Source organism: Tasmannia lanceolata, unplaced genomic scaffold (genome assembly GCF_043159265.1).
Source record: "Tasmannia lanceolata isolate RefF3 unplaced genomic scaffold, GAP_Taslan_0.1 ptg000006l, whole genome shotgun sequence".
NCBI classification, from domain to species: domain Eukaryota; kingdom Viridiplantae; phylum Streptophyta; class Magnoliopsida; order Canellales; family Winteraceae; genus Tasmannia; species Tasmannia lanceolata.
In genome coordinates this window covers 27,711,951-27,777,328 of record NW_027518683.1, presented here as the reverse complement: position 1 = coordinate 27,777,328, position 65,378 = coordinate 27,711,951, and the positions used below count along the sequence as shown (strand labels likewise).

The window sequence follows — 65,378 nt, the reverse complement described above, 5'->3', positions numbered from 1 at the left end:
ATCGTCGGTAGAAGGAAGCTAGGCCATGGAAACTTCGAACTTCATGCACGTTTATTGGGGTTGGCCATTCTTGGATCGCCTTGATCTTGGCATCATCAACTGAAATCCCTTCTCTTGAAATGTTAAATCCAAGGAATAGGATTTGTGGCACCACGAAGTAACACTTTTCAGGGGCTGCAAATAAGCGTGCTTGCCTTAGCAAGCGTAACACATCTTGAAGGTGCTGCAAGTGCTCATTAGTAGTCTTACTAAAAATCAAAATATCATCAAAATAAACAACCACAAAACGTCCAAGATATGGCTTTAAAACCTGTGTCATGAACCTCATGAAGGTGGAAGGTGCATTAGACAATCCAAATGGCATGACTAGCCACTCAAATAGTCCATCTTTGGTCTTGAACGCCGTCTTCCATTCATCTCCGGGCTTGATTCGGATTTGATGATATCCACTCTTTAAGTCTAACTTTGAGAAGATGGTGGCACCGGAAAGTTGGTCCAAGAGATCATCAAGACGAGGGATCGGAAAGCGGTATTTGATGGTGATTTTGTTGATGGCTCTACTATCAACACACATTCTTCAAGTGCCATTTCTCTTCGGCACCAAAAGGGCTGGAATGACACATGGGCTGAGGCTCTCTCTTATGAAACCTTTGTTCAATAGTTCCATGATTTGCCGTTGTAGTTCTTCATGCTCCACTGGACTCATCCGATAGTGAGCTAGGTTGGGTAAAGATGCACCGGGCAGCAAGTCAATTTGGCACTGAATGTCTCTCATGGGGGGAAGGCCAGAGGGAAGGTCTAATGAAAATATATCTTTAAATTCTTCCAAAAGAGGCTTGACTTGGTTCGGAATGATTGGTGCAACCACATCTCCAATATCGGACTTGTTAAGTAAGATGTATATAACACTAACCCCTTCCAAAGCACTCTTTACATCTTTCATCACAAGAAAATTAGAGGATGGGGAGTTTTCAACCAAAGGAGTTTGAATTGGCTCTTTACTAGGTGCTAAAGTAATCTTCTTTCCTCCATAGTCAAAAGAGTAAGTGTTGCGATACCCGTCATGGATTGTTTTCTTATCAAATTGCCATGGACGGCCAAGGATGATATGACTACAATCCATAGGTATAACATCACACCATATCTTGTCAAAGTAGATGAAAGCAATAGAAAGATTGACAAGACAACGTTTGGAAACGGTTACCTCCATACCTCGCTTTAACCAAGACATCTTGTAAGGGGTTGGATGTTCTTTCAACTCCAATTTCAGCTTGCTTGCCGCCGCCTCAGAAATTACATTTTCACAACATCCGGAATCAATGATTAATCGACATACCTTTCCAGAAACGGTGCATGCCGAGTAAAAAATGTTGTTGCGCAACCAACGATTTCTAGCTTCTTGTTTTGGAGTTAGAAAAATTTTCCGCATCATAAGGAAGTCACCGGTATCGGCATTAAGCACTTGCTCATCCTCCAAGTTACTCTCATCATCCTTTGGGTTAATATCAGTGTCTTCCTCACCCGGATCATCAGATTCATTTTTCACAAGTAATGCTTTACCCGCTTGTCGCTTCCGACAATTGCTAGCACGATGTCCTATCTCACCACATGAATAACAACGCATACCGGTTGTAGAGCTTTAACCGGTAGGAGGGGGTTGATTAGAACCCTTGGGTAGGACAGAGGCTTTGTTGATGCTATTGGTGTGTGCACTTGTGTTTCCGGCTTTGGTGGTGGCAACCGAACCTTGTACTGCTTGATTTGTGAAGGATGTGGATTGTTGCTTTCGAGAGCGCGAATGCTCCACCTTGAGAGCTCTTTGGTGTGCATCTCCCAAATCCCAGATGTCAAGAACATCAAGGGTGTCTTGGATATGAAGTTGAAGGCCTCCCAAATACTTGTTCACGAGCATCTCCTCCGGATCTTGAATATTGTTGCGAATTACCAACTCATTGAATTCATTGGTGTATTGTTCCACCGATCGCGTACCTTGCCTCAAATTTTGGTACCGTTGGTAAAAATCCCTCTTATAACCTTTGGGAAGGAAGTACTTGCGGATCTTGTCCTCCATCTTTCTCCATCGAGTGATAGGATCCTTACCGGCGGAGTGGCAGGTTTTCTTCTCACGTCTCTACCAAGCTATGGCCTTGCCTCGGAATCGCATGGCAATGATGCTGACACGACGCTCTTCCGGGACATTTCTTTGATCAAAAACTTCATTCACAAGTGTTAACCAATCAATGATTTCATCAGGGGAATCAGTTCCTAGAAATTCTGGAATGTCTCTCTTGATTTCCTTTTCCCAATCCGGTTCTCGAACACCTTGTGTGTGGGGTTGAGGGCGCCTACCTTGTCGCAAAGATTGAACACTTTCTGAAGAAGAAGAATCACCATTGGTTCTTCCGGATCTGGAATGGGGTAGAGGATTGTTTGCTTCAGCACGAAGACGTTCAACTTCTCGAGTCAAATCATTGATCTGTTGTTGCATATGCTGCTGCAAGTTTTCAGCAAGTGTGTGTACTTCATCCAAGGGGATTGTTCGACCACCTCGACGTCGGGCTTGTCTTGGAGGCATTGTCCTCTCCTCCAAAGCACTGATACCAAAATGATGCAAGCCTCTCCTAGGCTTCTTGGACTAAGGATCGGGAGAGTGACAGACACGCACTCAAATGCTCAAGAATTCGGATTCAAGAAAAACAGATTTGCGCAAGTTCGGTAAAATGAGCGTATCTCCCTCGATATAGGTCGGAATGACTTGATTCAAAAGCCAACATTTAAGGACTCAAAGATCTACAACTTTACTGACAAAAGTTTGCTCAGAAAAATACTGGAAAGGGCTTGAAATGGTGATGGAAGTGGATGAATGCGAATAGACAGATTTCTGGAAATAGAGCGGGGCAAGATAGAGAAAAATAACTTCAATGGCTACTCTTCTAGGTTGCCAAGGAAGATAGGTAATATCAATTCTTCTAGATTGATGGTTGCAACTCTTCAAGGAAGCAAACAATAGGGGAAAGCTCCTACTCTTCAAGGAAGGAGTGAAACTCTTCTAGGTTTCAAGGGAGAACTCTTCAAGGTTCAAGGGAAAATGCACTAAGCAAATTTTCATTCAAATATTCAACTAACTTCATTACATATGTTTGATACTCTTTAAATAGAGAAATACATGAGAAAATTCGTTCAAACTAGTCCACTAACTAGTTTAGGGACTCACATACATCATTAATAGTTTTAGGAACTCTAAACACATTAACTAGTCAAAGCTAACAAACACAGTCTACCAAAATAGCCATAACTCTTCAACCAATGACCCAAATTAGGACCATGAATATCTGTTGGAAAGATAATTTAAAGACCTACAACTTCCTAGTTAAGCATATGCTCTGATTCGTCCATCTAGAGGTCCAAAAACGAACTCCAAAAAGTGGTCAGACTCCTTAATGCGGGCCTCCAGCTCGATCATCGTGTCCATGGTGGTCTTTATGCTTAATGGATTCAAGTTGGACATGGGCCTTGTGTTGGGCTTGGATGCGGGCTGACCTTCTCACTTGCTTAGGATGGTTCATCTGGGCTTCAAACTTGTCAACCTCATGGGTGTGGGCTGCATCAGAGAGAGAGAGAGAGAGAGAGAGAGAGAGAGAAAGAGAAGGCTTTTCGTTTGATGTTGGGCCCTTAAAACCCCTAATTTCTCTCACTCAACTTGTTTTAACACCCTTAAAACCCCTAAATTCTCTTCTTATTTAAATCCCTGATTTAAAAAATAAGTGCCTTTGTCAAGGCTTCTGTTAGTGAGTATTTTGTTGTACTAAATGAGTATTTTCTCTAGAATATAGATTTTTCTTTCATTTATATTTGCCTTTCTTCCTATCTTTCACACTATTTGAAGTTATTTATTTTAATTGCAACCATTCTTTAACTCTGGACCACTTTGCTTTGACATAATTTGAAAGTGTGATTTGATTTAATGTGGAAGGGTTCCAAATCATTTTTTGGAATTTTTTTACAAGGAATTTTTTTGTGTCTCCAAGAACAACTTAATGCAGAAGTTCTTAGAATAGAAATAGGACAGAATGTGAACATAAATCAAGATTATAAAGTAGTAGGAAAGAGGGTTTCTACTTTAAAAGGATGATTTAAAGAGTGTTCGAGATAATTTGGAAATCTCAGACGGAGTACCTAGCTGCAACTTTGTTTGGGATTTTGAAAGGTTTATTCATTTCTATAAGTAATAATCGTGATTTGTTTTGAGATTTCTGTTTGCTTTACAGGAACAGTTTTAAGAAAAACATGTCATTAAGATAGTCCTATTCCTTGCTGTCTTTCAATGGAAATTTCATCTGGTAGCCTGTTCTGATTTTTTTGTTTTATCATGTTCTGAAATCGTTTTTGTTTTGGATTTTAAGAACTAATGCCTTCCTCAACCAATGCAACTGGGACATCAAGCCATGGATTGGACTCGAACTTATGTCATTGTAAACAGCCACAATCACTAGTTCGAAGAATCACTCGGACCAACGTAAACAATAACCAAGGCCGGCCGTTTTGGGCATGTGCTGTGAGTAAAGTTGCAATTCTGTACTTGTTATCTATTTTCTTTTTTGAAAAAGTTGTTGGAAAACTTGTGGGAATGTAATATTTAAATAACATGCAGAGCCGCGGTTGCAAATATTTTCGTTTGGATGACGAGGCCTGGACATGCAGGGAGGTAAGGTCCCATAACGGATGCGCAGATCGTGGCGAGAAGGGGATAAACGAAGAGCGCATCAAAGCACTTGAGAATGAGATCGGCTTCCTCAAGAATGAGATCGGCTTCCTCAAGAATGAGATCGCCTTCGTCAAGAATGAGATATCCTTCCTCAAGAACGAAAACAGCTTCCTTAAAGTCTTAGGAGTTATAGGGATTTTGTTTTTCTTCTACCTTGTTCATGTTAAAGCTTGAAATTTCGATGTTTGAAGTATTGTTCTTTGTAGGATTTCTTAGGAATGTGAATTGTAAGCTTGGTACTTTAAACTCTCTCTTTTTCCTTTAAACTTGCATCTTTTCTTAATGCATCTCTTCTTAGGCTTTGGCTTTTCATTCTATCTTCCTGTCTTTTTGGTATGTTGTTTTCCTATTTGTTCCCTTTTATTTAGTAATTCTGTTTGTTTCTGTGAGTACAAACAGAATGCTTTTTGACATTAGGAGAGTGGAGGAGGGGGGCATATCATCGCCCTCGTAAAATCCTGCTGTATTTTACAATCTATAGCCTGGATTTTACAAGACTTCATACAGACATATGGGGAACCTGGATTTTATAAGCTAAAACCTGGATTTTACATGGATTTTATATTTTACAATCGAGAACCTGGATTTTATAAGCTAAAACCTCGATTTTATAATCCAGGATTGCAAAATACAAGTTTTAGCTTATAAAATCCAGGTTTTAACTTATAACATCAAGGTTTTTGCTTGAAAAATCCTAGACTTTACCATCCTAGATTATAAAATCCATTTATCCAAATAGCCCCATATGTACACCTTTAAGTGCATAGATCCATATATTAAATCAATCATCAGACCAAGAGTGCGACAGCTAACTTCTGAGGGGTAAGGTTGAGACGCCAAATATTCGAGTGCAACAGCTACATCACCAATATGGGGGCGAAAATTAGGCTGTTCTTGAAGGCACATTGCTGTCATGGCAACTGCATGATGGAAACATCGGACAGGGTACCGGCCTTGCAACATTGGATCGGCTATGTGAACAAACTTTCTCCGATCCCTTAAAAAGCCTACTATTTAGGCCATTAGCTCGTCTAATCTGCATTGTGGGCGATACATGCTATTTTATCTGGACCATTGATTTGGTGGGCCCTTTATGGATAAGCCACAACTAGTATTATGGTTACCATATTAATGGCTATGATTTATGGGTCATAGCCCATCTATAGAAAACCCATCAGAATGGTCCACTTAATATACACTAGATTAGGCTATTCGGTACGAACTCTAGAAACACACACTTAGTTTTTAGGGTTATGCTCCATCGACAATTCTTACACCAGATGAACTGTTAAGATTGTGCACACGTAACTCACGAGTGTTAGAATACCGACTCTGATTCCAAATAAGAAAGGAGAGAGTGTAAATCATTTTTTTTTATGGGTAGGAGAGACTGAATATTGGATAAGAAAGAGAAGAGATTTTATATGTTGTAAGGGCTTACAACAATACGGTAGCGGCACTGCCTTCATATTTGATCTAACTGCAGCTCACTTTTTTAGCTTTTCGAAGAGCTGCTGTTGGATCAAATGTCAAGGCCCAACAGAATTCCTGAGGGGTCGGGTCCCAAAGGAACAATGCCAAAGTGTTCATCCTGCACTAATAAAAAGTAAATAGCCTAGTTCATTTTTTTCTACAATCCTTTCAATATGTTCAGTAAAATGCAGAAACGACTGCATTCTATTCATCATTCATTACAAATGAAACAGGCATCCAATTACAAGCTCCAAAAAAACAAAAATCAACTTCCATCAAGTTTCCAATTTGAAGCTCCAAATTGCAAACTTCAGCTTCCAATTGCAAGCTTCATACAAACCCAGTAAAAACTTCTCAACTGTAACCCTGAAAAAAAAATATCAACAACGTTTAGATAATACTGATAATACGTTTAGATAATACATTAAGATAAAAGAATGTCAACAACATTTCCCTATATTTAACACTGATAATATGGAAGACAGTAAATTCAGAATCTATGTCAAGAATCTCCTTACCAGTACATGTAATTGTGAAGTAGTGCTCCTCCTTCATTGACCACAAATGAGCATGAGTAAGTAGCTCATCCTTGCAACTAGAAAAACTGCATACGAACACTGCTATAGCAAAACCGATAGCTCTAAATGCAGCACCAAATACAAGTACCTGTATCATCACCACAAAAAAAAAACAGATAAGAACTGTTGCGAATCATGATATAAAAAAAATTATAATTATACGTACTCCTCCTATGCCTCTTCCTCTTCCTCTGCCTCTACGTCTTCTCCCTCTTGGCGCTTTCTTTTAGGCTTCTATTACCATTCGCCATAACAGAATCAGTATATAAACATTTACAATTACCACTTTAAGAAAGTTCATGTACACATACAAATGAGTAAGTAGGCAACAAAACAAACCTGGCCTTTATTTTTACATGTCGACTTATAATGTCCTTTTCCGCCACAGGATTTGCACGTCCGTTTCTTTGGTTCGGATACAGATGTCTTTAAGCCGGATTTCAAGCGTGTTGGATTCTTTGGACGGCCCTTGGTCTTCGCAACTGGTGGGTCTCGAATTGTGATTTCAACTATTTAACTCACACCAAAGTTTGAATATACTTCGCTACCAACGATTGGTATCTCACTTGCCTCCAATGTAACTTCCTTTTCTTTCTGCTTTTGTTCTTCTTCAGCGAAAAGAAGATCACAAAATTCAGTCATCCTGTTGAAAACTTTCTTATCTCTTCCAGGTCCATCAACCAGTCGTTGCCATCTTGAGATTAGGCACCACCTTTGAAACGGATTCACGCTACTACCCACTTGTGGCCTTGTAGATATTGTACCCCTACTTGATACATTGCCTGAATAGACCATCTCTTCAACATGTAATGGTCGGGGACCTTCTTCAATTGTTTTATATCCGTAATACGAAGGATATGTTTGCATTAGATCTCCTCCCTTTCAAACTTAGCACAATCTCATTTGAAGGTCATTCCATCGGAATCATAATAAAATACCCTACACCATCTACTCTTCACATCATTTCTGGGACCTACCAAATATTCTTCCACGGCCCCATCCTTGCTCAAGTGGCCGTACCAACAACCAGTACTATCCCTCAACTCATCCTGAAAAATGTTAAACATACTCCTCGTATAGAATATCCCCGCCTCTTCTTCCAATGGGCTATTCATTTTCATACTTGCTTTCGAATATTTCGACTTGAAATCTTCTTCGGATTCTGTTTTACGACGTTAAACCAGTGCCCTATCACATGCATCTAAGAACTCATGCAAGCCAGTTTTGCTATTCACATATCCATCAAAGAATGCATTCAGGCTTTCTCTACGTTGACTCGACTCATTCCTGCAGTGAATATGTTTTGCCAATATGCCGGAACCCAATGCTCTTGCTGCTCTCACATCCTAGATAACCAAGCACTTTCCCCGAATTCATATTTACAAACCAAATCTTCCCATAACTGCTCAGAATCCTCCATGGTTTTTGAAAAAAACCAACGATTATAATCAAGGCAGAAATCACTAGTTGAATCCCTCATCTTTGTAACATCCTCAAGTAGATGCCTGTGTATGTGCCACGAACAAAACCTATGACGGGTGTGTGGAAAAACTCTTCCAATTGCCTTTTTCATGGCCGGATCCATATCAGTTATTATTACATCAGGTGCTTTACCATGCATGCACGTCAACCACTGTTCAAATAACCAACTGAAGGTTTCCTCTATCTCATCCTCTAACAGGGCACATCCGAATAGGGTCGACTGTCTATGATGGTTCACTCCCGTAAACGGTGCAAATGGCAGAGATAACCTATTGGTTTTGTAAGTGACATAAAAAACAATGACATCGAGCATCTCTAGCCCTAGCGTCAGCCCAGAACATAGATCGGAAGGTCCCATCCGTATCCAACTCTATTGAGAAAAAGAAATTCGGGTCTTCTGATCTCTTCTTTTGAAGATGGTTGGCCACTAAGACAGCTTCTTGGCCTATATTGTTCACCCTCTTTTTTCTCAAATGTGAAGCAACTTGATCAGGTGTTACTACACCTGATATTCCATCGTTTGTTGAATTAATGGCCTTTGCAATCCTCGCAGCTGGCATCTGGGTCTCATCGAGACAGTCAATCAACGTCTTAACACTTTCACTCTTACTGAATCTATTATGGGAACGGTGCATTTGCCTCTTAAATGAGGATGTCAGAATGTGAGAATGAACATCAAATGTGGTCACTACCCACTTCCCATCTCTTAGTTTTATGATCATCTTAGCTTTGCAATTCAATCTGACAACTCGTCGTTCCCTTCTTTCCTTACCATCATCCACTTTCTTTGCCTTATACTTTTTCACCCCTCTCTATCACACACAAATTTCCTTGAGTTCACATTATTTGTTTTTTTAGAACTATTTGTACTGGATTTCCGTAATCCAAAACCAGTAGCCAGTGCATAAGAATTGTAGAGTTCAAAGGCATACATCCAATCATCAAACACTTGGTTCAAAAACGGCTTATTCACACTACTATTCTCACTACCACCCTTATTGGGCGTACTACCACCCTCATCTTCGTCATTCATATCAGTATTTGGCCATTCTATATTATCTTCAATCAGATTAACCTCATCATCACCCCCATCATCAACCACAATAAGACCATGGGCGTCAACTTCTTGAATACCTAACCCGGAGGCTTGCGAGAAAGCATCATCAACAAAACCAGACTGTGCACGGTCATTATCCTCGATACGTAACCCACACGGTTGCGAAGAGGTTGGTTCCATTTTTCTAGTAATTGAAAGAAGAGAAAAATAAGAATGTACCCACATTATAAATAACCATAAGAAAATCATTTCTATGGAGCTGGTCTAAAATAGCGGAGTTAAGCATATCTCGACTCGTAAATGACTGGTGAGTGTACTATGACCGACACATGTCCGTCCGTATATGCAAACAAAAGGACAACACGTGTCCGTCCCTATATGCAAACAAGAGGACAAATGCAATATATAGAGGGGGTAAGGTTGAGGTCCACCTGGCCAGGTACATAGTTACTTGTACACTGTGACTATCGTCCAGTGTACGAACTATATCCGTTTTACACATGAAGTGTCCAGGTGTTGAGTATACTACTGGTGCGGTGGCTCTAGAAGGCGGGTATAGCCCTTACGGCTCCTACTCATAGTATCTCGAATAGGTCATCTTATATCAGATAAATGCATTCTATATTATCAGATAAATGCAAGCACAACATGTTAAATGAAACATTTCCTTTGGTTTCCTGCCCCATCTCTTTTAATTGTTTGCAAAAAAAAAAATCTTGCAGTCCAAGGAGGCCATTTAGAAAATGCAATTCATTTTTTTGAATTCCTTATCCAACTTCTAGTTAAAAACTGCAGCACATTTCTGCCTAAAGAAAAATGTTATGGGAAGGGTGAGGTGGTTCTCCTAGACTAAAAACACCAGGTTTGATAATGACCCGTTCCATGCCTTAATGATGCTTTAGAATCACTGCAAAAAATAAAAAAATATTGCAGTCCAAGGAGGCCATTTAGAAAATGCAATTCATTTTTTTGAATTCCTTATCCAACTTCTAGTTAAAAAATGCAGCACATTTTTTAAAGGAGAAACTGTTTTTGTCTTTCTACTTCATCTGCTCTACTATTAAGCTTGCTGAAATTTAGGACTAAAGAAATACTCACCAAACTGAAACAATGTTGTGCAGATTTAGCTATGGAATTTATCACAAAGACGATAGGCATTCTGAATTTTAGACTCAAAAACAAATCAAGAGGCATTCTGAACTACGAAAAAAACAAGGGGAAAATTACACGAAAAAAAAAATCACAAACCGTAACAACAAACCCTACGTAGAAAAAATAAAGGAAAAAAACAAGTATGCGAAGAACAAACCCTACATAGAAAAAAAAAACCCTTAAAGTACCTTCAGATTTGCAAACCCTAGAAACAAAACAAAGGAAAAAAACAAGTTTGCCAAAACTAAACCCTAAACAGACAAAAAATAAACCTAAGCAAGGAAAGAAAACGAATAGAAGTGATTGTGGGAGAAGCAGAAAAATCGCCAAAACAAAGGCGATAGGCAGTTTTGGCGAAGAAGAGAGGAGCAACCCTAGAAATTTTAGGCATTTTTGGTTTTCTGTGAGAGGTAGAAAAATCGCCATGCCGTGAGCTTGAGAGGGGAGAAGAGGGTAGGAGTGGTTGTGGGAGAAGCAGAGATGAGAGGGGGAGAAGCCCAATTTTTTTCGCACAACCCCTACATTCTAGACGGAATTTTTTTGCTTCTGTGAGAGGTGAAAACGAGAATAAGCAATCGGGTTTTTACTTACACCCTTCAGCGCACAGAAAGGAAGAACGGTACATAGACCCTAAAAAAATGGAAGAAATCTCTTCGATTGGAGCAGATTGACCAAGAAAAAAGAAAATAAACTAACCTGGAAGTGGATATGAAGGTTGAATGCTGCGGGCTACACGTCGAGGATAGATCGGAGGGAGAAAATCGATGGGAATCGCCTCTGGTTCTGTCGCTCATTTACAACCTTCGGAGAAGTTCGACGATAGAGAAAACCCGATGCCCTCTTTTGTTTCAGTTTTTCTCTTTAGTTGGGCCCACCATAAACCAGCCAATGGGACGCTACACCTACACTAAAGACTTCAGCGCATGAGAATTTGGTGCGTTTAAGCGTACCAACAGTTCTCTCATATATATATATATATATATATATATATATATATATATATATATAGAGGAAAGTGAAGCTACACCGCCGGTGTAGCTAACTTAGCTACACCACCGGCTTAAAATACAATGGGCCCACATTGTTTTGGTGATCCAAAGAATTCATTTGATTGGCCCTCACATAGATAGGGTGTCCACCAAAAATCAGCTCCATAGGATCATCCCAACCCTACGATTTGTGGAGGCAAAAATGGACGTGTAAAAACCTTCACAAATTTTTCCATTTTTGCCTCCACAGTTTGAAGGGTTGGGATCATCCTATGGAGCTGATTTTTGGTGGACACCCTATCTATGTGAGGGCCAATCAAATGAATTCTTTGGATCACCAAAACAATGTGGGCCCATTGTATTTTAAGCCGGTGGTGTAGCTAAGTTAGCTACACCAGCGGTGTAGCTTCACTTTCCTCATATATATATATATATATATATATATATATATATATATGAGAAAACGGTTCCTACACATATGTGTAGAGAGTTCTCTACACACTAGCTTAAAATACAGTGGGGGCCCACATTGTTTGGGTGATCGAAGCCATCCATTTTAAAGGCCCTCACATAGATAGGGTGTCTACAAAAAATCAGATCCATAGGATCATCCGAACCCTACGATTTGTGGAGTAAAATGGATGTCTTTAAACCCTCACAAATTAGTCCATTTTTTGCCTCCACAGTTCGAATGGTTAGGATGATCCTACGGATCTGATTTTTTATGGACACCCTATCTATGTGAGGGCCTTAAAAATGAATGGTTTGGATCACCCAAATAATGTGGCCCCCACTGTATTTTAAGCTAGTGTGTAGATAACTTATCTACACATATGTGTAGGAACCGTTTTCTCTCTCTCTCTCTCTCTCTCTATATATATATATATATATATATATATATATGAGGAAAGTGAAGCTACACTGCCGGTGTAGCTAACTTAGCTACACCGCCGGCTTAAAATGCAATGGGCCCACATTGTTTTGGTGATCCAAAGAATTCATTTGATTGGCCCTCACATAGATAGGGTGTCCACCAAAAATCAGCTCCATAGGATCATCCCAAGCCTACGATTTGTGGAGGCAAAAATGAACGTGTAAAAACCTTCACAAATTTGTTCATTTTTTCCTCCACAAATCGTAGGGTTGGGATGATCCTATGGAGCTGATTTTTGGTGGACACCCTATCTATGTGAGGGCCAATCAAATGAATGGTTTGGATCACCAAAACAATGTGGGCCCATTGTATTTTAAGCCGGCGGGGTAGCTAAGTTAGCTACACCGGCGGTGTAGCTTCACTTTCCTCATATATATATAGTTCTTCTTTCTAGGAACGTTGTTGATGGATTTGATTTCTGGTTATGCATTTTGATTTTTTTTTCTTGTATGGACTGTGATTTAGCGTACTATGATTTCTAAGTATGCAGATCTCAGATGGTTTCTTTTTTCTTGATTTTTCTAAGTGTGCAGATTGTTTCTTGTTTCTTGGTTGTTTTTGTGATTTGTGTATTTTTAATAAGATCAACTCAAGTTGGTTGAAGAAGAAGAAGTTTATGTTGATGCTGACAATATTCCCTTTCCAATGGTTAACCAAACACTTGAATTGGAATTTTCATACCGTTTACCAGGGGAATTGGAATAGGATTGGAATGTGATGTCAATACCGATTCCTAATTCCAGTAATCCAAACGCACACAAAGTGGGGGATTTATTGCCAATTCCTGTTCTCTGCAAAGACAAATTAAAATAGTGTTTCCTATTTTAAGGTACCAGTGAGCCTTATTTTGGTACCAGTGCTTTCTTTTCTATCTGTTGAAGATGAAGTAGAATTTTTTTTCCTATTTCTGTTGCTATTGTGAGCAATGCCCTAAGTTCATTTTTCTTTTGGGTTTATTTTTCTTTTACCTTCTTTTACTCAAACAATACTAAACTAGTAATTTCGTTCCATTATATTGCAGATTGTGGGCTGCTCACGAACTGATTCACCAGATCATCTCGCACTAACATCTAAAATTCGTCTCGGTGGATTTTGGGACGAATCAGGTGGGTTTTCGATTGAAAAAACTATAAATGAATTAATTTTGAATTTTCATCAGTAATTATTTTCACCTTTTCAAATTATGTTATTATTGTTGGTTTTCCTTTTTTTTTTCTCCCTATCAGAATCTTGATCAAGATAACTATATAATGGGGGAAGCTTACAAGACCCATGAAATGTAAGTACAGGATTTGCGCATATTATGTATTTCATTATTTTTTCACTTCGATTTTGTAAATAATGCCATCTGCATGAGATGCATGTTCTTTAGATTTCCGCACTTCAAATGCAGCAGACTGCCATTCGGAAGAACAATAGAGGAAGAAGGCCTTTAACTTTTGCATTCACAACGTTTGGCAGCATTCACAACATCTAGCAGCAGGAGGAGGGACTACATTAGTGAGATGCCTCAAGATTATTCTCCAAACCTTATCACCAATACACAGTTCATTTGTCTCTGAATTTTTCTCTACCTTCTTAACGCTTTAACAATATATTTTCTTCCCCTTCTTTGTTAATCTCCTTTCTTTCTTTTCCCCTATTTATCTGCTATTTGAAAGGAAGTGTTGATATTAAACAATTGTTTTGCAGAAACTTAACAAACAAATGGAGAGGAACTCGAAATGATGCCGGTTAATTAGACAAAAAAATACAAAAATGTAAATAAAAGGAACTATTCACTTTATTTTACATTTCTTCAATTATATTTACAGGGTTGTTACGGCGCTGATATTCCCCCCCCCCCCCCCCCGCCTTGTAGGCTATTCCCCACCACGCCCCCCTGACGGCTGGCTAACGTTAAACATTAGGATTTAACATATATGTCACTTTGCCACCATTTGACCGGTCTCTCTCTCTCTCTCTCTCTCTCTCTCTCTCTCCACACACAATAGGAAAAGTTGGTGGGCCCAACAGAAACCGTTGGTGGAATGGTGAGCCCATCTTTGAACAACGTAGGCCCTGCCCATACCACACCATAGGATAATCCAAACCGTCCATTTGATGGGCCATAAACGTAAATAGGTTGCGTCCCAAAATATCATTTCCATAGGCTAATCCTAACCCTCCGATCTAAATAGAAACTACATCTTTTGCAACCTCTATAGATTGTAGGGTTGTGATCATCCTATAGAAATGATTTTTGGGACACAACCTATTTACATTGTGGCCCATCAAATGAATGGTTTGGATCATTCTATGGAGTTGGTCGTAAAGTAACATTAAGGCCCGTCCACAACATTGGACGATCCAAGCCGTCCATGGATTGGATAAGCCTATGGAGTTGGTCGTACAGTAACATTAAAGCCCAATCATAGGCCCCACCAATGTTTTTTTCAAATTGAAGCGTACTGTCCACAACATAGGATGATCCAAGCCGTCCATGGTTTGGATCCTTTAGGCCCCACCCATATTTTTGAAAATGAAGTGTACCGTCCAGACCATAGGATGATCCGAGCAGTCCATTTGATGGGCCATAACGTAAATGGGTTGTGCCCCCAAAAGGGTTGGCCCATCAAATGAATGGTTTGGATCATCCTGTGGTCGTACAGTAATATTAAGGCCCGTCCACAACATAGGATGATCCAAGCCGCCCATGGTTTGGATAATCCTATGGAGTTGGTCGTACACTAACATTAAGGCCCAATCGTAGGCCCCACCGATATTTTTCAAATTGAAGCGTATCGTCCACAACATAGGATGATCCAAGCCGTCCATGGTTTGGATCATCCTATGGTGTGGTTCGTACCAATTTAGGCCCCACCCATATTTTTGAAAATGAAGTGTACCGTCCCGACCATAGGATGATCCGAGCCGTCCATTTGATGGGCAACAATGTAAATAGGTTCTGCCTCAAAAATTATTTCCGTAGGATGATCACAACCCTACAATCTATAGAGGTTGCATAGAATGTAGTTTCTATTTAGATCGGAGGGCCAGGATCCGCCTATGGAAATAATATTTTGGGACGCAACCTATTTATGTTTATGGCCCATCAAATGGACGGTTTGGATTATCCTATGGTGTGGTATGGGTGGGGCCTACGTTGTTCAAAGATGGGCCCACCATTCCACCAACAGTTTCTGTTGGGCCCACCAACTGTTCCTGTTGTGTGTGGAGAGAGAGAGAGAGAGAGAGAGAGAGAGAGAGAGACTGGTCAAATGGTGGGAAAACGTTAGCCAGCCGTGGGGGGGGGGGGGAGAAGGATATCAGCGCCCGGTTGTTAATAGTACTGAAGATGGCACTTCAATTAGCTTTACACGGCTGTTAATTGTACTCAAGATGGCACTTCAATTAGCTTTACACGGTTGTTAATAGTACTCAAGAGTCAAGAGCACTATACATTTGTTTTACAATTCTTCAATTACCTTTTCATGGCGGTTATGGTACTCAACATGCTATCAACATCCAATCACAAAAATTAAAATATAGTGAGTACCGCCATTCATAGGGTAGGGCTACCATTTTACCCTTTATGTTAGGGAGAAGATTTTTTTCTCCTCCCTTAGGATTATGCGCCCCCTTTTAACATGATTTGACATTAAAAAAAGCTTTAAACCCTGCAACAATTCGCTTTAAAGGAGGGGGAGGGGAGGCATAATCCTAAAAGGGGCTGAAAAAATCATCTCCCTTATGTTATTGGTGAGTGGGGGTCACCGTCTATACCAAAGCCTATTCATTAGGGTGGGGCCAACATGACGTCCAACATTTTACACCCATGCATAGCATGGGCAAGAATACTAGTAATATATCCTAAGCACGTAAGTTTCCATTTTGTCATTCACCTTTACCCGGACTTTTCTTTATGCGTCATGTTTCATTTTGATAGTGAGGGGCCGATATTATAGCTAAGCATAACATGAGTTAGGGCCACTATTTTAAAATGTCTGGTGGGTTCACAAATCTACCGGCTCTCTATTTTACACCACATGCTCTGATGGGGTGGGGCCAGCATTTTATCCTATCATGGGTGGGGCCCACTAGGGGTGGCCAGAACCGAACCAGACCCGAAGAACCGAACTGGAATCGAACTGTTTAAAAATACTTTGGATCCGGTTCGGTTCCACTGATGGAGAACCGAACTTATTCGGTTTGGTTCCGGGTCTAATGTTTTTGGTTCGGTTCTGGAACCGAAGAACCGAACTTTTGAATATATATATATATATATATATATATATATATATATATATATATATATATATATATATATATATATATATATATATGAGGAAACTGTTGGTGAGCTTAAGCTCACCAAACTTATGGTGAGCTAGCTTGCCCAATCTCATGGGGGCCCACTTTGTTAGGATGATCCAAACCATTCATTTGAAAGTCCCTTACATAGATGGGGGGTGTACCAAAAATCAGCTCCATAGGATCATCCTAACCCCTCCATTTGTGGAGGACAAAAATGGACAGACACAAATCTGCCCCATTTTTGTCCTCCACGAATGGAGGGGTTAGGATGATCCTATGGAGCTGATTTTTGGTACACCGCCTATCTATGATAAGGCCTTGCAAATGAATGGTTTGGATCACTCTCCAAAATGTGAGACCCATGTGATTGGGCAAGCTAGCTCACCATAAGTTTGGTGAGCTTAAGCTCATCAACAGTTTCCTCTATATATATATATATATATATATATATATATATAATATTTTTTATATTTCTATTATACATATACTTATTAATATAAATTACTTATAATATTAATAAGTAATAGTTAATACTATTCTTATAATAAGAAAGTAACTTATATTATAACTTTAATTAAAAGTTTTTTATAAATTATAATTAGTAATTAGTAATTAGCCATTAGAACCGGAGAACCGGACCGGACCGAACCGATTATGTTCGGTCCGGTCCGGTTCGGTCCTACTATGTACTACGGTTCGGTTCGGTTCTTACGGTTCATGGAACCGGGAATCGAGAACCGAAAAAAAAGTAACCAAGAACCGAGAACCGAACTAGTTGGCCACCCCTAGGGCCCACCATCTATCCCCAACCCTATGCTTAGGATGGGACCTATTATTTAACTTCCAACATTTTATGAGGCCGCGTTCACTGTTTCTACCTGACCCTATAAATTAGAGTGGGCCCCATCATTTGACACCTCATGTTTGATTGTGTGGGTCCCGCCATTAAACTCCCATGCATAGCATGGGCCTGGAATATTAGTTCTTTCTATGTATATAATTGATATGACTTTCGCAGTCCCACGAGTGGGAGAAATGTAGACTTAGGGGTGCAAGTTTGGCCTTGTCAGCCCTGACCCGCCCTGAGCCCGAACAGGGTCAGGGTTGGATTTTCCAACCCTGAGGGAGGGTCAGGATTCATTTTTTTAGACCCTGACTCAGGTCGGGTCAGGTTCTGGGTTAATGCCTGGGGTACCCTGACCCGGCTTGACCCTAAGTTTTCTATTATAGAATTGAACCATTTGTGCATGTTTCTTTATTATCTTGGATTGATGTTTCTTTAGATTATTATTATTAATTGTCCCTGTTGCCTGTAATGTTGTTGACTTCATATTGTCTTATTTTGTTCCCTTTCTCTGTTTATTGATCATTTTGTTCTATATGTGGTTGCTTTATTTTTGGCACTCTTAACAGGTATTTGCGCTAGGGTCAATTAGGGCCAGCCCGGCCTGGCCCTGCCCAATCAGGGCGGGCCAGGGCCAGCACTGAGCCCTGTAGGGCGAGCAATGGGTTAAGGTTTTTCGGCCCTGACTCAGGATCAGGGCAGGTCAGGGCCGAGATAATGGGATCTAGGGTTGGGCTAGGATTTTGAAAAACCCGACCCAACCCGACCTGTTGCAGCCCTATGTAGACTCATGTTTTTCCCATTTCTTTCTTTACGACTTTTGAGTTAATCGTACTCTTTTGCAATCCCACTAGGGGAAGAAATTTAGACAGGTGTTTTTCTCATTTCTTTCTTTGTGACTTTTTGAGTTACTCGCACTCTTTTGTGGTCCCACAATGGGAAGAAATGTAGACTCTCGTTTTTCACATCTCTTTCTTTACTACCTGACTTGAGTTATTCGGTCCCACAAATCTAGATTCATGTTTTTCTCATTTCTTTCTTTATGTTTTCTTTATGAAATGGAGACTCATGTTTTTCTTATCTCTTTCTTTATGACTTGACTTGACTTGACCAAGGGTAACAAATCTAGACTCATGTTTTTTCTCATTTCTTTCTTTATTATGACTTAGGATTTGAGTCGTCATCTCAAGTCAAGAAATATAGGACTGATGGTTCTTGGATAGTGAGAAGGATGGCATACATTTCTCATATATATCATTAATGGAAGGTTGAGGGAGATGAAATGAAATTGCGACAGAGAAATTCTGTGTTTGTTATGTACAAGAAGACCTCCAACCCAAATGGAACTACCAGGTACGAGTCTCTCTGTGTTTTGCTTGTTTACCCTCTCTGCGTATATACTTTTTCATGAACGTATTACCATTGGAATCTGCCTCCTTACTTGGAAAGGAGACAGATCGAATAGCTTTACTCACCTTCAAGGATGGGATAAACAGCGATCCTCTTGGAGCCGTGACCTCATGGAGCTATACTCTTCATTTCTGCCAGTGGGAAGGAGTCACATGTGGACACCGGCATCAAAGGGTCACTGTATTGGACCTTAGTGGAAAGAAACTGGGTGGTTCCATATCTCCTGCCATATCCAACCTCACCTTCCTTAACGAAATCAACCTCCAAGAAAACAGCTTCAATGGCCAAATACCCCAAGAAATTGGCCGTCTATTCAGACTGCGGTATCTTAATATGAGCTACAATTTCTTTGAAGGGGAAATTCTATCCAATCTCACCGGTTGTACCCACCTCCTATTCATCGATTTAGACTACAACAAACTGACGGGGAAAATTCCTGTTGGGCTTAGCACTCTGTCAAAGCTCCTCTAGCTGGATCTCCGTGAAAATGACCTAACAGGAAGCATTCCACCTTCACTCGGAAACCTTTCATCCCTAATCAGTATTTATCTAGTTCAAAATCAATTGAAAGGAAGCATCCCGGATGAAATTTCCCGAATTGAGAGCCTAAAAGACTTGGGAGTTTCTTCAAATCAACTATCTGGCACTGTTCCTTCCTCTATTTATAATCTCTCGTCTATAGAGATAATTGCCGTGACGTCAAACCAACTCAACGGGAGCATTCCACCCGACCTAGGGCTTTCTCTTCCTAATCTCAAAACTCTACTTTTAGGAGGTAACCAATTTACCGGACGTTTTCCAATGTCAATATCTAATGCTTCAAGGCTTGAAGAGCTTGAATTAGCACAGAACTACTTCTACGGACTGGTGTCTGAAAATCTTGGAAGCCTAAAGTAGATAGGCAACATCAATTGAGAAGTCTAAACTTCTCAAAAAGGCTAAACATTGCAATTGACATAGCTTCAGCACTGGAATATCTTCACCATCATTGCCATATACCAATCACTCATTGTGATCTAAAGCCAAGTAACATTCTTCTTGATGAAGACATGACTGCTCACTTAGGTGATTTTGGGTTAGCCAGGTTCCTTTCAAGAATTACTGGCAACTCCTTTGACGATCGAAGCAGCACGATTGGGTTAAAGGGAACTATTGGGTATATTGCTCCAAGTAAAAATTTTATTACTTTTCTTCATTTTTTTTTCTTATTTGGTGAGCTTTACGGAATATTTGCAATTTTAAATCGCTTATGTAGCACGAGAATGCATAAGGGCCTCTTTCGTTACCACTAAAAACCATTTGCATATAATCATGTATGCAAATGATTATAAAGAGTATTATATCTCCCTTAGTTATGGCTTCCAAAGTGAACTTAATGTCGTATTTACAAATAAGATAACTTTAAGCAATCTTATTTGCATATAAAGCGCAATTTTGGTGGTTTCCAAAGAGGCCCTTAATCAGAAACTCTCAACCAAAATAGTAAGTTTACACGTAAACATAAAAAAACAAAATGTTCAAATAACCAAAACATTCATTAACTAAAGTTTCTCAAAAATAAAAAATAAAAATAAAAATTGCCAGATCAATATATTGATTTAATGGACCCATTTTCGACAAAGGTTCACATGTAAAAGGGATTTCACATTGCTACAAAAACAATAGTAACATTGCCGTATGGTTTCTATTGTTCAATCTTTATTTATTCCTATATTTGTCTTTGACGCTGCTTCATTAAGTAGAAGGTATAATGGGTAAAATATCTTTAAATTATTTTTAGATAATCGATTGCTATTTTTATAACTGTTCATAAATTAGTGCCTTTTAAGATTTATGATAATTTTCCCTAAGAATATAAGGCTTTTGGATTGTGAGCCATCAATATAAGAAATATGAGAGGTGTTATCCACTTTCTCATTGTTTACTTCCATGACGATTGACTACACATCTCTCTCTCTCTCTCTCTCTCTCTCTCTCTCTCTCTCTCTCTCTCTCTCTCTCTCTCTCTCTCTCTCTCTCCATTAGAATCACTTTTCAATGCAGACCAAGATTAGATGTGTTAAAAAAAGTGCACTAGAAGAAATTCTTTACAATAATAAGTTAAATGTTTGAAATTTCTATAGGAAGACACTTATAAAATGGAATTCCATTATGAAAATAAAACGGGAGTGAAAATGACCGACGATTTGTTCATTTTGACCGCATTTTTTAGCATTCGTGGGGATTCGAGCACTCCACTACAAGAAACTTATTTGTTTTCTTGCATGTACATGTTTCATGGTATAGAATCTCTTGCTTTTTTTTTTCAAAACGGATTTCCGTTTTGGTAGTAGTCCTCTTTCTATTATAATGCTATGATTAAAATGTTATTTCTTGTATTGATTTTTAACATGTACAAAATTGTACTCTTCATGCTGGCCATCTACTCATTAATTGGAATAAATCTTACCTTTTCTTTCATTGAGGTAAGTCCTTATTCCCGTTTAGCCCATAGTTTGTGATGCCTTATGGAATGTATTTCTTTTAACACTAAAGTCCTTTGATACTAAGGGTTCTAATGTCAAGAGGTCATTCTATTGTCTCTCACTGCTTTGAGAAAAATTTTTCCATTTTGTTTCACATAATCAGATCTCTTATTTTTTAATTTTCTAATTAGCGTATTGCTTCCTTTGTCATAAAAAAGCACAACATATGTTTAAAATTGCAGAATATGGAACCGGTGGCCATGTCTCCATAGCCGGAGATGTGTGTAGTTATGGGATTCTTCTATTAGAGATATTCACCGGAAAGAGCCCCACGAGTGACATGTTTAAGGATGGCCTAACCCTTCGAAAATTTGTCGAGTTAACTTTTCCTGAACAAGTGATGGATATTATAGATCCATTACTTCTTTTAGAAGATGAAGAAGTCAAAGCTACTAATAATATTGGGAATGACAGAGATAGGAAACGTCGATTGCAGGAGTGCTTGGTGTCACTAGTGAGGATTGGAATTGTATGTTCTGCAGAATCACCAAGAGAACGAATGGAGGTCGGAGATGTTGCAAAGGAAATGAATGTGATCAGACAACGATATCTTGGTGTTGGGATCCACAGAGAGAGACAAAATAGGGCCTTACGATTGGGTGAAGGTTCATCTCACCTCAGTAACTACTAAGAAACTTGATGAAAATGTTTTTTTCTAATATCTATATCTTTGTTTCCTAATAACATGCCAAGCTCATTCTTGGCAAATTATGTTTGTGACACCAGCATAAATTTGGTCTTTTGGGCTTGAGACAACCTACCAAACAATTCCAGAGGAGCTGATAGATGCGACCATCTATGTACCCCTTATATACGTAGTTTTACCATTACTTTTCTTGTACTATGATCGGTTAGAGGCAAGGATTTATGCCCTCCTCTTGTATCTTTTATTCTTATTAATAAAATTTAAGGTGTTGCCCTTGTTCCTAGATAAATTTCAGGCTAAAAAAAAGGCTCATTCTTGGTGTCGACTCCTCTAGATGCGAGGCTCCTCTGTTCATGAACCCATTGTTATATCTCTAGCTTCCTCTGTGTGTTAGGCCTCCTGCATGTCATCCGTCCTTGGACCTCCAAGTTAGCCAACCCTCATCCACCTCAACAAATGACATAGAAGGTGCTTTCCATCTTAACTTAGCTAATACAGGGTGGTAAGTAAAATTAAGCATAAAAGTGTCCCAATTTCCAAGATTACTCCTCTGTGAACAAAGAATTTTATCTTTCACTAAGCTCATCGAAAGGAATTGATTGTAATTATAGTTCAGGGATCCCCCACATGCACACAGAGCATATTGTTCCCAATGATTGAAGTTACAATTGCAATTTTTTTGTTGGAGAAATTGCATTTCAAAAGAACCCCTCTTTTTGTAATTCACCCCCTAGGAATTGAAAGACAAATTCAAATATGACAAAAAACAAAAATTCTCACGGTATGATAAGATTAAACTAAAAATTATTTAACAAAAGCTCTATTTCTTTAATACCTTTTAAATTTCTTCTCACCTAAGAAGAAAAAAATGTAATATTCGAAGGATGACGAATGAAGTTCCCCTCCATATAAATGTATTCCTCTTCATGGTATGTTTATCTAGGAAGGCTAAGAGATTGGTCCAAAATGCTCCAGTCTCAAACATAATTGGAAAATCCAATGGAACAGTGACATATTGTTCCAATTTCAACGTTGAAAATAGTAAGTATATCTTCAACCAATTAAACTTAATCAGATCTTCTCATTTTTTTTGGTAGTTAAATGATCTTCTCTATCACATTATAGGGACCATTGATTTGTGGAGATAGCTTCAATGCCCCGTCAACATAGGTCTGTAAGTATGGTGGAAATTAGAAATACACCATGTGTTCAATCTCAAAATGGTGCTTTGATCAGTGTTTTTCAACTACATTCTTAATTTGAGTTTCATCTACATCAGATTATAGGCAATAAAAAATCAGCCTCTTTATGTATTGTCGGTAAATCCTTTATCGGTGGATATGTTGTATGGCGGTAATGACCACCGCTAAAATTATTATTAGCGATAAAAATTTGTCTTTTACTGGTGATTATGACCGCCGCTAAAATTATTATTAGTGGAGGTCATAACTACTTATTTAATTATTTATCTCTACCGAGGGTTATGACCATCAGTAAAAGCAAAAATATTTTTTAAAATAAACATATAACGACAATTTTGACTTCTATAAACCACTTTTTACAAAAATTGTTAAAGTATAAATGATTAAATAATACCATCTCTAACAGCGTAAGCTTTTGGAGTAATTGGTTTTTCACATGGTATTAGAGCTATTGCCTCACAGCAGGTCCCAGGCTCAAAATCCAACAACTCCTTGATATTAAAAATCCATGTGTAGGCCAAACCCAAAAAAGAGGGGCCAGAATTTTGAAGTATAAATGATTAAATAACACCATCTCTAAACTGCTTATGATTTTGGAGTAATCGGTTGTTTCACATGGTATCAATTTTAAAAAAAAAAAAAATTCAGACAGTGGGAACAACCTGTAACCTATGTCATTCGCCATAATTATAATACAAGCTACGCCCTTCAGTGGTGTAACTTTATTGTAAGACTACAATAAAAAAATTTTTAACTACATGACTAAGTCTAAACCGACCATATCACACTCACAAGCCTAACGCATTCTATGATGTGCAGCCATTGATTTGCAAAAAAGATTTGATTATCAATAGGAATTTGGAAACTAGAAGAATCTTGTAGCAAGTTTCATGTTCCTCCTATGTTATTTTCATGCGTGAAAAAGAACAAATATAGCCTTTTGAAAGGAGAAGAAGCCGGCAACAATCATACAGTCACAACTTAAGACAGCTCGAAACTTTGAGTCAAAAGTTTCGATTGACAAGAAGAATTCAAGTCCATTAGCAAGCTTCCTTAACGTGTACTTGTTGTGTATGGGCACTCAATTGATGTTCAATCACTCCATGAAAATTACAACCAAAATATAATTCATGTTAGAAAATTCATGAGTATATTTCTATTTCAGTTAGTCCCGTCACTTCACCCCCATGGTGGATTTGATAACAATAGGAATGTGATGCACGGATACATACATAAGAATCTAAAAACGTGAATCATGATTCATAAAAACAAACGATGTAGCTTAAGGAAAGCAAGTCCACATAATATACACACTGAAAGCCTGCCTTCCTGAGCTCCATAAAGAATGGGGACCCGGTAAGATTGGAATTTCATTGGATTCGGGGCTTTTATTGAAGGTAGGACATTGCTAAAGTATAAAAAAGATTAAATAACACCGTCTCCAACAGCTTAAGCTTTTGGAGTTACTAATAGTTTCACATGGTAACAGAACCAGCGGTCTTGAGTTCAAACCTCCCTGTACGTGTGGCCCCTCTTTCTTTGGGTTGGCCTACACATGGCACATGTGGCCCCCCTTTTCCTTGACTGATTGTTCAAACCCGTGCATAGATAATTGATTAATCAATACCATTCTTCTTTGTCCTGTTCATGTGGTTAAGGCCCAACCCATTTGATATTAAGTTCTGGTTACATCACAGATCAAGTATCTCTCTCACAATAAGTTTTTCTGGGTAAACTCCACTGCGTACCAAATTGATTCTCTGGATAATTTATTAGGTAAAAAAACTAAACCAGATTCAATACCTGGATAAAGGTAGATAGAAATCAGAAGAAAGTGATTAACTGGGTAAATTTCAGTTACACCGCCGAACTAAATGGTAAGCCAGCGTTAAGATTGGGTACGCCACCGTAATATATATGGTATGCCAGTGTTTCTTGTATTGCGCCGGCATTAATTTAGATACGCCGGCGTAAATAATGGGTACGCGAACGTTAATATTAGGTATGCCGGCATGAATAGTAGGTAAGCCGGCGTAAAGGCTCTGGAGACCTCACCAAAATGATTTGTTCATCACTATGTAAGAGTTGAGACATTGTCTCTGTATTTAGGGACATAACGACACCGAAAATTGAAGGCAGGGTTGAACAGACAGTAGAAATGAAGTAAAGATATGGCGGTATTAGAAAAGGACACCACCGTTCCATGTAGATGTCCATGTGTCATGGATCCGATCGTCTGTGCATATTGGCAACGGCCAAGATTTGAACGAACCCAAGGGACTCTGGGTTCAAAGGAAAATTTCGAATCCAAACCAAACCAGCTGTCAACAAAGGCGCCACCGTTCGGAAAAGTTTATTTATGACGTATCAAGCATCCTTCCGTCTGTAGTTATTTCCGACGGCCAGGATCCAAACGAACCCAAACTTCTATCGGTTCAAATACACATTCAGATGAGCCCAACAAAACCTCGTGCAGTGCGCCAAACGCAAATGGCTGTGAGATGCATTAAATACCGGGGGGGTTCCCTCTGAAGAAAATAGTAAAATAATGAAAAAGTGAATGATGAGGACCGACAAATTACCAAATATTTATTGCCATTCTAAGAAAAACGTAAATCTCTCATTTATTACTAAATATTCATTATCTACTCTCTCTCTCTCTCTCTCTCTCTGATTGGCATCGAATATAAGTTTTTCCTTGATTTTCGCCGATTGATTTCCTTCTTATATTGGACGTTCCCTATTCCAACGTCCTTTTTGGTATTCCAAACGTTTCATCTTTTATCTTTTTGGGCTTTTTCTCTGCTCACCTTTTTTGAGAGAAAGATAGGATTTTTAGGTATTTAAAAATTTTAATATAGGGTCTTGGTCTGATTTAGGCCCTCTTTGTTATAAAGAAATTAGGATTTTAGGACTTTTTGACTTCCTAAATTGCTATCCTTTTATGCATATAGTTCATCAAGACACCGCATGTGTGGTGCATGTGCCTTTTTACTAGTCACAAACAAAAAGCCTAATATGGAAGATTTAAGAAAACTGGACGTCTTGGTGGTAAAACATGTATTAGTAGCTCAGATAGCGAACCTAAGGGTTCAACCTACCTTGATAGAGAGTATGAAGGCAGCCCAGAGTGCAAATCAACAGTTATAGAAAATTAGAGTAGGTGTTGACAGTGGAAGCGACCAGACATTAGAAATCATGAGGATAGATTTCTAAGGTTTGGGAGTTGATGTGTACCCGACAATGCAAATCTAAAAGGTGAAATTTTGGGAGAAGCTCATAGCTCAGGCTATTCAATTCACTCTGGTAATACAAAGATGAATATAGATTTGAGAGAGAATTTCTAGAATGATAGATGCAAGAGCCCTCTTTATGCAAGGGTCGGAGAAGTGCCCTTGAATAGATCCACATCGTTTTTAAAGTTGGTTGAGAAACTGAATTCAGTTACACTTAATGATGTGGATCTATCCAAGGCCCTTCTTTAGCCCCTGCATAAAGAGGGCCCTTGCATCAATCATTCCTCAATTTATTGACATGCCTTAAGAGTGGGGGAATGCGTAATGTGGTGGGGCGAAAATATCATTGCCCTTCGCTTTTTTTAGGCTCCAATTCTTGTATCTCGCTTCCAACGGTTCAAACCGAGGAAGGCCTTCGCCCTACTTCCCACTTTTCTCCATATATCTGAGTTTGGATGTTCGAAATGCTAGGGTTAGGGTTTATGAGGCATTTGAAATCTCCTCCTCTATTCCTCTTTCCCTCTTGTTACCAACCCGATTTGGTTCGTAACGTGATTGATCTTCTTAGAGGGAAGATCGGCCTCTTGATCCACTTCGAGGGAAGGATCAATCCTCCTTTGTGTTAAAAGACACAATTTCTAATAAGATTTCTTCTTCCTTTCATTAACAGTAGTATGTGCTTATATAAAGCACTTACAAATAAACATAGAAAATGATAAACATAGTGATAATAATAGAAATAGCCAAATAAAGATATCCTAATCTAAGTAGGAATCCTAATCTAAAATAACTACTAAATATATATGATATTATTCAATAAAATATCTAATTAATTTATTCCAGCCTACGTGGGACCCATCTAGGCACGTAATCACGTATCATTCCACCCCTCTTGGAATCAACCTTGTCCTCAAGGTTGGAGATTGCGGCCCAACTAGTGAAAAATCCGATCTTGAGCGTTTCCCTAAAGCCTTCTTCTGACTCCCCCCTTTCCTTCTTTTCTTCATCTTGCGGTATGTCATCATCAATGGTTGAGACAACTCCATTTTCAGATCGATCTGATCGTGTTTTTCATTAAAGCTCCATCGTCGTGCTTGTTTGGAACAATTGGAATTTCGACGCACGAATGGTCGCGGATGAGGATCTTCCTGATGGTGTGCTGGCTGAGACGAATGATGAATTTTTGGCCGACGACTTTGTCGAGATTGACAATGCTTCTTTTTTGCATTTTCCTTTTTTCCAGTTTGCTTTCTTTCTCCTTTCTTCTTTTCCCTTCTTTTTCTATTTCGCTGTCTCTTTTTCATTGTGCAGGGCTTCTCGATCATTACGTTGATTTTTTAAAGCCTTCTACTAATTGTTGTTGTCCTTCCATCATCTTCGTGACCAATGCTTTAATCTCCTGCAGATCTTCACCTATGGATTTCCAAAGCTCCAAAGACACGACCATGATGAAGGATCGACCGCTCTGATACCAATTGTTACGAACCCGATTTGGTTCGTAACGTTATTGATCTTCATAGAGGGAAGATCGGCCTCTTGATCCACTTCGAGGGAAGGATCAATCCTCCTTTGTGCAAAAAGACACAATTTCTAATAAGATTTATTCTTCCTTTCATTAACAGTAGCATGTGCTTATATAAAGCACTTGCAAATAAACATAGAAAATGATAAACATAGAAAGATCTAGAAAGATCTTATGATAATAATAGAAATAGCCAAATAAAGATATCCTAATCTAAGTAGGAATCCTAATCTAAAATAACTACTAAATATATCTGATATTATTCACCAAAATATCTAATTAATTTATTCCAGCTTACGTGAGGCCCATCTAGGCACGTAATCACGTATCACCTCTCTCATCTCTTTTATTTTCGTCTGCCTCTCCCAATTCTCCCTTGCCATGGTTCCCTTCTTCTTCCCTTCCTCTTCTCTTCTTTCTATGCTTGCAATTTCAGGTTCCTCTCTCTCTCTCTCTCTCTCACTCTCTCTCTCTCTCTCTCTCTCTCTCTCTCTCTCTCTCTCTCTCAAAGCTCCACCTTCAAAGAACGCATGTTCTATTTTGATTTTGATATTTTCGTGCTGGTTTTTGCTGCTCTACTTTTTGTTGCTGCGGCGGGTTTTGGAAGATGTTTCCAGTGACTTCTCGGAATTTCAGCATCGGCGCCAGCTTTCTTTTTCTTCAATGTCTTCTTTATTTGGTGAGTTTATATTTCTGTGATTTGACAAGGTACGGATATCTATTAATTTTTTTTATTTGCAAGCATTTATTTTCCTCCATAAACATCAAGCTCGTTTAGTGAAATTGGGATTTTATGGCGGACCTAATTGTCAGCTAGTCTAAGTTCATCAGACACGTTATTCCTCCATAAATATCAATCTAGTTAGTCTTGGGATCTAATGCTGATTTTCTGCTAATATAGTGGATTGTGCGTGAATCTCAGTTCACCAGGCACATTATTTCCTCCATAAATATCAATTTAGTTAGTGTTGTGATCTTCTAAATTGGTGAAATGAAATCGATGATCTAGTAATACGGTCCTTAATCTCATCCTTCCAATGTGTAAACCGCCAAGGTTACGTACTAGTACCCTTGAGCTGACAAATAGCATCGAGGGAGCTGTCTTCCACTAGGATCTGGTCTAGAATAGTAGGCCCTAATATTGTGTCTACTGCCACCAGATGTTTTTTGATCAAAATGCACATTAAAATTAAATAATTCCATGTGGATTCAATGGATATGCCAAGGTTCCAGTGGAATTCCAGGCCCATTTATTTTTTGTAAATACTATTTTCTAATCATGTATTTATGTATCTATATACAAGAGAGTGAGACACGCTATGCGCAAAAATGATTCATGAAAAGAATATATACTTTTACTGTTGAGAAAATCCGAAAATCCGCCAGGCAAATCCAATCCAATCCCGCACAAATAAACTAAAAAGTAAAATACGAAAGCAAGGCACAAGATGAACCTCGAGATGTTACGTGGTTCGGCCAAGATGCCTACATCCACGGGTGAGAACATGATCTTCCACTATGAGAAAATAATATACATGGATTACAATGGATTTAAATGTTCAAATGTATAATGGACCCATTCACCACAAAGGTTCAAATGTAAATGGGAGTTGACAACATTACCAAAACAACGGTAACATTTCCAAATGCTTATCTATTCTTCAATCTTTATTTGTTTCTATATTTTGGGTTTTTTATGTTGCTTAGGTACATAGAAGGTAAAATGGGTAAAATAATTCTTTAAATTATGTTTAGACAATCGATTGGTGATTTTTATAGATATTCATAAATTACTGTTCTTTTGTTTATGATAATTTTTCCTATGAGTATAGGGCTCTTGGGTTGTGGGCCATCCATATGAGAAATAGGGAAAATTATATATACACCCCCTGTGGTTTGGCCATTTCCATTTTAAACCCTGTGCTTTGGAAGTTACCAATGACACCCCCTCAACTTTCCGTGGGTTTTTTTAACGTGACATGGTGGACGGAAGGGGGGAATGACTGTTATGCCCTCGTCTTCCCCAACTAAAATTAGGGTTTTCATACTTTAAAATTGAAAATTAGGGTTTGATTCAAACCCTTGTTTATTTATCAACATAAACCCCCGATTTAGGAGTTTTATTTGTCTCCATTGACATCATTATCATGATTTGCACATAAAGCCTAATATTTTAGGGATTCTTTTTGTTTTTATCAATGTTTTTTTTTTCTTGAAATGTGGGTTTGATGTAGCAATGGGGTGGGGTTTCATTGGCTGTGGTGGAGGTGACGGCGGTGGCCGGAGATGGCGACAGCGGCGGTGGACGGACGTGGCGGGGGTGGGGCGATGGGAAATTTTGTAACCCTAATCCCATTGCAAATGGCTTAAAACCAATGATAAAGGGTATCTTTGTCCTCAAAATATTAACCATGGTTAGTTTTAGTCATTCCGTCAGGTTAAACTAACTGACCGTCAATGGAGGGGGTCTACTTAAAAATATTAGAAAGTTGAGGGGGTGGGGGTGTCTTTGGTAACTTCCAAACCACAGGGTTTAAAGTGGAAAATGGCTAAACCATAGGGGGTCTATCTGTAATTTCCCCTAAGAAATATGAGAGGGCTTATCCACTTTCTCATTGTTTTTACTTACATGATGATTGACTACACATATCTTTCTTGCTCGCTTTACATTAGAAACACTTTCTCAATGCATGCTAGGATAGATTTCGTACAAAATGCTCACTCGAAGAAATTCTTGGCAATAACAAGTTAAATGCTTGAAATTTCTATAAGGAAAACACTTCTACAATGGAATTCCTTTCACAAAATAAAGACACGAGTGATAATGACCTACGATTTGTTCATTTTCACAGTATTTTCTGCATTCGTGGGGATTCAAGTACTCTTCACTACAAGAAGCTAGCTTATTTGTTGTCTTGTGTGTACAAGTGTCACAATATAGGATCTATTGCATTTTTCAAAATGGATTTTTGTTTTGATAGCAATCCTCTTTCTATAATAATGCTATGATTAGAATATTTTTCTTGAATTGAGTTTTACATGTAGTAAATTATACTCGAACGACATTTAACTTTGGCCACCTACTCATTGATTGGAAATAAATATTACCATTTCTTTCATTGAGATAAGTCAATAGTCCCCTTTAGCCTATTGTTTGTGATTGGTTAAGCCATGTATTTCTTTTAACTCCTTTGATACTAAGGGTTCTAATGTGAAGAGGCCATTCTATTGTATCTCACTGCTTTGAAAAAAAAAATTATCTTTTTTTCTCATAATCAGGTCTACGATTTTCTTTTAGTTTCTAATTAGCTTCTTGCTTCCTTTGTCATATAAAAAAGCATAAGATATGTGTAAAATTGCAGAATATTGGCCTTCACATAGATAGGGTGTTTACAAAAAATCAACTCCATAGGATCATCCCAACCCTACAATTTGTGGAGTTAAATGGACGTGTAAGTAATCTGTCCATTTTTTGCCTCCACGGTTCGAAGGGTTAGGATGATCCTATGACGCTGATTTTTTGGGCACATCCTATCTATGTGAGGGCCCTTCAAATGAATGGTTTGGATCACCCAAACAATGTGGGCCACCACTGTACTTTAAGCTAGTGTGTAGATAACTTATCTACACTTGTGTAGGAACCGTTCTCTCTCTCTCTCTCTCTCTCTCTCTCTCTCTCTAAATATATATATATATGTGTGTGTGTGTGTGTGTGTGTGTGTGTGTGAGAGAGAGAGAGAGAGAGAGAGAGAGAGAGAGAGAGAGAGCAAACGGTTCCTACACACTTGTGTAGATAAGTTATCTACACACTAGCCTAAAATACAGTGGGGGCCCACATTTTTTGGATGATCCAAGCCATTCATTTTAAAGGCCCTCACATAGATGGGGTGTCCACAAAAAATCAGATCCATAGGATCATCCCAACCCTACGACTTGTGGAGGTTAAATGGACGTCTTTAAACCTTCACAAATTAGTCCATTTTTTGCCTTCACAGTTCGAATGGTTAGGATGATCCAATGGATCTGATTTTTTGTGGACACCCTATCTATGTGTGCCTTAAAAATGAAAGGTTTGGATCACCCAAATAATGTGGGCTCCCACTGTATTTTAAGCTAGTATGTAAATAACTTATCTACACAAGTGTGTAGGAACCGTTTTCTCACATATCTTCTATCTATCTATCTATCTATCTATCTATACACTAAGCACGTAACTTTCCATTTTTGTCATTCGTCTTTTCCCGGAAAGCAATTTGGGAAAAGTTTTTCCACCCATAATGATGCTCTCTCTTTTAGCATTTAATGGCCACTTGAGAATTACACATCACTTTTTTACTTTTTTTAAGAAAGGCACCCTTTCAACCCACATATTTTCAATCCTACCCCCTCATTTATGGTTTGTAAAAATGGCACCCATTAAAGCCACACAATTTCAATCCTACCCTACTCCTTTATGAGTTTGTAATTTACAAACAAGTGGATAAAGTCTACATAGTGACGTTTTTTCTTGGACAAATTACGGACAAAGGGTACGTGTATATGACAATTACGGGACAAACTACAAAGAAAAGGTTTAGCAATATGACAATTATGAAAAATGTACTTTTCCTGAATATTTTTTTCAGGATATTACGAATGCTGGACAACTTTAAAAATATTTACGAATTCCGTGGACCTTAAGAGGAACAACATATTATGGAAACCTCTATAGATTGGAGGGCTAGGATCGGCCTATAGAAATGATTTTACGGCCACAACCTATTGATGCCACAACCTATTGATGTTGTGTTTCATCACATGGACGGTTTGGATCAACCTATGATGTGGTATGTACAGTTCTTTGTCGGCCCGTGCCTCACATGGGTTTTTTACTAGTATATATATATATATATATATATATACTATTCTCTATTTACTATTCTCTATTAAAGGGCAAACAAATGTCCCCAGCTCAAGGCTTTGGATTTTGCAGTTTGATGAAAAATTTGGTTGGAAGATGAGAAGAGAGAACATTAGCACCACAAGGGCACCACGTAAGAAAAAAAAAAAGCAAGGATGTTCCAATTATGTCTAGGAGTCAGTGGAGTTTGAATACAATATTGGCAACCAAACATGGAACCGGCATTAATTGGCATTTGAAATTCCAATGAGTACAGAGCGTTTGTGCACCCAAACAGGGCAAACATGACTTCAAGTGTATATATGTATATACTATTCTCTATTAAAGGGCAAACAAATGTCCCCAGCTCAAGGCTTTGGACTTTGCAGTTTGATGAAAAATTTGGTTGGAAGATGAGAAGAGAGAACATTAGCACCACAAGGGCACCACGTAAGAAAAAAAAAAAGCAATGATGTTCCAATTATGTCTGGGAGTCAGTGGAGTTTGAATACAATATTGGCAACCAAACATGGAACCGGCATTAATTGGCATTTGAAATTTCAATGAGTACAGAGCGTTTGTGCACCCAAACAGGGCAAACATGACTTCAAGTATATACCAAGCTTCTATATATTGATAACTACTGGGACCTGTGCGATGCATGGGGCGATACTATTAAAAGATACTATGAAAAATAAGGCATAATTCACCCAAGAGTATCATCAAATGTAGACAACTCAGTCAAGATCATAAGCCAATCACCCCAAAGGAGTAGCAAACGTCAAAGGAGAGGATTAATGGTTAACGAAATCAAAGAAAATTACACCCATTCATTGGAAATTCCACTGTTGATCTACACAATGGACAGTCCACATATTGGAGTTCTCAATGCAATAATACAAAGACACTCAACATACCAACAGATAGGATGATAGGATGATAGGATGACCGAATTAAAAAAACAAAGCTTCCAAAAGCAACAAAAAACTCCTCATCTATCACAAAAAATTCTGAGAAGAACCCCAGGTCCATCTTCATAACAATGTAAGAGGAAAAAAGAAGCAAACATTAGCAAACAGCGTAGAGGGAATAAAAAACACCATGAAAATTTATAACGGCCAACCACATGAAGGGTGTGGGGAAATACCCTTTGTATAGGCAAACAGTGCAAAACTAGTCGTTTGGGACAATCCAACGGCTCTCTAATGGCTAGTTTTACTAGTCGTTAGGGTTTTTTTGTTTATTTTGGAACAGATTTGTCTACTTGATTTACCTCATTATATCAAGTTGTTTGGACGCAATGGGGTGACCTTGAATGCCTCATAATGGGATTTTTTAAGGGATTATATTTATACAATCTAACCGTAAATGACTTGACTTTGAATCTTCCATTTGATCTTCAATCTTCAAGTCATCCTCTTCTTCAGGGATCTATTCTTCCCTTTGGCTTCCTTGATCCTCATGACTGCTTCAAGCCTAGATCCATGTGTAGACACCCCCATTTTGCTATGCCCTAACCGTCAATATCCTTAAAGGACTTGCAGGGTATAGCTCATTCAGGTCATGGCCCATTGTTTGGACGGTCTGAATCATTCCATGGAATTAATTTGCATTGGGGCAACCAAATGGACAATCCGGATCATTCCATGGAATTAATTTGCATTGGGACAACCGATTCACGTTATAGCTCATGGAAGGGATAATGGGAGCACAACATATTTATGATATAGCCCACTATTTGGACGGTTTGGATCAATGATTTAGGGGGAGCGCAACCAATTTGCATTCAAGCCCATCGATTAGATGGTTCGGATCATCCTACACTCATGATTTGCGGGGTGACCAATTCGATGACATGGATCACCCTACGGAAATGGAAGGAAGGCCACAACCCATTTATAATGTGACCCGGTAATTGGACGGTTTATATCATCCAACGAAATGGACGTATAAGTATTTTTTAAAAGAATTCAAAATGAAGTGTACTACCCTCGCCATAGGATAATCCGAACCATTCCATTGATGACCCAATTAATTTATGAAAATCTTTGAGCAAAATGAACGAACATGATTGAGTAACACAAAGCATAACAGTAACTTCGCATGGAGAAGATAAAAAAAGATGTATCCGATCCTATGGCCCACCTGGCCTAAGGAAGACCCATCCACATCCCCCAGTCCATGTGGCCGCCCCCTAAGGCTCACTTTCATGCAGCTAACCTTAGAACCCGTTCAGCCTTGCTACCTCTATCCCTTGGGCCCACACGACCCAAAGGACCCAAGGACCAAATCCGGTCCAACACGAGTCCAACTCCGACCCGAACAGCGACTCGAGTCCAACTCATATCCGAACCATAACCTGAGTCCAACTCGGACCCGAACAGCGACTCGAGTCCAACTCGTATCCAAACCATAACTTGAGTCCAACTTGGACCCGAACCGCGACTCGAGTCCAACTCGTATCCGAACCATAACCCAAGTCCAACTCGGACCCAAACCGCGACTTGAGTCCAACTCGGACCCGAACCGCAACCCGAGCCAACCCAACCCGAATTGGTTTAATCCAACCCAAACCGGTTCAGTCCCGGGTCAACTCCACCTACACCCAACCCAAACTTGTGCCCCCTACTTGAACCCCACATCCTGACACCACTCCTAATCGAACCTCACCCGACCCTTACATTAACCCAACCTCACCCAATCCTTACACTAACCCCTAGCCATAACCCAAGCCCCAACTCTGCCCCACTCTAATCTAAGCCCTACCCAAAACCCACCCCAATTTACACCCCCACCCCTCGCCCAACCCGCACCCCAAACCCACAGCCAACTCAGCCTTGACCCTAACCCGCACCCCAAGCCACACCCCTAGGCCGCTCATCCAGTGCCTGAGGCGCACACCCAATGCCTAAATCGCAGGCAGTCAGCGCCTAAATCGCAGGCACCTAGTGCCTGAGATGCAGACCCAGTGCCGAAATCATAGGCACTCAGTGCCTGAGACGTGCGTCCAGTGCCTAAATCTCAGGCACCCAGTGCCTAAGACGTGCACCCCGTGCCTAATAGGGTATGCACCTGATATGTACTTAGCTCAAATTAGATGCCTAAGATGGCATATTTCAAACCCCAACCTGAGTCCAACTCGGACCAGCTGCACCTTAACCCGAGTCGAACTCGAACCCAACCTCATCTGAGCCGCAACCCAACCCCTAGCCGCAACCCAACCTCCCCTAACCTGCAACCTGATGTCAACCCCAACCCGACCTCCCCTAACCCGCAACCTGATGTCAACCCCAACCCGACCTCCCCTAACCCACAACCTGATCTCAATCCCAAGCCAAGCTGTACACCATGTCCAATCCCATCCACCCCACACCCAACCTGAGGTGGACCCAAACCCAACGTCACACAACACCACCCTAACCTGAGATCAACTCCAACCCAACCCAAGCCAACTCGGTCCAGCCCGAGCCCACTTGGCTCACCCATAAGGTCCAACTCCTTTACTAACTCACCTGATCTAACCCAACCCAACTCAGTTGGCAGACTCTAACTTGCCTAATCTAGTTAGCCTCTCTAACCTAATAGGGCCCATTCGGCATAGTGGACTCGCCTAACCCAGACTCAAACCACAACAGGAGTCCAACTCAGACCCGAATTGCAACACCCGAATCCAATCCGAATTGCAACCTGAGTCCAACCTGATTTCAACCTAAGTACTAAATGAGTCTAACTTGGACCTGAAATACTACGCGTGACCAACCCGAGTCAACCCAAATTGGACCCGAGTCAACCCGATCCAACTCAACCCGAGTTGAACCCGAACCCAACCCAAGTCAACCGAGTCATATAATTGATATGACTTTCGCGGTCCCACGAGTGGGAGAAATGTAGACTCATGTTTTTCCCATTTCTTTCTTTACGACTTTTGAGTTAATCGTACTCTTTTGTGGTCCCACAATGGGAATAAATGTAGACTCTCGTTTTTCACATCTCTTTCTTTACGACCTGACTTGAGTTATTCGGTCCCACAAATCTAGATTCATGTTTTTCTCATTTCTTTCTTTATGAAATGGAGACTCCTGTTTTTCTTATCTCTTTCTTTATGACTTGACTTGACTTAGTCGGCCCCACAAGGGGAACAAATCTAGACTCATGTTTTTCTCATTTCTTTCTTGACTTTGAATTTGAGTCGGTCATCTCAAGTCAAGAAAAAAATATAGACTAATGGTTCTTCGTTAGTGAGAAGGATGGCATACATTTCTTATACATATCATTACAAGGTTGAGTGAGATGAAATGAAATTGCGACAAGAACACCTCCAACCCAAATGGAACTACCAGGTACGAGTCTCTCTGTGTTTTGTTTGTTTATCCTCTCTGCGTATCTATTCTTTTTCATTAACGTATTACCATTGGAATCTGCCTCCTTACTTGGAAACGAGACTGATCGGATAGCTTTACTCACCTTCAAGGATGGGATAAGCCGCGATCCTCTTGGAGCCTTGACCTCCTGGAACCATACTCTTCATTTCTGCCAGTGGGAAGGAGTCACATGTGGTCGCCGGCATCAAAGGGTCACTGTATTGGACCTTAGTGGGAACAAATTGGGTGGTTCCATATCTCCAGCCATATCCAACCTCACCTTCCTTAAGGAAATCAACCTCCAAGAAAACAACTTGAAGGGCCAAATACCCCAAGAAATTGGCCGTCTATTCAGACTGCGATATCTTAATTTGAGCAACAATTTCTTTGAAGGGGAAATTGTAGCCAATCTCACCAGCTGTACTCACCTCCAACTCATCGATTTAGAGTACAACAAACTGACGGGGAAAATTCCTGTTGAGCTTAGCACTCTATCGAAGCTCCTCCGGCTGAATCTAGGTGCTAATGATCTGACAGGAACCATTCCACCTTCACTGGGAAACCTTTCATCCCTAATCAATTTTTATCTAGTTCAAAATCATTTGAAAGGAAGCATCCCGGATGAAATTGCCCGAATTGAGAGCCTAAAATCCTTTCAAGTTTCTGTAAATGAACTATCCGGTACTGTTCCTCCCTCTCTTTATAATCACTCGTCTATCGTGATAATTGCCGTGGCGGAAAACCAACTCTACGGGAGCATTCCACCCGACATAGGGCTTTCTCTTCCTAATCTCATTGGTCTACTTTTAGCAGCCAACCAATTTACAGGACGTTTTCCAATGTCAATATCTAATGCTTCAAGGCTTGAAAAGCTTGAATTAGCACAGAACTACTTCCACGGACCGGTGTCTGAAAATCTTGGAAGCCTAAAGAATCTGGTCAAGCTCTCCTTGTGGGGTAATCATCTTGGAACTGGCAAATATGATGACCTGGGTTTTATCTCTTCTTTGACCAACTGCAGTCATCTAAATACTTTGATCGTACACAATAACAATTTTGGGGGCATCATTCCTAGTTCCATAGTCAATCTCTCGACTGACATGCGTTGGATAACATTAGGCCCGAACCAAATTTTTGGCAGCATCCCTAGTCAGATTGGGAATCTCTTCAACTTACTGTTTTTATCTATCTATGGAACCAAGACAAGTTATCAACATTTCCTCTCTGTCAAGTGGCCTCAACTTGTCTCAAAATTTTTTGACTGGCTCCCTCCCATTGGAAGTGGGTAGCTTGAATAATCTAGGGGAATTGGATATTTCTTGGAACAAACTGTCAGGCGAGATCCCAAGTACTCTTGCGAATTGTAAGAGCTTAATACGTCTTATTTTGGAGGGTAACTCCTTTCAAGGAACCATTCATCCTTTTTTGAATACTTCAACTGCGATTGAAGTGCTTGATCTTTCATCCAATAATTTCTCTGGAAATATTCCAAAGTATCTTGAGGGGTTTCAATTTTTGCAATATATAAACCTGTCTTTTAATAGCCTCGAGGGTGAAGTACCAAAACAAGGGATCTTTAGAAATGCAAGTGCTATTTCAGTCATCGGAAACCACAATCTTTGTGGGGGCATGCCAGAAATGAAGTTGCCTGCATGCCCCGCCCTGGCTAATGAGAAACGACGCAAATCTTTTGTTTCCAGAGTAATCATCCCAATCATAAGTTCGGTTTTATGTTTGGTTTGCTTACTATGTGTCATTGCTGCTCTCTGCTGGACAAGAAAGTCAAGGAGGAAACCCTCTTCCACTTCTTCAAAGGAGGGTCAATATTTACAGGTTTCTTACTTAGATCTCTTTAAAGCAACAGATGGGTTCTCTTTGGCCAATTTGATAGGCGTGGGAAGTTACGGATCAGTGTATAAGGGAATTCTTGGGCGAGATGAAAATGTTGTTGCTGTGAAGGTGCTCAACCTTCAATTACGTAGAGCTTCAAAGAGTTTCTTGGATGAATGCGAAGCACTGAGAAACATTCGCCATCGAAATCTTATTAAGATCTTAACTTCTTGCTCGAGTATTGATTTTGAAGGTAATGATTTCAAAGCTCTCGTGTTTGAGTTCATGCCAAATGGTAGTCTAGAAAAGTGGCTGCCCCCAAAAGTAGATGGGAACCATCAATTGAGAAGTCTAAATTTCTCTAAGAGGCTAAACATTACAATTGACATAGCTTCAGCAGTGGAATATCTTCACCACCATTGCGATATACCAATCACTCACTGTGATATAAAGCCAAGTAACATTCTTCTTGATGAAGACATGAATGCTCACTTGGGAGATTTTGGGTTAGCCAGGTTCCTTCCAAGAATTATTGGCAACTCTGAAGATCGAAGCAGCAAGATCCGGTTGAAGGGAACTATTGGGTACATTGCTCCAGGTAAAACTTTCATTTCCTTTCTTCATTTTTTTTTCTTATTTGGTGAGCTTTACGGAATATTTGCAATTTAAAATCGCTTATGTAGCACGAGAATGCGTAAGGGCCTCTTTCGTTACCACCAAAAACCATTTGCAAATAATCATGTATGCAAATGATTATAAAGAGTATTATATCTTCCTTAGTTCTGGCTTCCAAAGTGAACTTAATTTCGTATTTACAAATAAGATAACTTTAAGCAATCTTATTTGCATATAACACACAATTTTGCTGGTTTCCAAAGAGGCCCACGAGTGACATGTTTAAGGATGGCCTAACCCTTCGAAAATTTGTCGAGTTGGTTTTCCCTGAACAAGTGATGGATATTATAGATCCATTACTTCTTTTAGAAGATGAAGAAGTCAATGCTACCAATAATATTGGGAATGACAGAGATAAGAAACGTCGATTGCAGGAGTGCTTGGTGTCACTAGTGAGGATTGGAATTGTATGTTCTCCAGAACGCCAAGAGAACGAATGGAGGTCGGAGATGTTGCAAAGGAAATGAATGTGATCAGACAACGATATCTTGGTGTTGGGATCCACAGCGAGAGACAAAATAGGGCCTTACGATTGGGTGAAGGTTCATCTCACCTCAGTAACTACTAAGAAACTTGATGAAAGTGTTTTTTTCTAATATCTATATCTTTGTTTCCTAATAACATGCCAAGTTCATTCTTGGCAAATTATGTTTGTGACACCATCATAAATTCGGTCTTTTGGGCTTGAGACAACCTACCAAACAATTCCAGAGGAGCTGATAGATGCGACCATCTATGTATCCCTTATATACGTAGTTTTACCATTACTTTTCTTGTATTATGATCGGTTAGAGGCAACGATTTATGACCTCCTCTTGTATCTTTTATTCTTATTAATAAAGTTTAAGGTGTTGCCCTTGTTCCTAGATAAATTTCAGGCTAAAAAAAAAGGCTCATTCTTGGTGTCGACTCCTCTAGATGCGAGGCTCCTCTGTTCATGAACCCATTGTTATATCTCTAGCTTCCTCTGTGTGTTAGGCCTCCTGCATGTCATCCGTCCTTGGACCTCCAAGATAGCCAACCCTCATCCACCTTAACAAATGACATAGAAGGTGCTTTCCATCTTAACTTAGCTAATACAGGGTGGTAAGTAAAATTAAGCATAAAAGTGTCCCAATTTCCAAGATTACTCCTCTGCGAGCAATGGATTTTATCTTTCAATAAGCTCATGGAAAGGAATTGATTGTAATTACAGTTCGGGGATCCCCCACATGCACACAGAGCATATTGTTCCCAATGATTGAAGTTACAATTGCAATTTTTTTGTTGGAGAAATTGCATTTCAAAGAACCCCTCTTTTTGTAATTCGCCCCCTAGGAATTGAAAGACAAATTCAAATATGACTAAAAACAAAAATTCTCACGGTATTCTAAGATTAAACTAAAAATTATTTAACAAAAGTTCTATTTCTTTAATACCTTTTAAATTTCTTCTCACCTAAGAAGAAAAAAATGTAATATTCGAAGGATGACGAATGAAGTTCCCCTCCATATAAATGTATTTCTCTTCACGGTATGTTTATCTTCAAGGTTAAGAGATTGGTCCAAAATGCTCCAGTCTCAAACATAATTGGAAAATCCAATGGAACAGTGACATATTGTACCAATTTCAACGTTGAAAATAGTAAATATATCTTCAACCAATTAAACTTAATCAGATCTTCTCATTTTTTTGGGTAGTTAAATGATCTTCTCTATCACATTATAGGGACCATTGATTTGTGGAGATAGCTTCAATGCCCCGTCAACATAGGTCTGTAAGTATGGTGGAAATTAGAAATACACCATGTGTTCAATCTCAAAATGGTGCTTTGATCAATGTTTTTCAACTACATTCTTAATTTGAGTTTCATCTACATCAGATTATAGGCAATAAAAAATCAGCCTCTTTATGTATTGTCGGTAAATCCTTTATCGGTGGATATATTGTATGGCGGTAATGACCACCGCTAAAATTATTATTAGCGATAAAAATTTGCCTTTTACTGGTGATTATGACCGCCGCTAAAATTATTATTAGTGGAGGTCATAACTACTTATTTAATTATTTATCTCCACCGAGGGTTATGACCATCAGTAAAAGTAAAAATATTTTTTAAAATAAACATATAACGACAATTTTGACTTCTATAAACCACTTTTTACTAAAATTGTTAAAGTATAAATGATTAAATAATACCATCTCTAACAGCGTAAGCTTTTGGAGTAATTGGTTTTTCACATGGTATCAGAGCTATTGCCTCACAGCAGTCCCAGGCTCAAAATCCAACGACTCCTTGATATTAAAAATCCATGTGTAGGCCAAACCCAAAAAAGATGGGCCAGAATTTTGAAGTATAAATGATTAAATAACACCATCTCTAAACTGCCTATGATTTTGGAGTAATTGGTTGTTTCACATGGTATCAATTTTTTTTTTTTAAAAAAATCAGACAGTGGGAACAACCTGTAACCTATGTCATTCATCATAGTTATAATACAAGCTACCCCCTTCAATGGTGTAACTTTATTGTAAGAGTACAATAAAATTATTTTGAACTACATAACTAAGTCTAAACCAACCATATCACACTCACAAGCCTAACGCATTCTATGATGTGCAGCCATTGATTTGCAAAAAAGATTTGATTATCAATAGGAATTTGGAAACTAGAAGAATCTTGTAGCAAGTTTCATGTTCCTCCTATGTTATTTTCATGCGTGATAAAGAACAAATATAGCCTTTTGAAAGGAGAAGAAGCCGGCAACAATTATAGAGCCACAACTTAAGACAGCTCAAAACTTTGAGTCAAAAGTTTCGATTGACAAGAAGAATTCAAGTCCATTAGCAAGCTTCCTTAACGTGTACTTGTTGTGTATGGGCACTCAATTGATGTTCAATCATTCCATGAAAATTACAACCAAAATATAATTCATGTTAGAAAATTCATGAGTATGTTCCTATTTCAGTTAGTCCCGTCACTTCACCCCCATGGTGGATTTGATAACAATAGGAATGTGATGCACGGATACATACATAAGAATCTAAAAACGTGAATCATGATTCATAAAAACAAACGATGTAGCTTAAGGAAAGCAAGTCCACATAATATACACACTGAAAGCCTGCCTTCCTGAGCACCATAAAGACTGGTGACCCGGTAAGATTGGAATTTCATTGGATTCGGGGCTTTTATTGAAGGTAGGACATTGCTAAAGTATAAAAGAGATTAAATAACACCGTCTCCAACAGCTTAAGCTTTTGGAGTTCTGATAGTTTCACATGGTAACAGAACCGGCGGTCCTGAGTTCAAACCTCCCTGTACGTGTGGCCCCTCTTTCTTTGGGTTGGCCTACACATGGCACATGTGGCCCCACTTTTGCTTGACTGATTGTTCAAACACGTGTATAGATAATTGATTAATCAATACCATTCTTCTTTGTTCTGTTCATGTGGTCAAGGCCCAACCTATTTGATATTAAGTTCTGGTTACATCACAGATCAAGTATCTCTCTCACAACAAGTTTTTCTGGGTAAACTCCACTACGTACCAAATTGATTCTCTGGATAATTTATTAGGTAAAAAAACTAAACCAGATTCGATACCTGGATAAAGGTAGATAGAAATCAGAAGAAAGTGATTAACTGGGTAAATTTCACTTACACCGCTGAACTAAATAGTAAGCCAGCGTTAAGATTGGGTACGCCACCGTAATATATATGGTATGCCGGCGTTTCTTGTATTGCGCCGGCATTAATTTAGATACGCCGGCATAAATAATGGGTACGTGAACGTTAATATTAGGTATGCCGGCATGAATAGTAGGTAGGCCGGCGTAAAGGCTCTGGAGACCTCACCAAAATGATTTGTTCATCACTATGTAAGAGTTGAGACATTGTCTCTGTATTTAGGGTCATAACGAAATCGGAAATTGAAGGCACGGTTGAACAAACAGTAGAAATGAAGTAAAGATATGGCGGTATTAGAACAGGACACCACCGTTCCATGTAGATGTCCACGTGTCGTGGATCCGACCGTCTGTGCATATTGGCGACGGCCAAGATTTGAACGAACCCAAAGGACTCTGGGTTCAAAGGAAAATTTCGAATCCAAACCAAACCAGCTGTCAACAAAGGGGCCACCGTTCGGAAAAGTTTATTTATGACGTGTCAAGCATCCTTCTGTCTGCAGTTATTTCCGACGGCCAGGATCCAAACGAACCCAAACTTCTGTCGGTTCAAATACACATTCAGATGAGCCCAACGAAACCTCGTGCAGTGTGCCAAACGCAAATGGGTGTGAGATGCATCAAATACCGGGCGGGGTTCCCTCTGAAGAAAATAGTAAAATAATGAAAAAGTGAATGATGAGGACCAACAAATTACCAAATATTTATTGCTATTCTAAGAAAAACGTAAATCTCTCATTTATTACTAAATATTCATTATCTACTCTCTCTCTCTCTCTCTCTCTCTCTCTCTCTGATTGGCATCGAATATAAGTTTTTCCTTGATTTTCGCCGATTGATTTCCTTCTTATATTGGTCGTTCCCCATTCCAACGTCCTTTTTGGTATTCTAAACGTTTCATCTTTTATCTTTTTGGGCTTTTTCTCTGCTCACCTTTTTTGAGAGAAAGATAGGATTTTTAGGTATTTTAAAATTTTAATATAGGGTCTTGGTCTGATTTAGGCCCTCTTTGTTATAAAGAAATTAGGATTTTAGGACTTTTTGATTTCCTAAATTGCTATCCGTTTATGCATATAGTTCATCAAGACGTCGCATGTGCGGTGCATGTGCCTTTTTACTAGTCACATACAAAAAGCCTAATATGGAAGATTAAGAAAACTGGACGTCTTGGTGGTAAAACATGTATTAGTAGCTCAGATAGCGAACCTAAGGGTTCAACCTACCTTGATAGAGAGTATGAAGGCAGCCCAGAGTGCAAATCAACAGTTATAGAAAATTAGAGTTGGTGTTGACCGTGGAAGCAACTAGACATTAGAATTCATGAGGATAGATTTCTAAGGTTTGGGAGTTGATTGTGTGTACCCGACAATGCAAATCTAAAAGGTGAAATTTTGGGAGAAACTCATAGCTCAGGCTATTCAATTCACTCTGGTAGTACAAAGATGAATATAGATTTGAGAGAGAATTTCTAGAATGATAGATGCAAGAGCCCTCTTTATGCAAGGGTCGGAGAAGTGCCCTTGAATAGATCCACATCGTTTTTAAAGTCGGTTGAGAAACTGAATTCAGTTACACTTAATGATGTGGATCTATCCAAGGGCCCTTCTTTAGCCCTTGCATAAAGAGCTCCCTTGCATCAATCATTCCTCAATTTATTGACATGCCTTAACAGTGGGAGAATGTGTACTGCAGTGGGACGAAAATATCATCGCCCTTCGCTTTTTTTAGGCTCCAATTCTTGTATCTCGCTTCCAACGGTTCAACCCGAGGAAGGACTTGGCCCTACTTCCCACTTTTTTCCATATATCTGAGTTTCGATGTTCGAAATGCTAGGGTTAGGGTTTATGAGGCATTTGAAATCTCCTCCTCTATTCCTCTTTCCCTCTTGTTACGAACCCGATTTGGTTCGTAACGTGATTGGTCTTCTTAGAGGGAAGATCGGCCTCTTGATCCACTTCGAGGGAAGGATCAATCCTCCTTTGTGCAAAAAGGCACAATTTCTAATAAGATTTCTTCTTCCTTTCATCAACAGTAGTATGTGTTTATATAAAGTACTTACAAATAAACATAGAAAATGATAAACATAGTGATAATAATAGAAATAGCCAAATAAAGATATCCTAATCTAAGTAGGAATCATAATCTAAAATAACTACTAAATATATATGATATTATTCACTAAAATATCTAATTAATTTATTCCAGCCTACGTGGGACCCATCTAGGCACGTAATCATGTATCATTCCACCCCTCTTGGAATCAATCTTGTCCTCAAGGTTGGAGATTGCGGCCCAACTAGTGAAAAATCTGATCTTGAGCATTTCCCTAAAGCCTTCTTCTGACTCCCCTCTTTCCTTCTTTTCTTCATCTTGCGGTATGTCATCATCAATGGTTGAGACAACTCCATTTTCAGATCGATCTGATCGTGTTTTTCATTAAAGCTCCATCGTCGTGCTTGTTTGGAACAATTGGGATTTTGACACACGAATGGTCGCGGATGAGGATCTTCCTGATGGCATGCTGGCTGAGACGAATGATGAATTTTTGGCTGACGACTTTGTCGAGATTGACAACGCTTCTTTTTTGCATTTTTCTTTTTTTCTATTTGATTTCTTTCTCCTTTCTTCTTTTCCCTTCTTTTCCTATTTCGCTGTCTCTTTTTCATTGTTCAGGGCTTCTCAATCATTACGTTGATTTTTTAAAGCCTTCTACTAATTGTTGTTGTCCTTCCATCATCTTCGAAACCAGTGCTTTAATCTCCTGCAGATCTTCACCTATGGATTTCCAAAGCTCCAAAGACGCAGCCATGACGAAGGATCGACCACTCTGATACCAATTGTTACGAACCCAATTTGGTTCGTAACATTATTGATCTTCTTAGTGGGAAGATCGGCCTCTTGATCCACTTCGAGGGAAGGATCAATCCTCCGTTGTGCAAAAAGACACAATTTCTAATAAGATTTATTCTTCCTTTCAGTAGCATGTGCTTATATAAAGCACTTACAAATAAACATAGAAAGATCTAGAAAGAACTTATGATAACAATAGAAATAGCCAAATAAAGATATCCTAATCTAAGTAGGAATCCTAATATAAAATAACTACTAAATATATCTGATATTATTCACTAAAATATCTAATTAATTTATTCCAGCCTACGTGAGGCCCATCTAGGCACGTAATCACGTATCACCTCTCTCATCTCTTTTATTTTCGTCTGCCTCTCCCAATTCTCTCTTGCCATGGTTCCCTTCTTCTTCCCTTCCTCTTCTCTTCTTTCTATGCTTGCAATTTCAGGTTCCTCTCTCTCTCTCTCTCTCTCTCTCTCTCTCTCAAAGCTCCACCTTCAAAGAACTCATGTTCTATTCTGATTTTGATATTTCCGTGCTGGTTTTTGCAGCTCTACTTTTTGTTGCTGCGGCGAGTTTTGGAATATGTTTCCGGCGACTTCTCGGAATTTCAGCATCGGCTTCAGCTCTCAATTTCTTCAATGTCTTGTTTATTTGGTGAGTTTATATTTTTGTGATTCGACAAGGTACGGATATCTATTATTTTTTTTTATTTGCAAGCATTTATTTTCCTCCATAAACATCACGCTCGTATAGTGAAACTGGGATTTTATGGGGACCTAATTGTCAGCTAGTCTAAGTTCATCAGACACGTTATTCCTCCATAAATATCAATCTAGTTAGTCTTGGGATCTAATGCTGATTTTCTGCTAATATAGTGGATTGTGCGTGAATCTCAGTTCACCAGGCACATTATTTCCTCCATAAATATCAATTTAGTTAGTGTTGTGATCTTCTAAAATGGTGAAATGAAATCGATGATCCAGTAATACGGTCCTTAATCTCATCCTTCCAATGCGTAAACCGCCAAGCTTGCGTACTAGTACCCTTGAGCTGACAAATAGCATCAAGGGAGTTGTCTTCCACTAGGATCTGGTCTAGAATAGTAGGCCCTAATATTGTGTCTGCTGCCACCAGATATTTTTTGATCAAAATGCACATGAAAATTAAATAATTCCATGTGGATTCAATGGATATGCCAAGGTTCCAGTGGAACTCCAGGCCCATTTATTTTTTGTAAATACTATTTTCTAATCATGTATTTATGTATCTATATACATGAGAGTGAGACAGGCTATGCGCAAAAATGATTCATGAAAAGAATATATGCTTTTACTATTGAGAAAATCCGAAAATCCGCCGGGCAAATCCAATCCAATCCTGCACAAATAAACGAAAAAGTAAAATACGAAAACAAGGCACAAGATGAACCTCGAGATGTTACGTGGTTCCGCCAAGATGTCTACATCCACGGGCGAGAACATGATCTTCCATAACATGATCTTCCACGATGAGAAAATAATATACATGGATTACAATGGATGTAAATGTTCAAATGTATAATGGACCCATTCACCACGAAGGTTCAAATGTAAATGGGAGTTGACAACATTACAAAAACAACGGTAACATTTCCAAATGCTTATCTATTGTTCAATCTTTATTTGTTTCTATATTTTGGGTTTTTGATGTTGCTTAGGTACATAGAAGGTAAAATGGATAAAATAATTCTTTAAATTATGTTTAGACAATCGATTGGTGATTTTTATAGATATTCATAAATTACTATTCTTTTGTTTATGATAATTTTTCCTATGAGTATAGGGCTCTTGGGTTGTGGGCCATCCATATAAGAAATAGGGAAAATTACATATACACCCCCTGTGGTTTGGCCATTTCCACTTTAAACCCTGTGCTTTGGAAGTTACCAATGACACCCCCTCAACTTTCCGTGGGTTTTTTTAACGTGACATAGTGGACGGAAGGGGGGAATGACTGTTATGCCCTCGTCTTCCCCAACTAAAATTAGGGTTTTCATACTTTAAAACTGAAAATTAGGGTTTGATTCAAACCCTTGTTTATTTATCAACATAAACCCCCGATTTAGGAGTTTTATTTGTCTTCATTCACATCATTATCCTGATTTGCACATAAACCCTAATATTTTAGGGATTCTTTTTGTTTTTATCGATGTTTTTTTTTCTTGAAATGTGGGTTTGATGTAGCAATGGGGTGGGGTTTCATTGGCTGTGGTGGAGGTGACGGCGGTGGCCAGAGATGGCGACGGCGGCGGTGGCCGGACATGGCAGGGGTGGGGCGATGGGAAATTGCGTAACCCTAATCCCATTGTAAATGGCTTAAAACCAGTGATAAAGGGTATCTTTGTCCTCAAAATATTAACCATGGTTAGTTTTAGTCATTCCGTCAGGTTAAACTAACTGACCGTCAATGGAGGGGGTCTACTTAAAAATATTAGAAAGTTGAGGGGGTGTCTTTGGTAACTTCCAAACCACAGGGTTTACAGCGGAAAATGGCCAAACCACAGGAGGTCTATCTGTAATTTCCGTAAAGAAATATGAGAGGGCTTATCCACTTTCTCATTGTTTTTACTTACACTACACATATCTTTCTTGCTCGCTTTACATTAGAAACACTTTCTCAATGCATGCTAGGATAGATTTCGTACAAAATGCTCACTGGAAGAAATTCTTGGCAATAACAAGTTAAACGCTTGAAATTTCTATAAGGAAAACACTTCTATAATGGAATTCCTTTCACAAAATAAAGACGTGAGTGATAATGACCTACGATTTGTTCATTTTCACAGTATTTTTTGCATTCGTGGGGATTCAAGCACTCTTCACTACAAGAAGCTAGCTTATTTATTGTCTTGTGTGTACAAGTGTCACGATGTAGGTAGGATCTATTGCATTTTTCAAAATGGATTTTTGTTTTGATAGCAATCCTCTTTCTATAATAATGCTATGATTAGAATATTTTTCTTGAATTGAGTTTTACATGTAGTAAATTGTACTCGAACGACATTTAACTTTGGCCATCTACTCATTGATTGGAAATAAATATTACCATTTCTTTCATTGAGGTAAGTCAATAGTCCCCTTTAGCCTATAGTTTGTGATTGGTTAAGCCATGTATTTCTTTTAACTCCTTTGATACTAAGGGTTCTAATGTGAAGAGGCCATTCTATTGTATCTCATTGCTTTGAAAAAAAAAATTATCTTTTTTTCTCATAATCAGGTCTACTATTTTCTTTTAGTTTCTAGTTAGCTTCTTGCTTCCTTTGTCATAAAAAAGCATAAGATATGTGTAAAATTACAGAATATGGGACTGGTGGCAATGTCTCCATGGCCGGAGATGTGTATAGTTATGGCATTCTTCTATTGGAGATATTCACTGGAAAGAGCCCCACGGGTGACACGTTTAAGGATGGCTTAAGCCTTCGAAAATTTGTTGAGTTGGCTTTTCCTGAACAAGTGATGGGTATTATAGATCCATTACTTCTTTTAGAAGATGAAGAAGTCAGTGCTACCAACAATGACCGAGATAAGAAACGTCGATTGCAGGAGTGCTTGGTGTCGCTAGTGAGGATTGGAATTGTGTGTTCTACAGAATCTCCAAGAGAACGACTGGAGATGGTAGATGTTGCAAAAGAAATGAATGAGATCAGAGAGCGATATCTTGGTGTTGGGATCCATAAAGAGAGACAAAATAGGGGCTTAATACTGGGTGAAGGTTCATCTTACCTCGGTAACTACTAAGAAACTTGATTGAAATAATGTTCCCTAATATCAAAATCTTCGTTTCCTAATAACATGCCAAGATCATTCTTGGCAAATTATGTTTGCAACACCAACATAAATTCAGTCTTTTGAAATTGCAATAGCGTAACAAAGGACAAAGGATTCCAGAGGAGCTGATAGATGTGACCAGTTATGTGTTCCTTATATATATGTAATAATTAATGTTTCCTTTTACTATTATTTTTTTGGTATTATGATAGGTTAGAGGCAAGGTTTTATGTCCTCCTCTTGTATCTTTTATTCTTATTAATAAGAATTAAGTTGTTGCCTCAGGTTCGTAGATAAATTTTGAGTTGAAAAAAGGCTAATTCTTGGTGTTGACTCCTCTAACCATGAGCCTCCTCTGTTCTTGGACCCATTGTTATATCTTGAACGGCGTCTGTCTGTTAGGCCTTCCACATGTCATCCCATTGGAACTTCAAGATAGCCACGACTCATCCACCTTAACAAAGGCCTAAATGACAAATAAAGAAAATGTTTAGATGATAAGGAAAAAATGGGAGATCGGATTTGATATTACTGGCCAAGAAAAAGACTATTCTTACGAGTAGTGTTGTTTCATAATCCTGTCAAAATCAGTACGCTTATCTTTTGTTTATCTCATTTAGTGGAATTTCTCTTATTAAGAACATTTTATTAAGCCATAGAATTTGCCTCATGTTAGCTTCATGAATTTTTTCTCTGTTTAAATTATGTATTAATGGATTCGTAGAATATTGTTTCATTCGTGATTGGCAATATAAAAATAAGCTTCTACCATCATATGGAAGCTATACAAAATTATAATAAACTACATCATCCACCCTTGCACACATGAAGTTAAGATGTTAACAAGATTCGAGTGTAATATGGTTCTCAAGACTTCCGATTAAGCCATGAATCTCTTGAAATTACTTCATTGAAGGTTAAGTAGTAGAACCATTGTGCTTTTAAAATGATATTATCATTCATTCACGAAACCATAACTACCATCAAAGGTCAAATTAATTAAAGAGAACTCTTCAATAGTTTTTAGCTACTCTACATAAGAATAATATATATATATATATATATATATATATATAGAGAGAGAGAGAGAGAGAGAGAGAAAACGGTTCCTACACATATGTGTAGATAAGTTATCTACACACTAGCTTAAAATACAGTGGGGGCCACATTGTTTGGGTGATCCAAACCATTCATTTTTAAGGCCCTCACATGGATAGGGTGTCCACAAAAAATCAGATCCATAGGATCATCCTAACCATTCGAACTGTGGAGGCAAAAAATGGACTAATTTGTGAAGGTTTAAAGACATCCATTTTACCTCCACAAATCGTAGGGTTGGGATGATCCTATGGATCTGATTTTTTGTAGACACCCTATCTATGTGAGGGCCTTTAAAATGGATGGCTTGGATCACCCAAACAATGTGGGCCCCCACTATATTTTAAGCTAGTGTGTAGAGAACTCTCTACACATATGTGTAGGAACCGTTTTCTCATATATATATATATATATATATATATATATATATATATATATATATATATATATATATATATATATATATATAAGAAAAGTGAAGCTAGACCGCCGGTGTAGCTAACTTAGCTACACCGCCGGCTTAAATACAATGGGCCCATATTGTTTTGGTGATCCAAAACATTCATTTGATAGGCCCTCACATTGATAGGGTGTGCCCCAAAAATCAGCTAGGTAGGATCATCCCAACCCTTCAAACTGTGGAGGCAAAAATGGACAGATTTGTGAAGGTTTTTACACGTTCATTTTTGCCTCCACAGTTTGAAGGGTTGGGATGATCCTACCTAGCTGATTTTTGGGGCACACCCTATCTATGTGAGGGCCTATCAAATGAATATTTTGGATCACCAAAACAATGTGGGCCCATTGTATTTTAAGCCGGCGGTGTAGCTAAGTTAGCTACACCGCCGGTGTAGCTTCACTTTCCTCATATATATATATATATATATATATATATATATATATATATATATATATATATATATATAGAGAGAGAGAGAGAGAGAGAGAGAGAGATATATATATATATATATATATATATATATATAGAGAGAGAGAGAGAGAGAGAGAGAAAAGAGAAGGTACTCCCTGGAGTAGATAACTTATCTACTCCCTACCTTAAAATAACAGTTGGGGCCACATGGTTTAGGTGATCCAAAGCATTCATTTGATGGACCCTCACATAGATAGGGAGTGCCCAAAAAATCAGCTCTATAGGATCATCCTAACCCTATGAATTGTGGAGGCAAAAATGGACGTGTATAAACCTACACAAAGCTGTCCATTTTTTATCCCCACAGTTCATAGGGTTAGGATGATCCTATCGAGCTGATTTTTTGGGCACACCCTATCTATGAGAAAACGGTTCCTACACACATGTGTAGATAAGTTATCTACACACTAGCTTAAAATACAGTGGGGGCCACATTATTTGGGTGATCCAAACCATTCATTTTTAAGGCCCTCTCATAGATAGGATGTCCACAAAAAATCAGATCCATAGGATCATCCTAACCATTCGAACTTTGGAGGCAAAAAATGAACTAATTTGTGAAGGTTTAAAGACATCCATTTTACCTCCACAAATCGTAGGGTTGGGATGATCCTATGGATCTGATTTTTTGTAGACACTCTATCTATGTGAGGGATATATGAGAAAACGGTTCCTACACATATGTGTAGAGAGTTCTCTACACACTAGCTTAAAATACAGTGGAGGCCCACATTGTTTGGGTGATCCTGTAGACACCCCATTTTGACCGGACCCAAGTTCGCTATGCTTGGGAGAAACCCCATCCGATCATTTCCGCCATGTTTCGCATTTTTCCGTGAGAGGTTGAGAGAGATTATTCATAAGAATCCAAGCGAGGGAGAATTTGGACCCGTTTGGTGGGCCCGCATTGAACATTTGTTTAAAATTCGAATCAACCGAGGGCCCACATTGTGGGGCCCGCGTTGTGGGGCCCACATTGTGGGGCCTCAGTAGGGCCTCTTGTGAGGCCTCTTATGAAGAACAATAATGATGGATTCTCCACTAAAGAAACATGATGGGCCCTCCACTAAGAACAATAATGATGGATTCTCCACTAAGAAACATGATGGGCCCTCCACTAAGAAGAATGATGATGGATTCTCCACTAAGAAACATGATGGGCCCTCCACTAAGAAGAATGATGATGGATTCTCCACTAAGAAACATGATGGGCCCTCCACTAAGAAGAATGATGATGGATTCTCCACTAAGAAACATGATGGGCCCTCCACTAAGAAGAATGATGATGGATTCTCCACTAAGAGGGACAACATGATGAGCTCTCCACCAACACATCTCTCTCTCTCTCTTTCTCTCCCTATATATATCTTCCTTCCCATCCATAAAAAAGAGGAGAAAAAAAGGAGATTTACCTTCCATTATCTCTTTCTCTTCCATTATCTCTTCCAATCACTCCCTCAAATCCCTTTCCCTATATTCTTCTTCCATTATCTCTCCCAATCACCTCCCAATCCTTCCCTCTAAGAGAAAGCGAAAGACGGCGGATCGGATCGGCGGCGGCAAGATCTTCACCACAGGTAGGTGCATTTTTCTCAAAATATTTCTGTATTTTTCCGAATTTTTCTGATTTTTTCCGCAAATTGTGTTTTAAAAATAGAAAACTCTTCAAAAAAACATCTTTTGACGAAGAAAAATTAAATTATATACCAAACAGATTCCAAATTTAATGCAATTTCGTGGGAAATTAATATGGTACTGATTCATTTTACCATGAATTTTTAAGGATTTTTGGAGTTTATTTGGTATATTATTTAATGCTTTCTTTGAAAATTATCAGATTTTGTGAGACTTGTTACTGACATCAAATCACCCTTAAAATTCTTAAAATTTTTACAGTAGTCTTATCTTCCATATTTCTTGTTACTGTAAAATTTTCGAGTGATTTGGATCTGTTTTCATATGGGATGTAGTGTTAATTCTTAATCTGGTCTGAAAATTGTAAAATCCGAAATCGGTAGTAAATAGTCTTTATAATTTATGAAATTCTCACCGCATGCTCATTTTATTGATATCTTATTTCTGTAGAAATTTCATAGAATTTATATGTCTATTTCTTGTAGTTTCTGTGTTAATTTGGCAATCTGGTCATTTAATTGTTAAATCAAGATTAAATATGAATTTAATGTAAAAATCTGCAAAACTCATCTATTAAGCTACATACATTCCCATCTTGCTGCTGTAGAAATTTCAACTCATTTCGAATTCGTTTGCAATAATTTCACTTGTAAAATCATTCATATGCTTAAAATTGATACAATCCATTGAAAATTTGAAATTAATTACTACCAAGTGATTTTCAACATTCGAAATTCGAAATTAAAATTGATAAAATCCATTGATAAAATCACATTTACTCAAACTTAATCTAACAAAACCTGAAGGTATCATAGATTGCGCGAACTTATTGCACACACTTACATCACTTGCATCTAAACCCCTGCATCTCACATGCACACACGTCCTATTTTAGGAACCCGGAGTGTTATCTAGCATGGTTGACTGGGATTTCATCACCTGGTGCCTCTGTGCTAGAGAAGCATTCCACCCTTAGCCTAGTACCTTTATGGTACGTAAACGGATCTCTTGTTCACGTACTGATACGCCGGACACTGGTACAGTATATCGAACATGGATTCGCGCTAAGGGAACTCTTGGCCTTACCCCTAGATTAACCCACACATGCATGTAGTATACGAACACATGTGCATCACGTGTGTGAGCCTAGTTTAGGATATCCTACCCATTTGTGTCTAGATTAGGCCGTAGTCCATCTTCCAATGGCTACGATCGGTCCTAGGTACACAAACAAAGTCATGAGTCGAGATCCTTTCTCCACTCCGCTAGATTAGGGTTAGGGTTGATGCCTTCAGGTAACACTGATAAAATGTGCGAAGATTAAAAAACTTTTCCTTTGGGGTTAGGATGTAAATCCCATTCATTTCCAAAGATCTCATAGGATTAGTCATTCATGATCCATCCGTTGAAAGCAATCTTATGCTATCTCATCTCATCTTGATCACAGATTTTCAATCTTATATTATCTGATTTGACTCGTGTTTTCATCTCTTTTAGAGAGTCTTTGACTCATTTATCCTTTAGTTGGTGTTAGTAGAGTCTTTGACTCGTGTTTCTTTTCCTTTAGAGAGTCTTTGACTCATATATCCTTTAGTTGGTGTTAGTAGAGTCTTTGACTCGTGTTTTCATCTCTTTTAGAGAGTCTTTGACTCATTTATCCTTTAGTTGGTGTTAGTAGAGTCTTTGACTCATGTTTCTTTTCCTTTAGAGAGTCTTTGACTCATTTAGCCTTTAGTTGGTGTTAGTAGAGTCTTTGACTCGTGTTTCTTTTCCTTTAGAGAGTCTTTGACTCATATATCCTTTAGTTAGTGTTAGTGGAGTCTTTGACTCGTATTTTCATCTCTTTTAGAGAGTCTTTGACTCATTTATCCTTTAGTTGGTATTAGTGGAGTCTTTGACTCGTATTTCTTTTCCTTTAGAGAGTCTTTGACTCATATATCCTTTAGTTGGTGTTAGTGGAGTCTTTGACTCGTATTTTCATCTCTTTTAGAGAGTCTTTGACTCATTTATCCTTTAGTTGGTGTTAGTGGAGTCTTTGACTCGTATTTCTTTTCCTTTAGAAAGTCTTTGACTCATATATCCTTTAGTTGGTGTTAGTGGAGTCTTTGACTCGTGTTTTTTATCTCTTTTAGAGAGTCTTTACTCATTAATCCTTTAGTTAATGTTAGTGGAGTCTTTGACTCGTATTTCTTTTCCTTTAGAGAGTCTTTGACTCATTTATCTTTTAGTTGGTGTCATTGGAGTCTTTGACTCGTGTTTCCGTTTTTAGAGAGTCTTTGACTCATCTGTTTTATTTGCAGTATTATTAGAGAGTCTTTGACTTCGTTATCTCATTTCACTGTTATCAGTTGCTCTTATTAGAGAGTCTTTGACTCGTTTATCCTTTAGTCGCTTTTATTAGAGAGTCTTTGACTCATTTATTCTCCAGTTACTGTCATTAGAGAGTCTTTGACTCATTTGCTCTTATAATAGTATTATTAGAGCATAGTTGATTTGCCGTAAGTGTTTGATAGGTAGAGAGTTCGTTTCGAACTACGTTGGCTTGATCCTCTTCCACGAGGTACGTAGTGCAGCTTGGGATCCACATCCCAAGTCCAGCCAAACTTTTAAAAATAAACATTTTAAACCTTTGAAAATTACAAAAATATTCAAACCATTTTCGAAAAGATCTTCCTTTAGAGTTAGGAGTGTGTCCTAGCTGTTTAGGTTGTGTTCTAGAGTTAGGAGTTTGTCTTGATTTGTATTGATATGGTATGTCCTGTCGTGTGAGTGTCCCTAGAGTTAGGAGGCCTCGAGTCGATCGGTTAGACATTTAGTCGAACCGATGGCTAGACTAGGCATATAGTCAGCCCGTGGTTTTCATTAGGTTGCACAGCCTAGTTACACATAGGATTGTAGGAACCACCTGCATTAGCCTAAGGCTAATCAACTTGCATTAGTTAGGGCATATAGGGTGTCCTAAAATCCACAATTCACTGGAATTTTAATAATCATACAAGAAGCTTTAATAACTGGTTCGGTCTTTTAGATCGAGTCTAGGATAGAGGGCTAGATGTCTTAGGCATCATAATTTAGAATAGGGCATCGAACTACGTGGGCTCCGATTCTTCCCGAGGCCGGGATACGTAGCGCAGCTAGGATGGATGGCCATTCTGGTCCGAGTCCAGTCCTGCATTAGAGTTAGGACTTGTCTTGTCCCGTCATACATAGCATAGATTTGTGTCTCATGTTTTGATATGTTTTCTTACTTTCTTGTACTGATACTATACCTTTGGTTGTAGCTTGCATGTGCGTGTCCACCAGAAACTTAGACACCCATTAGGCATGTCACTCATAACCTAGCTTTGCTTAGGTGACACATTTTTCATTTCATTTTACGTGTTTATTTCTCCATTCTCAGGAAATGCATGCTTAGGTAGACGATTCCTGAGGATTGTTCCCATTTCACATGATTTTTACTCAAACTTCTTTGGAATTAATGAAAATGGCATAAGAGACCAAGTGCTTGCACTCGGGCGAATTGGGGGTGCTCTCAGACCTTCCCCATTCGTAACCAGGCACGAACCCATATATATTTCTGGTTATCCATTGCACAGAGGATTTGATTTTAGGGTTCCATGGCCTATCCATGGATGGCGACTCTGAGTTTATTTTGGGTATGTCTCGGTTTCGAACCTCGGTTCCGAATCAAGACATATCCCTTTCTTTTTATATCGCCACTCGTGCTATGCAATGAGGGTGGCATCCGTTTTGAGAGTTCCTTGGCAGAGCTCTCCTTCACATCGTGGATGATCCAGAGGACGGTGCAGGGGCCTGTCCCCTCGCCTCACTCGTCCTCTCTCGGATCGGGGTCCACAGATCCAAGCCATCCATTTTAAAGGCCCTCACATAGATAGGGTGTCTACAAAAAATTAGATCCATAGGATCATCCCAACCCTACGATTTGTGGAGGTAAAATGGATGTCTTTTAACCTTCACAAATTAGTCCATTTTTTGGTTATCTACACACTAGCTTAAAATACAGTGGGAGCCACATTATTTGGGTGATCCAAACCATTCATTTCTCTCATAGATAGGGTGTCCACAAAAAATCAGATCCATAGGATCATCCTAACCATTCGAACTTTGGAGGCAAAAAATGAACTAATTTGTGAAGGTTTAAAGACATCCATTTTACCTCCACAAATCGTAGGGTTGGGATGATTCTATGGATCTGATTTTTTGTAGACACCCTATCTATGTGAGGGCCTTTAAAATGGATATATGAGAAAACAGTTCCTACACATATGTGTAGAGAGTTCTCTACACACTAGCTTAAAATACAGTGGTGGCCCACATTGTTTGGGTGATCCCAGCCATCCATTTTAAAGGCCCTCACATAGATAGGGTGTCTACAAAAAATTAGATCCATAGGATCATCCCAACCCTACGATTTGTGGAGGTAAAATGGATGTCTTTTAACCTTCACAAATTAGTCCATTTTTTGCCTCCAAACACTAGCTTAAAATACAGTGGGGACCACAATATTTGGGTGATCCAAACCATTCATTTTTAAGGCCCTCTCATAGATAGGGTGTCCACAAAAAATCAAATCCATAGGGTCATCCTAACCATTCGAACTTTGGAGGCCAAAAATGAACTAATTTGTGAAGGTTTAAAGACATCCATTTTACCTCCACAAATCGTAGGGTTGGGATGATCCTATGGATCTGATTTTTTGTAGACACCCTATCTATGTGAGGGCCTTTAAAATGGATATATGAGAAAACGGTTCCTACACATATGTGTAGAGAGTTCTCTACACACTAGCTTAAAATACAGTGGGGGCCCACATTGTTTGGGTGATCCCAGCCATCCATTTTAAAGGCCCTCACATAGATAGGGTGTCTACAAAAAATTAGATCCATAGGATCATCCCAACCCTACGATTTGTGGAGGTAAAATGGATGTCTTTTAACCTTCACAAATTAGTCCATTTTTTGCCTCCACAGTTCGAATGGTTAGGATGATCCTATGGATCTGATTTTTTGTGGACACCCTATCTATGTGAGTGCCTTAAAAATGATTGGTTTGGATCACCCAAATAATGTGGGCTCCCACTGTATTTTAAGCTAGTATGTAAATAACTTATCTACACAAGTGTGTAGGAACGGTTTTCTCACATATCTATCTATCTATCTATACAGTAAGCACGTAACATTCCATTTTTGTCATTCGTCTTTTCTAGGAAACCAATTTGGGAAAAGTTTTTCCACCCATAATGATGCTCTCTCTTTTAGCATTTAATGGCCACTTGAGAATTACACATCACTTTTTTACTTTTTTTAACAAAGGCACACATTCAACCCACATATTTTCAATCCTACCCCCTCCTTTATGCTTTGTAACAATGGCACCCATTAAAGCCATATAATTTCAATCCTACCCCCCTTCTTTATGAGTTTGTAATTAACAAACAAGTGGCTAAAGTCCACATAGTGACGTTTTTTCTTGGACAAATTACGGACAAAGGTACCTGCATATGACAATTACGGGACAAACTACAAAGAAGAGGTATAGCAATATGACAATTATGAAAAAGCTACTTTTCCTGAATATTTTTTTCAGGATATTACGAATGCTGGACAGCTTTAAAAATATTTACGAATTCAGGGGACCTTAAGTGGAACAACATATTATGGAAACCTCTATAGATTGGAGGGCTAGGATCAGCCTATAGAAATGATTTTTCGGCCACAACCTATTGATGCCCCAACCTATTGATGTTGTGTTTCATCACATGAGCGGTTTGGATCAACCTATGATGTGGTATGTACAGTTCATTGTCGGCCCGTGCATCGCACGGGTTTTTTACTAGTATATATATATATATATATATATATATATATATATATATATATATATATATATATATGAGAAAACGGTTCCTACACATATGTGTAGAGAGTTCTCTACACACTAGCTTAAAATACAATGGGAGCCCACATTGTTTGGGTGATCCAAGCCATCCATTTTAAAGGCCCTCACATAGATAGGGTGTCTACAAAAAATCAGATCCATAGGATCATCCCAACCCTACGATTTGTGGAGGTAAAATGGATGTCTTTAAACCTTCACAAATTAGTCCATTTTTTGCCTCCACTGTTCGAATGGTTAGTATGATCCTATGGATCTGATTTTTTGTGGACACCCTATCTATGCGAGGGCCTTAAAAATGAATGGTTTGGATAACCCAAATAATGTGGCCCACACTGTATTTTAAGCTAGTGTGTAGATAACTTATCTACACATATGTGTAGGAACCGTTTTCTCTATATATATATATATATATATATATATATATATATATATATATATATGGGATTTGCCAGCGTCCATCATAGAAGGCATTTTGCGATGGTCTATTGCATGTGAGCGCATCCACCTCATGAATGAAGACAAAATCTGCTGAAAAGTGAGCCTGTTGGTACTAACTTGCAGGCCAAAACATGAACTTTTTTCTCCCAAGAATATTAGTTTCTCTAGTGTTGAGAGATGAGGGAAGGGTGAGAAATGTAAAAAAACATGGAAAAAATAAATTGCATTTTTCAATAGTTTTTATTTTCCTGTTTTTCATCCTTTTCTCACCCTCTCCTCACTCGGTCCCTATCAAGACTTTGTCTCACATCCTCTCTCACCACTGGGTAAGCTAATATTCTATGGTTTATGGTTGGTGAACATGGCCTAAGGCTATGATTGAGATGATAACTCCAGGAAGGAGTCGCCATGGTATATAAGTTATGATTAGCAGGATTTAAAGGATCTCGTTATGAAGATTAAGATCAAGCTGAGGTTTACCTACCAATATAGAGAAGACAATCAAGTAGTGGATTCTCTTGCTAATTTCGGCTGTGATTTGAAATATAATCAAGTCTTTTAGGAATGGAAAGGTCTTCCTAGTCCTACAAAGGGGGCTTTAAGGTTTGTTGCATTGGGAATTTCTAATATTCTGTCCAACTGATTTCTTTCCTGCATTTTTGGGTTTTGAGGGAACGTGACATGTTCTCGTCTTTTCTTTCCTTAGTATCAATAAAATTTAAGGTGTCAGCATGGGTTCCTTGTTACATTCCAGATTAAAAAACAATCACATATTTGCAGTGAAGTTAAATCCGCACAACCATGATTTGATATTGTGATGATTCACTTTGGTTTATAGTTCTCTGATTGGCTGCTGAGAGCATTTTGGGAATGGTAATAGCCTTCGACGGCTGGTTAAAATGTGTTTTACAAGGTGACTTGTCCCATTATCGAAACATGGTCGTGCAGATATCAGTCTCCTAAATCTTTTCTGGGTATCATGTGGGTTGGAAGTTGATTTAGTTATACAACAAGGTTATTTCTTTTAGATGCTTCTTGAATCCTGTTCACTTTGTTTACTTTTTTCTGCTTATGTTCTTAACATTGTTTAATTTCTCCTGCTTATGTTTATTTGAGAATGAAACATTGCCAAACAAGTGATACCATGATACTTCATCAGATTATCTAACAGAATAATTTATAATGGCTTGGTAGGTTGTGTTCTTGACATGGCATATTTATTGTGTCTGTTTCAACATAAAAACCGATGAGTGGGTAGGTTCTTATAGCAATTATTTTACTGATTTTCGTAGCTGTGCTTGTTCTCTTTATCTTGCTCCCAACATTTATATGAGTATAACCCATGTGATTATTCAGATAAACTGGAAGAAATATCCAGAGTTCCACCTCATTGTTCAGCCTCAACCAGGTAAAATACATATATCAGCACAAGAACTATTGAACCTAAGATGTCGATTGAGTTTCTTTCCGATATGTTTCTAACGATATTCATGAGTCCTTCCAATGTACTTTTTCAGGGCAACCTATACCAGAAATGAGATTTAGAAACCCATATCATAAGGGTATCATACGCAACACTAAGGAGTTCCTAAAAATGGAGGAATAGGCCCATTCTACGATTGAGTTTTCAGAGCTCATAAGACTTGGGTTCAATGCACGGTCCCTTTCTACTAACAACGATCTGTTCAGGTCAAGGCCTGAGCTCAATTCAAAGTAGGGTTTGGTCACTGGTTTATCCACTAAGAAGTGGGCTAAGGAGATAGGCCAATAATTATTTGCAATATTAGGCTAGCAGCTCGGAGAGTGTTTTGCAGTCTCCAGCTTTCGCCATTCCTAAAAAAGAATGGAGGGCTTTGGAGTTGACAGGGCAGATTGGTACGAGTTCTTCAATGACACAATCATTGGATTCTCAGAAGCCACGAGACGGAACTCCGGGTTACCAAATGTAAAGTGACTCAAACCATGTGGTTAGTGTCTCCTAATTCACGCTATATGTATATATAGCCAAATGGAAAACTCTAGTGACTCAACCATGTGGTAACTCTTTCTTAATTCACAATATATTTGTATGTATACGTGTGCGTGCGTGCATGCGTATTTCTCAGCTTGAAGAACCACACCTCTGGTGTGAAATTTTTTTGTCTTTTCTAGTCAACAGTCTTCATCAGATATTGAAATTTTCCTAGTTTTGAATCTGTGGAGATCATCTGTACCCGAACTGTAAACTTTTTTCTGAACCCGAAGGAAGATCCTTATGAAGAAACATAATTATATAGTCGTTCACAAAATCCAATCTTTCCCTCCAGAAAGTTCACCAAAGCCTCCCCCTTTCGGCTCCAAATGCCTTTGTTCATATCCTCACAATCTTGCCTTGATCCTCTAATCTCTTCAGCATAGTATCAAAAGCATAAATTATACATTTCCTAGTTTCCATTGGTATTTGCTTGTAAGATTTCTCATTGGCAGAATTCAGATTCTGTTTTCGGACAAAGCGTTTGACAATTAAAAATAAAGACTTGCTTTCGTAACATTTCAGAAGCCATTTATTCTTAAATCTTTTCAATTTAGAACATTTCTATATTCAAAACTCATAACTCCATATTTTTTTTTATCATTTGTGGTGATTAAATCTTTTCAATCTAAAACATTTCCATATGCAAAACTCATCACTCCATATTTTTTTTAGCGTTCATGGTGTTTAACACCTATTTGATTGATGGCACCCTGCATCTCCAATAAGACCGTTCTTTGTCGTTAAAAAAGACACTTTAAAAATTCCTTATTTCATTTTGAGAGACCTACCTCTTGCAACTCAAAATTCCTTGATTTTTAACCTCCATTTCCCATATCCCTTTTTTATATCTTGATCCTCAACTTCATTTGGCATTTAAGCTCAAAAGCTCCATCTTTCCTCCAAAAAAGTATCTTGGACTCAAAAGCTTCACTATCTTCCCCTCCAAAAATTTATCACCTCCACAAAACAACCTGCATAGGAACTCCATAACACCCATCTTCTCCCCAAACTCCATGTGTCAATCTATGTAGTCATGCTCGGTTATTAGATGCCTCCTTATCTCTTAATCTCTGTAGTCATGCTCGATTATTAGATTCCTCCTTGCCTCTTCTATATTTTTTGGTCATTGAACATGGGACCTGGACAATAGGTGACTTGATGATTTCAACTGGTAACTGGGAACTGAGTCTCAAAGGTTGTTGAGAATGGTAATGAACTGAAAGCCAGTTCATGGTGATGTACCTGAAACTCCGTCTTACAAGATCATGGATATCTTTCCCGTTGAGATCTGTGACCCATTGGATCAGTATATGATTGTAGGTATGTAACAAAAATCTTTTGATACTTATAATTTGTTTATTTCTTTCCTCATGCAAAGAGGAATTTTGTTTATTTCGCTCCAATTTTGTCCTTTTATCAGCAAATTTATCGGCCTTCGCCTTTTCTTTTTTGATTGCTTGCAAAAATCAACAGTTTAGATTTTCTTGGAAGAACTCTATACCAGGTTTGATGGTTCATAGTTATCATCAGCTCATGGTGGAGTCAACTGCAGTAAGCTAGACTTGTGGCCGCCGGTTGAATCAATGAATTTGATCATTTCCTCATGGCACGTGTGGGGTCTGAAAAGTGGTGATTTGGAAAGAATTTAACAGCCACTGTCTTTTTAGCATTTCTCGAGAAAATTCACTACAAAGCTACATGTAATTTATCATCTTGAGCAATATCTTTCTAACCTTTTTTGTTTTCTTTGAAGTTTCTTGTTCAACCTTCTACTATTTATTACTATTCTCTGTTAAAGGGCAAACAAATGTCCCCAGCTCAAGGCTTTCGACTGCAATTTGATGAAAAATTTGGTTGGAAGATGAGAAGAGAGAACATTAGCACCACAAGGGCACCACGTACGAAAAAAAAAGAAGCAATGATGTTCCAATTATGTCTGGGAGTCAGTGGAGTTTGAATACAATATTGGCAACCAAACATGGAATCTACATTAATTGGCATTTGAAATTCAATGAGTGCAGAGCGTTTGTGCACCCAAACAGGGCAAACATGACTTCAAGTATATACCAAGCTTCTATATATTGATAACTAGTGGGACCTGTGCAATGCACGGGCGATACTATGAAAAATAAGGCATAATTTACCCAAGAGTATCATCAAATGTAGGCAACTCAGTCAAGATCATAAGCCAATCACCCCAAAGGAGTAGCAAACATCAAAGGAGAGGGTTAATGGATAACAAAATCAAAGAAAATTACACCCGTTCAGTGGAAATTTCACTGTTGATCCACACAATGGACAGTCCACATACTGGAGTTCTCAATGCAATAATACAAAGACACTCAACATACCAACAGATAGGATGATAGGATGACCGAATTCAAAAAACAAAGCTTCCAAAGCAACAAAAAACCCTTCATCTTTCACAAAAAATTCTGAGAAGAACCCCAGATCCATATTCATAACAATGTAAGAGGGAAAAAGAAGCAAACATTAGCAAACAGGGTGGAGGGAATAAAAAACACGATGAAAATTTATAAATGCTAACCATTAGTCCGCCACATGAAGGGTGTGGGGAAATACCATATGTATATTTGTAAATACAAGAATATTTTTCATAAAAAACTAAATGGAAATATGTAAATTTGCAAATATACCTGAAAAGAACCAAATGTACTAATTTTTATTCAACATAAATCACATAATAATATGTAAACCCATGCTAACATATCTCTCATTTCATTTCCGATTTTGATGATCTTCTGCTCTCCGGAAAGCTAAGGGAGTCTACTATCTGTTAAAAACAATTTTAAAATTATTTGAAAATCTATTAGACCCATTGTCTGTAAGATACAGGCCAATTTGGTTCTTTTTCATTTTAAGCCCTCTTGGCACTTGGGCTTTTGTCCACTTGATTTACCTTATTATATCAACTTGTTTGGACCCTAGGGGGTGACCTTGAATGCCTCATAATGGGATTTTTTAAGGGATTATATTTATACAATCTAACCGTAAATGACTTGACTTTGAATCTTCCATTTGATCTTCAATCATCAAGCCATCCTCTTCTTCGTGGATCTATTCCTCCCTTTGGCTTCCTTGATCCTCATGATTGCTTCAAGCCTCAATCCATGTGTAGACACCCCCATTTTGCTACGCC

The 65,378-nt window shown here is 38.6% G+C and overlaps 1 protein-coding gene across 1 annotated transcript; it reads left to right on the top strand.

Annotated features, from left to right (window-relative positions):
- The first annotated feature begins 37,317 nt into the window (after positions 1-37,317).
- On the top strand, positions 37,318-50,465 carry LOC143878891 (putative receptor-like protein kinase At3g47110). The gene is made up of 3 exons (XM_077381105.1): positions 37,318-38,308; positions 38,634-39,779; positions 49,714-50,465. The coding sequence occupies exons 1-3, from the start codon at positions 37,318-37,320 to the stop codon at positions 50,151-50,153; spliced, it is 2,577 nt and encodes an 858-aa protein (XP_077237220.1). The 3' UTR covers positions 50,154-50,465.
- The last annotated feature ends 14,913 nt before the right edge of the window (positions 50,466-65,378 follow it).

What these genes read in the sequence shown, in the direction of transcription:
- LOC143878891 (XM_077381105.1), top strand. Translation starts at nt 37,318, where the DNA reads ATGGAACTACCAGGTACGAGTCTCTCTGTGTTTTGTTTGTTTATCCTC. An exon ending in GGTCAAGCTCTCCTTGTGGG is followed by an intron (nt 38,309 to 38,633) that starts GTAATCATCTTG and finishes TCCCATTGGAAG; the next exon opens with TGGGTAGCTTGAATAATCTA. An exon ending in TATTGGGTACATTGCTCCAG is followed by an intron (nt 39,780 to 49,713) that starts GTAAAACTTTCA and finishes GTAAAATTACAG; the next exon opens with AATATGGGACTGGTGGCAAT.